Below are 61,096 nucleotides of genomic sequence, written 5' to 3'. Positions count from 1 at the left end.
CTCAGGTAAGTTTAAACACGTATTTGAGAGTGAAACGTACCTTAGTGGTACGAAATATTCAAGGTTGGTATACGCCGTACGCAATGGGTCGGAACGCAACTATTTCGTCTTTGCATACGCAGAGATCAAGAGCGCAATTGTCTTCCCAAGTTCTATTTTGAAACAGCTTCAATCAACACGATCATAAACAAGCGTTCCCGAAGAGTATTTTTTCTATGAATGCATTTTATACCCCTTGTTTTCTCTATTTAATGGTTTGCAGTACTCTAAGTCAAAAGAATGCAGTACGCAGTACACTGGTCCAAAATAAGGGGATGGGGTTTCACATTATTATATTTCTGTCATGTTACAAGACCACCCTTCTAATAGTAGCCTCTGGCAATATAAGGGAAATTGATCACCCCTAACTAATTATTAGTATCACCTCATGTTAATAGAGAGAGTCATCTCTTCTTACATGCGTATTAACTTACTTTGGGTTCTGATAAGTATTTCTAGTTATATAAACTACAAAGCTAGTCCAAGCCTAAAAAGGCAGATTTTTATCTTCAAGACAGCGAGCCAATTTTGAAGATTCAGTGAAGATCACAATACGATTGCTCTGGTTTAAGTAAGTACACAAGGCGGGATATTGTTATTCTTTGATAACTGAACTGTTTAAGAATAATTTATTTTCTCTGTGAGCCTAAATGAAATAATCACAAGACGAGATGAGAGATCAGCTTTTATTCCAGTCATGGTCCTTTGAAAAAAAAAAAAAGAGCACCGCATAACGGGTGCAACGCTCGGCTACGAGTGCTTGTCAGATTTTTTTTTAGAGGTCACAATGACCTTGATCTTTGACCTAGTGACCCCAAAATGGGTGAAGCGTGTAGAACTCCTCAAGGTGCATCTTCATATAAAGTTTCAAAGTTGTAGGTGGAAACAATTTGATTTTAGAGCCTATGTTAAAGTTTTATATTAGAGGTCACAATGACATTGACCTTTGACCTAGTTACCCCACAATTGGTGTGGCGTGTAGAACTCATCAAGATGCATCTACATATTAAGTTTCAAAGTTGTAAGTAGAAGCAATTTGATTTTAGAGCCTATGCTAAAGTTTTATATTAGAGGTCACAGTTACCTTGACCTTTAAGCTAGTGACCCCAAAATGGGTGTGGCATGTAGAACTCATGAAGGTGCATCTACATGTGAAGTTTCAAAGTTGTACGTGGAAGCACTTTGATTTTAGAGCCAAGTTTAAAGTTTTTGCACGATGCGGATGGCGGACGGCGGACGATACGACGAGCTGGCTATGACAATACCTCAGGTTTTCTCCGAAAACGCCGAGCTATTAAATAATAAAATGCAATTTATAATACCATACATAAAACAACAGAAAGAAACTAAGGCTTGAATTTTCTTATCATTTTAACACAAACAAGTGAAGGTTCAATAAATAACAAGAGCAGTATCCATTGGAAGACATATGCCCCCGAAAAACGTTTTTTTGAAACCTAAACACAGATTTTGAAACCTAAACGCAGACCCTAAGTTCAAGGTCAAAGGCGTCAAAATTATTGTGCGTATGGAAAGATCTTGTCCATAGACACATGCATACCATATATGAAGGTTACATTTGAAGCGACATAGAAGTTATGAGCATTTTTTTAAAACCTTAACGCAAAAGTGCGACGGACAGACAGACGGACGGACAGACAGACGGACAGTCTAATCACTAAATGCCCTCCTTCGGGGGCATAAAAAGCCTTCGCATTATAATAACAAAACATAAACTTATGTTAAACTAAAAACTATGTTAGACTTACAACTTTGAAAAAAACAACAGGAGCACGTCCTTAATTGTGGTAAATGCTTATCCAACAATATCAAAATTGCCAAAGTCGAAAACATGTGCAGTCTATCGTAACAGCCAGCATAAGGGATTCATTTTAAAGGATTGTTGTCTTTCAGTAACTGATTTATAGCCAATGCTCAAGCTTTACACTGCCCAATGCTAAGGTATAATACCTTTTCACTGCCTTTAGAAAGATTAATAAACAAGGGACAAAATTGTCACAAAACCAGGTTTTCATTGTGAAAAAAAATCTGATAAAGGGAGAAAACTCAAACTGAACTTTTGAAATGACCAAAAAAAATTAACCCCCTTTGTAAGTTTTTTTTTTTTTAAAATCTATTTTTAGTCGTGGCGACCTTGACATTGGAGATATTGACGTGATTCTGTCGTGGGACACACCGTCCCATGATGGTGAACAAATGTGCCAAATGATTTTGAAATCTCACAATGAATGACATAGTTATGGCCAGGACAAGCTTATTTATGGCCATTTTTGACCTTTGAACTCAAAGTGTGACCTTGACCTTGGAGATATCGACGTAATTATTTCGCGCGACACACCGTCCAATGATGGTGAACAAATGTGCCAAATGATTTTAAAATCTGACGATGAACGATATAGTTATGGCTCGGACAAGCTCTTTTATGGCCATTTTTGACCTTTGAACTCGAAGTGTGACCTTGACCTTGGAGATATCGACGTAATTATTTCGCGCGACACACCGTCCAATGATGGTGAACAAATGTGCCAAATGATTTTAAAATCTGACAATGAACGACATAGTTATGGCCCGGACAAGCTTATTCCGCCAGCCCGCCAGCCAGCCAGCCAGCCCGCCCGCATTCGCCAATCTAATAACCAGTTTTTTCCTTCGGAAAACCTGGTTAAAAAGATGTCTTAAAACATTTAACCAAATGTTCAATATAAAACGTGTTACATATAAAGATAAACACGGAGTCAATCTTCAGAGTGACTATTGACATAGTGTATATTTTTGGGCAGTACGCTTTATAAAAGAATAATATCATTCGTAGCATTTTAAACCATGACAATAACATACGTTAATTCTTTTATATTTTGACACACTAGAGGACTTTCAACTATCATCTATACAAATATATCATTTTAAGTATGTTTGACCTTTCAAAATAACATCAGAATATGAATAAGAACACAATGTTAATAACATCACAATTCATGTTACTTTAAATCTATACAAAGTTCTGCTTCAAGGTTTTTCAAGAGCATATTATTTTGGTGTCAGGAAAGATATAGCGGTTTTCACATTTGAGCATGCGGTTTATCTTCATTTTGTTCTTTTATAACATAAAATTCGTCATATGAGGTTCCTATTACATTGGTAATTTTTTTTTCAAAATTATCATTATACTGAAACTAGCAACACATGTCCATAATAATTCTTAATGCTTCTTACCAATACAAAAATACCTTACATTGTAAAAGACTGGACAATGGGAACCACATTTGAACAATAATTAAAGTACAGTTTATATGTATCATCAGTACAGCAAATTCCAAGCAGCATGTATATAGTGTAACTATTGAAAAATTGATATAAACTAGAAAAACATTGTTAAATGGTTGAACATTTGTTCTTTTTCAGAAGTTTCATGGCATATTTTTATTACAAACAGTCACTTAGCCCCATAATATAAATAATACAGAGTTCTGCATTATAGGCCTAGGTGAAATGTGCATTGGCATATTCTGTGAGGTATGATAGCATGTGTCTAAGTCTTAGGGTTATGGGTAAATTGCTGTAATTCTTTCTACATCAGACTTTGTTAAATAAATGGGTGAGCCAACTTAAACAAAACAAGATATGTGTTTGTCAGAAACACTATGTCCCCTTTTGCGCCGCTTTGAAGCTATATATTTGACCTTGAAAGATGACCTTAACCTTTCACCACTCAAAATAAGCAGCTCCATGAGATACACATGCATGCAAAATATCAAGTTGCTATCTTCAATATTGCAAAAGTTATTGCAAATGTTAAAGTTGGGGCAAACAAACAAACCAACCAACAAACCAACCAACCTCCAGGGCAAGAACAATATAGCGGTGGGGGACATAAAAATCACAAAAAATATCAAAGCCCTAAGTCTTAGGGTTATGGATAAATTGCTGAATTTCTCTCTTTATCAGCTTATGTTAAACAAGACTACTGCCAAGCAATATATGTCCCATACCAGCTCCACAATTGTCAGAATTTTTATTGATTTTTTTATTTGTTGCCATAGCAACCAGAATTTTTGACGTAGGAACAAAATGAAATGATTTGAATAATATCTATATTGCCATCTATCTATGTTTCAAGTTTCGTGAAAAATATGAAGAACTTTTAAAGTATATCACAGGATCCAGAAAAGTGTGATGGACCGACAGACAGACAGACACACAGAGCACAAACCACAAGTCCCCTCCGGTGAAACCGGTAGAAGACAATAATCGGTGAGCCAACTTAGAAAAACACACACAAAGTATCAAAGCCCTAAGTCTTAGGGTTATGGATAAATTGCTGAATTTCTTTCTTTATCAGCCTATATTTAATGAATGGGTGTTCCAACTTTAATGTAAAAAAACAACATATATATACACTTATACAAGAGGTATTGGAAAAGACTGCAACAGTTCCTAAAATACGACACTATTGATCAAACATAATTAATAACATCATGTCTAGTTGCTCTACCAAATTTGAAAGCCATCCATGCAAAACTGTAGTAGTTGCACTCAAAAGATTGACCTGACAGACAAACGTACATATATACCTTTAAATACTTTTTAAATGACCCTCATACACATATGTTTACATACATCATGTACATTCAAACTCTTGAATTTGCCTTACACAATACTTTACAATCAGTAAAATATTTCAATCAAATAATATGAGACAGGAAACAATAATAGAATCAGGACCCAAAACCCATGTGATGATGTCCCATTGAATACTTCTTGTACATAATTTTTTCCCAAATGTGTTTTTCATCCAATCACAAAAACAAGAGTATCACCTTCCTGGTGCAGACTTCTTATCTATTTTTCTGATTTTCTAAGTCTAAAGAGGGAGAAGGCTGTAGTAGTTAACAATATATGCACACATTCTCAGAATTTCAGAAATGCCCCTCCTAAGTTTTATCAAGTGTCAATCACACTCAAATTTTACACTGCATTATTTCAGCTGATACTTGATGTTCATCCATGTTCTGTTTCCAAGTGCTTTGCAGTTGTCCTGAACTTTCATTATCTCCCGTTTTCCCTAGGTAGATGCCTGCAGTTCGGGACTAGGTAGGAGGAAAATGCATCAAGCAATGCAGCATTCTCTTGACAATAACATGGTCTATGCACCTGTTTCTTTTTCCCTGTTTTCCCTGTTTTAGAAATAGATATGAAAACATGGATAACAATAGATAACAAGTCAGAAACACAATGCCCCCTACTGCGCCGCTTTGAATTAATTTTTTTTATTTTTTGATTGTATAACTTTCCTTGCCTTGTGAAAATAATCTTGACCTTTCAGCACTCAAAATGTGAAGCTCTATGAGATACACATGCATGACAAATATCAAGCTGCTATCTTCAATATTGCAAAAGTTATGGCCAATGTTAAAGTTTAGGACTGACAGACAGACTGACAGTTCAACTGCTATATGCCACCCTACTGGGGGCATAAAAAGTAGAGGCAAGAGCGCCGCCAATAGGTGCCAAAGCTCGTCATTTATTTTATTATTTGTTATTTTCTCGATTTCATATAAAAAGACATTTCTAGGTAATATATACAGAGCCATATTATATAGGGCCGCAGTTTAAAATGTCTATTTTAATCAATGCATGTCAAAAGTTTCAACCAAAAAAGTTTTTAGCATATGTACAGCATTAAGTGCCAAATGCAAAGAACAATCTCATGCATCTACATAACAACCTGACAAGTGTACAGAACGACTTCATGTCTTGTAATCTGCACATAACCACTTGATAAATATACAGGATGAACTGCAAAATGCAAAGAATCATCTTGTTTTTTATCTACATACCAATTTTTTAAATGCAGAAAACAAATTAATAACTGGATGTACATGTAACCATTTGCTAATTGTACAGAAAAATTTAACCATGGCCCAGGACCATCTATTAAAATGATGGCTGAAAATATTACACTTACTTTCACTGTTCTGCGGGGAACAAGTAGATGGATTAGTTATATGTAGTACATTTGGTGTGATGCATAAAAAAACAAGAGCTGTCAGAGGACAGTGTGCTCGACTATTCGAGTGCTTGACAGTATTACGTAAGCCATCATGGAGGGGGGGGTATAATGTGGGTGTCAAAGTATGAATCAAATGTGATTATAGATAAAGAAGTTATGGCAATTTTAGCAAAATGTTCAATTATCTAAGTATAGAAGGGGCCATAATTCTGTCAGAATGCTTGATACAGTTGTCTGCTCTTGTTTATAGATTGGGGGTAATGTTGGTAAAGAAGTATGCAAAATATAAAGGCAATATGTCAAAGGACATAGCTAATATTTGGGGTGGTACGCAAACTTTTACATTTGCACGCTAACGCTAACGGGAACAGAAACGCCGACGTGAGTAGGATAGCTCCACTATATATATTTCATATATAATAGTGGAGCTAAAAATGTCATATACACATATAGTTAACAAAAGGGCCAATAGGCCCTGGGTCGCTCAACTGAAAGACTGAGATGGAAAGAAGCAATGATTAAAACTCTTCAGCAAATATTTCAAAACATTGGTAAGACTGACTTTAAAAGATGGTGTTCCAAAGTATTTACACTAGGCTTATTTAGAAAATTACCGTACCCACTGTGGTGGCCATATTTTTAATACCCATAAGAACAGTTTTTCTAGAGTGTTCACTGGCTTTATTTACTACATATATACATGGAAAATGACAAACCACCCTTTCCGTGGCCATGTTTTCACTTGACATGAACAATTTTAAAATTCATTCAATAAATGTTTTAAGCTCTGGCGGCATACTGGAACAAGCATTTAAGCCAAATAATGGCCCTTTTTGATAGAATCCCAAGTTAAGTTTTCATTCCAAGTCACATGCAGCAGTCCAAGTGTCTATCTATGAAGGTGCTTCAAGAAGGTCAACTAGAAATTCTTGACCCATAAAAATCTTTGAGAAGAATATGAATCTTAAAACCGTTAAAAGGTACACTAGATACATAATTAAACTGAACATGACCTTTAATAATGTGACACTGACCTTACACCTCATTTGCACATACTGTAGAAAACATTTAAATTAAATCTTATTCCTTGCCCACTTTTCACTTCACACTACAAGAAGAACTTACCAAAGTTATCTCTCAGGTTGCCACAGTCACTATCACTTTCCTGCGAGTCTTCTTCAGGGTGATAATCTGGATCCAGAACATTGTCATCACAATCTTCGAATTCATCCTTTTCATCTGGTTCATGAATTTGGATATTCCTGGACCTGTTAACCAAACAAGTGCAAACTAAACATTGGTACAGTAACCACAGTACTTATTTTCCAGATATGCTTATATTCAAATATGTGCTTAGTTTCCAGATTTAATTTAATAAACACAATTCGTTGCTTGTGATAGTTCTTGCTTTAATTTGGCCCAAGCAATTCAGGAAATGTTGTGAATGTTTCTTTTTTTTCAGCTCTGGCAGCTAATATGCATTTTTTGAAATAGAGGGGAATGGTCCTTGGTATTTGGGTGACAGACCACACAAGGATTATTCATGTCGTTACTATTAAGTTGGCAAAGCGGTTGCCTAGGAGTTTTCATTTAGAGCAATCAATGACAAATTTGATGACATAAAAAACACACTATAGCTCAAACAGAGCCTTTCAGATTTTAGTAATTACAACAGACTAGGCCATCAGCACACAATGTTCCCAATAAATGATAGGAGAGCTGACTTACCTTAGAAATGCAAATGGCCAAATTTCTGATCCCACATCAGACTCTGAATCATCAACAACTTCATTGCCTAAAACAGATGTTATGTATAATGGAATGAGCTTGATAAAGAGAAAGCAATGTCTTTATCTTTCAAACAAACAGATGTAATGCATGTATCAAATATGTATTGTCTGAAGCTTCAGTATTCTTCAGGAACATTCTATATACAAACTTTATCTGCTTTAAGCCAAATAAAAAAATTCATAACAGGATGCTTAACACGTAGCACTTTTTATGTGCTACATAACCACAGACAGATACAGACACACACTTATTTACCAAGAAGGCCATAGGACATTTATCTGAGGCTCAACCCTACTGTCACTTGCAGATAAAGTTATCTGCTACAGTAGAGGACACTAGAGAATGCCAAAATCAATTAACAAAAATAAGCCCTTTCAGTATTCTTCATAAATGTTCTCTCAATCTTCTGCTTTTGGTTAGGCAACTGATTTCCTCAGCTTTTTATGTATGGAATGACTCACGATTTTATCACATGAAGACAATTAATTCAAATGTTATAGAAGAGCTGTCCATTTAATAGATAATGCTCGACTATAGAGTATTCAAACTAATATACCTACAATGTAGACTTTAATGGAGGTACATACAGAAATGAGATAATATTACATGGGCTTTGTATGAATATGAAGATTAAAATTAAATTCAGCCTGGAGTTTTTAAGTCTATGGACATCTTGGTATAACAAAAGCTAACCATGTGAGCTAAAACATACAACAGTCTTATGCCATTTCCCATACAGATGGGGTCATATTTGATATCAATTGGCTGTAGCTGCAGTACTCTTAAAATGAATTCAAATTAACATCTATAAGCCAGAAAACTGATGTCATCAGGCAATTGATTACAAGGAGGCTCAATATGTAGCACGTTTGGTGTGCTACATAAACAAACACACGTGTTCCACAATGGTCTACCAACAAACAGACAGACTGACAGACCAACCAACGACAGACAGACCAACCAACATCCAGCAAAACAATATACCCCTTCTTCTGATAACAGCATGTTGTCAGTTTGACAGGAAGAGTGTCTTATCTAACATGTTAATCCCTTTTAATTTTGGTTCGCAATTAGTTGTTATTGTTGATGTATTCAGTAAGCAACTTGTGGGTCATTAATTAGCAGCTTGTGGGTAATTAATTAAAAAGCACAAAATCGATTGAAATAATAGGTTGCAAATATTCAAATGCCAACTCTGCAATTCCAATACAGACGATTCAATTGAATTTTCGAATATTCAAATAGTTTTGCCATCCCTATTAAATATCAATGGGCTGTTTCTGCAGCATTCTTTAAATGAATTTAGTTAAACTTAAACAGCTATAAACCAGACATTGATTTCATCAGGTGATTAACTATAAGACGGCTTTAAATGTAGCATGTTTGATGTGCTACATAAACACACACACACACACACATCATTTTCTGAAAAATAACAGCTTTACTATACCATTTGGAACATCTATGTAAATAAGGGTTTAATGGCTAACCCCTTTTTGTGCAATCCTTAACATATGCTGTTGATTGACATGGCTTTGTTTATACATGCAGATTGTTTTTATTATTTATTGCATGTATATAACATGCTGCCATGCAAATCTATGCATTTCATGTTAAGATCAACTTATCTATCTAATAAATCTATTTATTTGATCTTTAACACCAAGCAGTTGTTTTGATATTTTATCAATGGGCTGCAGTATTCTTGAAATGAATTTCATTAAACTTTAACAGCAAAGCTTATAAGCCAGAAAACTGATTTCATCAGGTTATTAACTACAAGACAACTTAAAATATAGAACGTTTGGTGAGCTATGGGCCAGAAAACTGATTTCACCAGGTGATTTGTTAAAAGAAGGCCAGGGTTTTATTAAGCATTTTGGGAAGATAGCCCATGGCTTATAAATTGGGAATTTTATTAGCATTTCAAGATATTGGAAAAATAAATTGTGATTTAAAATTACATGAAAGATTTCAACATCTTTAATCCCAAACACCACAAACACCATCATGCTAAAGTTTTCCACATAGAGAGCTCACACAAAGTCTTCAGTCAAAAACTAATTTCCCTAGTTTCAACATGTTGAATATCAGTCAGCGCTTTGCATTGTTGGAATGTTACTTTATTTAATGATGCTTGCTTAAAAAAATCAACAGTTTTTGTTTGGCCACTTTTTTGCTTTGGAATCTTTTTCACGTAACATTTCAAATTGTGTAACATACTTGTTTTCCACTCAGCCGAATCACAAAACACTTAAATTTTATCAGAAATATAATAAGAGCCTGAACAACACAGATAATATCGGGCACAGGAATAATGCAGATGTTATGCAAATCATGGTAAAATCTTACTGTCAGAGGACAGCGCGGTCAACTATTCCAGTGCTTGACAGCATAACGTAAGCCATCATAGGGAAATTGTTCAAATTATTCAATAGGGTCAAGATAATAGATCAGGTATATTTTCCACAATCTATTGAACATTTGTAAAGACATAAAACAAACTAATAAGATTTAATTTTAAGTTTGATAGCAATAGCTTGGGTGGGAAGTTTGGACGGTCGTTCAAAAATAAAGTAAATAAATATTATTTTTCTTTAACCATGTTTCATAGAAAAAAAATCTTTTTGGGTAGGGTAGGGGGGGTGTGAGGGGGTATAATGTGGGGTGTGGTCATTTATAAGACAATCTTTCAAAATAATTTTTTTTGGGGTGATCATAAATGAAGAAGAAATGGAAATTTAACTAAAATTTATTCTTTTGACCTTGAGAGTAAAGGTCATTCAAAGGTCAAGGTCCAATTGAACTTGCCAGATACAGTACCCTAATGATAGTAAGAAAATATTTAAAGTTTGAAAGCAATAGCTTTGATACTTTAGAAGTTAAGTGGATCTAAACACAAAATTTTACAAAATATTCAGTTACAAAGACAACAAGAGCTGTCACCATAGGATGACATATGCCCCCTATAAACGCTTTGATGAAGTTATGAGCATTTTTCGAAACAGAAACGCAGATTTTGAAACCTAAACGTGGACCCTAAGTTCAAGGTCAAGGTCACAGGGCTAAAAATGTGTGTTCGTATGGAAAGGCCTTGTCCATATACACATGCATACCAAATATGAAGGTTATATCTGAAGGGACATAGAAGTTATGAGCAATTTTTTAAACCTAAACGCAGATTTCGAAACCTAAACGCGGACCCTAGGTTCCAGGTCAAGGTCACAGGGGTAAAAAAAAAATTGCGTATGGAAAGGCCTTGTCTATATACACATGCATACCAAATTTGAAGGTTATATCTCAAGGGACATAAAAGTTATTAGCATTTTTCAAAACCTAACCGCAAAGTGTGACGGAGGGACTGACAGACGGACGGACAGTCCGATCACTACATGAACCCTTTTCTTTGAAAGGGGGCATAAAAAGGGCCATAATTCTTACAAAATGCTTGATACATTTGTCTGCTCTTGTTTATATATTGGGGTCATGTTGTTTAAGAAGTTTGCAAAATATGAAAGCAAAATGTCAAGGGACATTGAAAATATTGCAGGTGGTACGCAAAATTTAACTTAGATTTATCAATAATATGCATACTCTAAATGGAAAAAGGGCCATAATTCTTAAAAAATGCTTGATACAGTTGTCTTCTCTTGTTTATAAATTGGGGTCAAGTTGGTAAAGAAGTTTGCAAAATATTAAGGCAATATGTCAAGGGACATTGGAAATATTTGGGGTGGTACGCAAACTTTAACATTTGCACGCTCACGCTTACGCTCATGCTAACACTCACACCGACGCCAGGGTGAGTAGGATAGCTCCACTATGTATATTTTATATATAATAGTCGAGCTAAAAACTGTGCAAGACTGGATAAGGCTACGCTTTGTTAAAAATCGAAATAGACTATGTCATTAGCGCTTTTTTCCCAATGGGGAATTTTTAAAGCAAATTTTGGGAAAAAGTATACTTTTTGTGATTCGGCTATAAAATAGAGCTAACAAAAAACATGAAGGCTTAATATGTAGCACTTTTGGTGTGCTACATTAACACCCACACACAATCATACCATTGTCTAATTCCATATCAGAGTCCTTTTGAGCCGAAGGCCTGTCAAGAGGCTGCAAATGATGACTGACAGTTTCTGTCGACAGCTCTACACGACTGTCCATTGATGGCCTCTTAATCGCTGGAGGCAAATCTTTTTCTGAAAGATAACAGCTCAACTTTACAATCGAAAACATCTATTTGATCTTTCACAACTAGCAGATGTGTTTAATATAAATATCAATGGGCTTTTGCTGCAGCATTCTTTACATTAATTTAAACTTAAACTACTGTAATCCAGGAAATGGATTTCATTAGGTGATTAACTAAAAGATTGCTTAAAGTGATATTATAGGCCAGAGGGCCAGATAAGATGCGTATTTGCGTAAAGTATGCATGACAAAAAAGAAAATACGCACGGCTTAAAATTTTGTTGAGTAAAAAAACTCCTGACTAAATTCGGATTAGGCATCATGTGCAATTTCAATGCGTATTAACCGTTTATACATGCAGTTAAATTTATGTAAACATGACTGGTTTCCGATACTGTGTCCTCACCGGTAAAAATGTAGTGATATCACCATCTATGTATAGAATGTGGTTCCCGACCTCATTTACTCCTCAGTCAGAACAGTATCATTTCATGTTGGCCCACGATAGAGGCCGATGTTGATACAACGGGCTCCCCGCTGCAATGTTGAGCATCGATATACGCTCATGGTGAAAACATTTGACATTACATTCGATAAAACCCGAATCGCCCATTTTCAGGCATATAATTTTTGCTATCAGTTGATCTCTTGTGTGGCACTATGGAAAAAACTTTTACCTTCAAGCACCTTTTTAAATGGCGCCAAAATACACATATAATGAACAAGTTTTGTGGGCCAAGCTTAGATTTTGATCGTGGCTGTACAGTGTGTGCTAAACAGTGGCTTGCCAAATCAAGACGGAAAAAAGGGATTAATGGCTGCTTAAAAGCCAAGGGCAAAAAAAAATCAGAAAAACTGTTAAATAAAACAAAAGTGATTGCTTTATTGTGTACAAACTGCTTGTTATAGCGAGTTAACATTACATGTACAGTGTATTACTAATTCTGATCCTTTGAACAAAGTTACTCCTTAAAATTATCAGATTTTGATTTTTACTCATCAATTAAAAATTTCATGAGTGAAATACCCCTCGGCTGAAAAAATTATCTGGAGCTGTATTATAGGCATATTACAGTTTATAGGTGGCTATCGCAACCGTTGTTTATTTTTGGTGTTTTCACTTCATATACACTTATATTTGTTAATGCAGCATCAACATACTAAAACAATATCCCGGAAAGAGAAAAATAATGCATTTAAACATCAACAGTACTTTCGTTTTGACAACTGATGACACACAAGATTCGATTTACGATGTGAATCTAAATCTAGTGTTAGTGCAGATTCATTCATTCGACACAAAGACACTATTTTGTTTTACGGATTATTTCGGCTTAGAGGACTGGGTGAGTCATGTAAAATATCGAATAAAATATAAACTTTTAATAAACAACTGGTAGAAAGATGAATGGCAGATAATTGGTCAGTAACCACATTTTAACTAACTCTTTTGACCTGTTCATTATTTTCAGCTCAATTCAACAACGAAAATGCACATAATATCACTTTAATATGTAGCACATTTGGTGTGCTACAAAAGCACACACACACACAAACATACCATTGCCTGATTCCATATCAGAGTCTCTTTGAGCTGAAGACCTTTCAGGAGGCTGCAAATGATGACTGACAGTTTCTGTCGTCAGCTCGGCACTACTGTCCATTGATGGCTGATCAATCGCTGGAGGCAAATCATTTTCTGAAAGATAACAGCTCGACTTTACAAGCTGAAACATCTATTTTATCTTTCACAACTAGCAGATGTGTTCAATATAAATATCAACTGGCTGTTGCTGCAGTGTTATTAAATTGAATTTATTTAAACTTAAACAGCTATAAGCAAGAAAACTGATTTCATATGGTGTTTTATTATAAAACGGTTTAAAATGTAGCACAATTGGTGTGCTACATAAACACACACATACAAACATACCATTGTCTGATTCCATATCAGAGTCCTTTTGAGCCGAAGGCCTGTCAAGAGGCTGCAAATGATAACTGACAGTTTCTGTCGATAGCTCAGCACTACTGTCCATTGATGGCTGCTCAATCACTGGAGGCAAATCATTTTCTGAAAGATAACAGCTGGATTATACAATCTGAAACATCTATTTTATCTTTCACAACTGGCAGATGTGTTCAATATAAATATCAATGGGCTGTTGCTGCAGTGTTCTTTACATGAATTTAAACTTAAAACAGCTATAGGCCAGAAAACTGATAACATCAGGTGATTAACTACATGATTGCTTAATATGTAGCACTTTTGGTGTGCTACATAAACACACACACACACACAAACATACCATTGTCTGATTTCATGTCAGAGTCCTTTTGAGCCGAAGGCCTGTCAGGAGGCTGCAAATGATGACTGACAGTTTCTGTCGATAGCTGTCCATTGATGACTGCTCAATCGCTGAAGGCATATCATTTGCTGAAAGATAACAGCTGGACTTTACCATCTGACATATCTGCAGTCGAAACTTGATGGCTTGAATTTGTCCGGACCGGCAACAAAAATTCAAGCCATCCGGAATTCGACCCATCCAATTTCTAATAAAGTGTTGTTTACGAACATTTTTACCTTCAGTTGACGAGTACGCATAGTGCTTAAACTCTGTACCACTTCGTTCTACTTTCTGCTTTTGAATTAATAACAAGAATATCAGTGAAACTGATGGATGCTCCCAGATGATGCGCTTTGTCAATCTATGTGTTAATAACCACCTAAAAAAATCTACTATTAGCCTCTGTGACCTTGACCTTGACCCCAGTGACCTCAAACCTCATCAAAAGGTAGAGGTCCATGCAAGGTACCTACATGCCAAATATGGAAGAGATTGGTAAAGTATTGAAGGTGATATGAGAAACTGTAACAAAAGTGTGACGGGAAAATCTATTAATAGCCTCTGTGACCTTGACCTTGACCCCAGTGACCTAAAACCTCATCAAAAGGTAGAGGTCCATGCAAGGCACCTAATGCCAAATATGAAAGAGATCGGTAAAGTATTGAAGGTGCTACGAGAAACTGTAACAAAAGTGTGAAGGCAAAATCTATTATTAGCCTCTGTGACCTTGACCCCAGTGACATCAAACCTCTCCAAAAGGTAGAGGTCCATGCAAGGTACCTACATGCCAAATATGGAAGAGATTGGTAAAGTATTAAAGGTGATATGAGAAACTGTAACAAAAGTGTGACGGGAAAATCTATTATGAGCCTCTGTGACCTTGACCTTGACCCCAGTGACCTAAAACCTCATCAAAAGGTAGAGGTCCATGCAAGGCACCTAATGCCAAATATGAAAGAGATCGGTAAAGTATTGAAGGTGCTACGAGAAACTGTGACAAAAGTTTGAAGGCAAAATCTATTATTAGCCTCTGTGACCTTGACCCCAGTGACATCAAACCTCATCAAAAGGTAGAGGTCCATGCAAGGTACATACATGCCAAATATAAAAGAGATCGGTAAAGTATTGAAGGTACGTGTACTATGAAAAACTGTATTTAAAAAAAGTGTGACAGAAAATTCTATTATTAGCCTCGGTGACCTTGACCCCAGTGACCTCAAACCTCATCAAAAGGTAGAGGTCCATGCAAGGTACCTACATGCCAAATATGACAGAGATCGGTAAAGTATTGAAGGTGCTATGAGAAACTGTAAAAAAAAGTGTGACAGAAAAAGTATATTAATAGCCTCAGTGACCTTGACCCCAGTGACCTCAAACCTCATCAAAAGGTAAAGGTCCATGCAAGGTACCTACATGCCACATATGAAAGAGATCAGTAAAGTATTGAAGGTGACATGAGAAACTGTAACAAAAGTGTGATGGAAAAAGTATATTATTATTAGCCTCGGTGACCTTGACCCAGTGACCTCAAACCTCATCAAAAGGTAGAGTTCCATTCAAGGTTCCTACATGCCAAATATGAAAGATGTCGGTAAAGTATTGAAGGTGCTATGAGAAACTGTAAACAAAGTGTGATGGAAAAAGTATATTATTAGCCTCGGTGACCTTGACCTAGACCCCAGTGACCTAAAACCTCATCAAAAGGTAGAGGTCCATGCAAGGTACCTACATGCCAAATATGAAAGAGATCAGTAAAGTATTGAAGGTGCTATGAGAAACGGTAGCAAAAGTGTGACAGAAAAAGTATTTTATTATTAGCCTCTGTGACCTTGACTATGACCGAGTGACCTCAAACCTCATCAAAAGGTAGAGGTCAATGCAAGGTACCTACATGCCAACTATGAAAGAGATCGGTAAAGTATTGAAGGTGCTATGAGAAATGGTAACAAAAGTGTGACGGAAGGAAGTACGGAAGTAAGGAAGGAACTTCAAACTGGCAACTATATGATCCCCGAAAATTTTCGGGGAGCATAAAAAACAAATATATATTTAAAACTTGTATGTACCAATATTTTATTTTATTCAATGTCATCTTTTACTCAAATCAATTAACGATTGAGTCGATGACATGTTTGAAACCGGTATTATACTAAATATTGTGTTCCTTTAATCAAGCAGTCCTATTCGATTAAAAGTTTATGCGACCCGAAGCGAGTTCGAGCCATCGGAACAAAAGAACGTGTGAAAATTGTGATCGGGACTGTTACAACAGTTTGAGCCATCCGATAATTCGAGCCTTGCGAATTCGAGCCATTCGACAAAATTTTATATGGATATGAAACTACCGGAAATTCGAGCCAAAAGAGTTCGAACCATTGTGTTTCGACTGTATTTGATCTTTCACAACTAGCAGATGTGTTCAACATAATCATCAATGGGCTTTTGCTACAGCATTCTTTACATGAATTTTAAATTAAACAGCTATTAGCCAGAAAACTGATTCCATCAGATGATTAACTACAAGATAGCTTAATATGTAGCATGTTTGGTGTGCTACATAAACACACACACACACAAACATACCATTGGCTGATTTCATGTCAGAGTCTCTTCGACCTGAAGGCCTGTCTGGAGGCTGAAAATGATGACATACAGTTTCTGTCAACAGCTCGGCACTACTGTCCATTGATGGCTGCTCAATCGCTTGAGGCAAATCATTTTCTGAAAGATAATAGCTCGACTTTACAATCTGAAAGATCTATTTGATCTTTCACAACAAGCAGATGTTCAATATAAATATCAATGGGCTGTTGCTGCAGCATTCTTCAAATGAATTTGATTAAACTTAAACAGCTATAAGCCGGAAAACTGATTTCATCAGGTGATTAACTTCAAGATTACTTAACATGTAGCACTTTTGGTGTGATACATAAACACACACACACACACACACACACACACACACACACACACACACACACACACACACACACATACGTGTATACTGTGCATAGTAGCACCTACTCAACAGACCGGCTTAAGTAGCACACTGGTTTCCCTACGTACTACCGCGGTAAGACTTATGGAAAAAGTTCAATGTAGATATATGAAACACAAAAAGGACAAGATGTGAAGGCTGAAAGCATTTCCTTCCAATACACAAAACCTCGAATTTTACTGCAGCAAGTAGCACCAGTGTGCAGGTGCTACATAGAACTTAATATCGAAGCTTCATGAGTGTGTTACTGTGCTACAAAACGTGTGGGTCTCAACACACACAAACACGTATATGGCGTGTTATGTAGCGATTCTTAAAGTGTAAGATAACTGACTGTGTTGCTATTCGTTTGATTGATGTACTGGAAACTTACACAGATAGGAAAAATGATAATCGTTTTGGCATTTACTTGTATTATTGTTATTGTGATACACAAAGAGCTACATTTGAATGTGTGTGTCCGTTTAAAACAAGCTACAAACGCGGTTCGATATATATTTGGCGTATATGCTGGTTTTGAAATAAATGTAGAAAATTTACGTTCCTAAGTTATTAATTTAAAAACAAAGATTTAAGTATTGTTGTTTTCTTTTTTCACTTAATAGTCGCATATCCACCGCATGAAATGTTTGTTATGATGTGCACGTATATTAAACCACATAGTAGTGTTCGTAGATACAAATTTTACTAAGTGAGATCACATCATATATGTCCTCACGTGGTTTATTAAGTCAAACTGTGTTATGTATAGCAAACTGGCAAATGTCGGTAGCATATTCTGGCTTGCAGATTTCCCTTATATCACGGACACTAATATTTCGGTAGTTTTGTTTCACAAGACAAATGGCATTTACCGATAGGTTTTCATTCATTTCTTTCCCTAAAATTCGTGTAGTTTTATATCTTAAAAGCAAGACTGTGTTATCAACATAAGGCATTTATTGATAGTACATTCCGTCTTACACTGACGATTTACTGACCCAACACTGATCCTGAAAGTCTTGGGGAAGGAATTGACCGGCAATGCGTAATTGTAACTGGGCCAAAATGTGAGTGTATGTTTTGTATGAACATGTATACCCCAGGAAACCCGAAACCTTGTGAGCAGTGTAAATTCATTGGAGCAGTGTTCGGTATTTCACCATGAACTTACATAGGGTAAGTAAATTGGAAAAATTAAAATTTTCCAAGTCCAATTTGAAACAACTGTGTATTAACATTGATAACAAAGGTATTGGCTTACATGTAGAAAAAATCCTGACAAATTTTCTTAAAAATGAGAGAAATGTGGCTCCCTGAAGTAGAAGATCGGGCAAAATGGGCCATATTCAGGCATTTAGGGGAGAAAAACTGCTTTAATTTGCAAGCCACTACAATAATTTAAGGATTTATACAAACTTACACATGTCTGCAATAACCTCTCAGCAGGGTTTCTCCAGTAAACTATTTCTTGTGGAGAAATTTGCGTTTTTAATGACCATGTTTGGAAAACATGAATACCATCTGGAGAAGACCAGGAAATCTTATATGAGCAGTGACTTTATAATTCTTTTTGGTGACAAAAAACCTTATTTCCAGCCATTTTTTTGCAATTTCTTTGCTTTGTAGAGGCATATAGTAAGTGTATGTGGGGTGATGTAGAGAGTAGTACGCATCTACCTACACTGAACAGTTTACATCCTAAACTAAAAAACGCGGTGATGTTGCCAATGTTCTAGTGGATTATGCTCAAATCAGCCAATGGAATGTCTCGGCAAAATGATGCTCAAATCAGTCAATGGCATATATTAATTGTATTCATTCGGGTCTGCTGGCGTTATGTAAAAGGTGATATAAGGTGAAAGCCGGGTAAAACAGCTACTCAGAAAAAAGACTTGTTTGCATTCGCAACACCCGAAATCAACACACAATATGAAATTATCCGGCTCGGAACTTTTATTGTCTGGGTTTAAATAATAATTGAAATAATTTCTTCACTATCTAGCATTCGAACAACCTTACAAGATGGACCACTGCCCACCTCAGGTAAGTTTAAACACGTATTTGAGAGTGAAACGTACCTTAGTGGTACGAAATATTCAAGGTTGGTATACGCCGTACGCAATGGGTCGGAACGCAACTATTTCGTCTTTGCAAACGCAGAGATCAAGAGCGCAATTGTCTTCCCAAGTTCTATTTTGAAACAGCTTCAATCAACACGATCATAAACAAGCGTTCCCGAAGAGTATTTTTTCTATGAATGCATTTTATACCCCTTGTTTTCTCTATTTAATGGTTTGCAGTACTCTAAGTCAAAAGAATGCAGTACGCAGTACACTGGTCCAAAATAAGGGGATGGGGTTTCACACTATTATATTTCTGTCATGTTACAAGACCACCCTTCTAATAGTAGCCTCTGGCAATATAAGGGAAATTGATCACCCCTAACTAATTATTAGTATCACCTCATGTTAATAGAGAGTCATCTCTTGTTATATGCGTATTAACTGACTTTGGGTTCTGATAAATATTTCTAGTTATATAAACTACAAAGCTAGTCCAAGCCTAAAAAGGCAGATTTTTATCTTCAAGACAGCGAGCCAATTTTGAAGATTCAGTAAGATCACAATGCGATTGCTCTGGTTTAAGTAAGTACACAAGGCGGGATATTGTTATTCTTTGATAACTGAACTGTTTAAGAATAATTTATTTTCTCTGTGAGCCTAAATGAAATAATCACAAGACGAGATGAGAGATCAGCTTTTATTCCAGTCATGGTCCTTTGAAAAAATAAACAAGAGCACCGCATAACGGGTGCAACGCTCGGCTACGAGTGCTTGTCAGATTTTTTTTTAGAGGTCACAATGACCTTGATCTTTGACCTAGTGACCCCAAAATGGGTGAAGCGTGTAGAACTCCTCAAGGTGCATCTTCATATAAAGTTTCAAAGTTGTAGGTGGAAACAATTTGATTTTAGAGCCTATGTTAAAGTTTTATATTAGAGGTCACAATGACATTGACCTTTGACCTAGTAACCCCACAATTGGTGTGGCATGTAGAACTCATCAAGATGCATCTACATATTAAGTTTCAAAGTTGTAAGTGGAAGCAATTTGATTTTAGAGCCTATGCTAAAGTTTTATATTAGAGGTCACAGTTACCTTGACCTTTAAGCTAGTGACCCCAAAATGGGTGTGGCATGTAGAACTCATGAAGGTGCATCTACATGTGAAGTTTCAAAGTTGTACGTGGAAGCACTTTGATTTTAGAGCCAAGTTTAAAGTTTTTGCACGACGCGGATGGCGGACGGCGGACGGCGGACGATACGACGAGCTGGCTATGACAATACCTCAGGTTTTCTCCGAAAAAGCCGAGCTATTAAATAATAAAATGCAATTTATAATACCATACATAAAACAACAGAAAGAAACTAAGGCTTGAATTTTCTTATCATTTTAACACAAACAAGTTAAGGTTCAATAAATAACAAGAGCAGTATCCATTGGAAGACATATGCCCCCGAAAAACGTTTTTTTGAAACCTAAACACAGATTTTGAAACCTAAACGCAGACCCTAAGTTCAAGGTCAAAGGCGTCAAAATTATTGTGCGTATGGAAAGATCTTGTCCATAGACACATGCATACCATATATGAAGGTTACATCTGAAGCGACATAGAAGTTATGAGCATTTTTTAAAACCTTAACGCAAAAGTGTGACGGACAGACAGACGGACGGACAGACAGACGGACAGTCTAATCACTAAATGCCCTCCTTCGGGGGCATAAAAAGCCTTCGCATTATAATAACAAAACATAAACTTATGTTAAACTAAAAACTATGTTAGACTTACAACTTTGAAAAAAACAACAGGAGCACGTCCTTAATTGTGGTAAATGCTTATCCAACAATATCAAAATTGCCAAAGTCGAAAACATGTGCAGTCTATCGTAACAGCCAGCATAAGGGATTAATTTTAAAGGATTGTTGTCTTTCAGTAACTGATTTATAGCCAATGCTCAAGCTTTACACAGCCCAATGCTAAGGTATAATACCTTTTCACTGCCTTTAGAAAGATTAATAAAAAAGATGTCTTAAAACATTTAACCAAATGTTCAATATAAAACGTGTTACATATAAAGATATACATGGAGTCAATCTTCAGAGTGACTATTGACATAGTGTATATTTTTGGGCAGTACGCTTTATAAAAGAATAATATCATTCGTAGCATTTTAAACCATGACAATAACATACGTTAATTCTTTTATATTTTGACACACTAGAGGACTTTCAACTATCAGCTATACAAATATATCATTTTAAGTATGTTTTACCTTTCAAAATAACATCAGAATATGAATATGAACACAATGTTAATAACATCACAATTCTCGTTACTTTAAATCTATACAAAGTTTTGCTTCAAGGTTTTTCAAGAGCATATTATTTTGGTGTCAGGAAAGATATAGCGGTTTTCACATTTGAGCATGCGGTTTATCTTCATTTTGTTCTTTTATAACATAAAATTCGTCATATGAGGTTCCTATTACATTGGTAAAAAAAAATTCAAAATTATCATTATACTGAAACTAGCAACACCTGTCCATAATAATTCTTAATGTTTCTTACCAATACAAAAATACCTTACATTGTAAAAGACTGGACAATGGGAACAACATTTGAACAATAATTAAAGTACAGTTTATATGTATCATCAGTACAGCAAATTTCAAGCAGCATGTATATAGTGTAACTATTGAAAAATTGATATATAATAGAAAAACATTGTTAAATGGTTGAACATTTGTTCTTTTTCAGAAGTTTCATGGCATATTTTTATTACAAACAGTCACTTAGCCCCATAATATAAATAATACAGAGTTCTGCATTATAGGCCTAGGTGAAATGTGCATTGGCATATTCTGTGAGGTATGATAACATGTGTCTAAGTCTTAGGGTTATTGGTAAATTGCTGTAATTCTTTCTACATCAGACTTTGTTAAATAAATGGGTGAGCCAACTTAAACAAAACAAGATATGTGTTTGTCAGAAACACTATGTCCCCTTTTGCGCCGCTTTGAAGCTATATATTTGACCTTGAAAGATGACCTTAACCTTTCACCACTCAAAATAAGCAGCTCCATGAGATACACATGCATGCAAAATATCAAGTTGCTATCTTCAATATTGCAAAAGTTATTGCAAATGTTAAAGTTGGGGCAAACAAACAAACCAACCAACAAACCAACCAACCGACAGGGCAAAAACAATATAGCGGTGGGGGACATAAAAATCACAAAAAATATCAAAGCCCTAAGTCTTAGGGTTATGGATAAATTGCTGAATTTCTTTCTTTATCATCTTATGTTAAACAAGACTACTGCCAAGCAATATATGTCCCATACCAGCTCCACAATTGTCAGAATTTTTATTGATTTTTTTATTTGTTGCCATAGCAACCAGAATTTTTGATGTAGGAACAAAATGAAATGATTTGAATAATATCTATATTGCCATCTATCTATGTTTCAAGTTTCGTGAAAAATATGAAGAACTTTTAAAGTATATCACAGGATCCAGAAAAGTGTGATGGACCGACAGACAGACAGACACACAGAGCACAAACCACAAGTCCCCTCCGGTGAAACCGGTAGAAGACAATAATCGGTGAGCCAACTTAGAAAAACACACACAAAGTATCAAAGCCCTAAGTCTTAGGGTTATGGATAAATTGCTGAATTTCTTTCTTTATCAGCCTATATTAAATGAATGGGTGTTCTAACTTTAATGTAAAAAAACAACATATATATACACTTATACAAGAGGTATTGGAAAAGACTGCAACAGTTCTTAAAATACGACACTATTGATCAAACATAATTAATTACATCATGTCTAGTTGCTCTACCAAATTTGAAAGCCATCCATGCAAAACTGTAGTAGTTGCACTCAAAAGATTGACCTGACAGACAAACGTACATATATACCTTTAAATAAGTTATTACAAAAATATGGCAATGCTGCAGACTTTTTAAATGACCCTCATACACATATTTTTACATACATCATGTACATACAAACTCTTGAATTTGCCTTACACAATACTTTACAATCAGTAAAATATTTCAATCAAATAATATGAGACAGGAAACAATAATAGAATCAGGACCCAAAACCCATGTGATGATGTCCCATTGAATATTTCTTTAACATAATTTTTTCCCAAATGTGTTATTCATCCAATCACAAAAACAAGAGTATCACCTTCCTGGTGCAGACTTCTTATCTATTTTTCTGATTTTCTAAGTCTAAAGAGGGAGAAGGCTGTAGTAGTTAACAATATATGCACACATTCTCAGAATTTCAGAAATGCCCCTCCTAAGTTTTATCAAGTGTCAATCACACTCAAATTTTACACTGCATTATTTCAGCTGATACTTGATGTTCATCCATGTTCTGTTTCCAAGTGCTTTGCAGTTGTCCTGAACTTTCATTATCTCCCGTTTTCCCTAGGTAGATGCCTGCAGTTCGGGACTAGGTAGGAGGAAAATGCATCAAGCAATGCAGCATTCTCTTGACAATAACATGGTCTATGCACCTGTTTCTTTTTCCCTGTTTTCCCTGTTTTAGAAATAGATATGAAAACATGGATAACAATAGATAACAAGTCAGAAACACAATGCCCCCTACTGCGCCGCTTTGAATCAATTTTTTTTATTTTTTGATTGTATAACTTTCCTTGCCTTGTGAAAATAATCTTGACCTTTGAGCACTCAAAATGTGAAGCTCTATGAGATACACATGCATGACAAATATCAAGCTGCTATCTTCAATATTGCAAAAGTTATGGCCAATGTTAAAGTTTAGGACTGACAGACAGACTGACAGTTCAACTGCTATATGCCACCCTACTGGGGGCATAAAAAGTAGAGGCAAGAGCGCCGCCAATAGGTGCCAAAGCTCGTCATTTATTTTATTATTTGTTATTTTCTCGATTTCATATAAAAAGACATTTCTAGGTAATATATACAGAGCCATATTATATAGGGCTGCAGTTTAAAATATCTATTTTAATCAATGCATGTCAAAAGTTTCAACCAAAAAAGTTTTTAGCATATGTACAGCATTAAGTGCCAAATGCAAAGAACAATCTCATGCATCTACATAACAACCTGACAAGTGTACAGAACGAGTTCATGTCTTGTAATCTGCACATAACCACTTGATAAATATACAGGATGAACTGCAAAATGCAAAGAATCATCTTGTTTTATATCTACATACCATTTTTTTAAATGCAGAAAACAAATTAATAACTGGATGTACATGTAACCATTTGCTAATTGTACAGAAAAATTTAACCATGGCCCAGGACCATCTATTAAAATGATGGCTGAAAATATTACACTGCAAACCTATTGCTTACTTTCACTGTTCTGTGGGGAACAAGTAGATGGATTAGTTATATGTAGCACATTTGGTGTGATGCATAAAAAAACAAGAGCTGTCAGAGGACAGTGTGCTCGAGTATTCGAGTGCTTGACAGTATAACGTAAGCCATCATGGAGGGGGGGGGGGGGGGGGGTTTAATGTGGGTGTCAAAGTATGAATCAAATGTGATTATAAATAAAGAAGTTATGGCAATTTTAGCAAAATGTTCAATTATCTAAGTATAGAAGGGGCCATAATTCTGTCAGAATGCTTGATACAGTTGTCTGCTCTTGTTTATAGATTGGGGGTAATGTTGGTAAAGAAGTATGCAAAATATAAAGGCAATATGTCAAAGGACATAGCTAATATTTGGGGTGGTACGCAAACTTTTACATTTGCACGCTAACGCTAACGGGAACAGAAACGCCGACGTGAGTAGGATAGCTCAACTATATATATTTCATATATAATAGTGGAGCTAAAAATGTCATATACACATATAGTTAACAAAAGGGCCAATAGGCCCTGGGTCGCTCAACTGAGAGACTGAGATGGAAAGAAGCAATGATTAAAACTCTTCAGCAAATATTTCAAAACATTGGTAAGACTGACTTTAAAAGATGGTGTTCCAAAGTATTTACACTAGGCTTATTTAGAAAATTACCGTACCCACTGTGGTGGCCATATTTTTAATACCCATAAGAACAGTTTTTCTAGAGTGTTCACTGGCTTTATTTACTACATATATACATGGAAAATGACAAACCACCCTTTCCGTGGCCATGTTTTCACTTGACATGAACAATTTTAAAATTCAATCAATAAATGTTTTAAGCTCTGGCGGCATACTGGAACAAGCATTTAAGCCAAATAATGGCCCTTTTTGATAGAATCCCAAGTTAAGTTTTCATTCTAAGTCACATGCAGCAGTCCAAGTGTCTATCTATGAAGGTGCTTCAAGAAGGTCAACTAGAAATTCTTGACCCATAAAAATCTTTGAGAAGAATATGAATCTTAAAACCGTTAAAAGGTACACTAGATACATAATTAAACTGAACATGACCTTTAATAATGTGACACTGACCTTACACCTCATTTGCACATACTGTAGAAAACATTTAAATTAAATCTTATTCCTTGCCCACTTTTCACTTCACACTACAAGGAGAACTTACCAAAGTTATCTCTCAGGTTGCCACAGTCACTATCACTTTCCTGCGAGTCTTCTTCAGGGTGATAATCTGGATCCAGAACATTGTCATCACAATCTTCGAATTCATCCTTTTCATCTGGTTCATGAATTTGGATATTCCTGGACCTGTTAACCAAACAAGTGCAAACTAAACATTGGTACAGTAACCACAGTACTTATTTTCCAGATATGCTTATATTCAAATATGTGCTTAGTTTCCAGACTTTACAATGCTGGATTGGCAATTTAATAAACACAATTCGTTGCTTGTGATAGTTCTTGCTTTAATTTGGCCCAAGCAATTCAGGAAACGTTGTGAATGTTTCTTTTTTTCAGCTCTGGCAGCTAATATGCATTTTTTGCAATAGAGGGGAATGGTCCTTGCTATTTGGGTGACAGACCACACAAGGATTATTCATGTCGTTACTATAAAGTTGGCAAAGCGGTTGCCGAGGAGTTTTCATTTAGAGCAATCAATGACAAATTGGATGACATAAAAAACACACTATAGCTCAAACAGAGCCTTTCAGATTATGGTAATTACAACAGACTAAGCCATCAGCACACAATGTTCCCAATAAATGATAGGAGAGCTGACTTACCTTAGAAATGGAAATGGCCAAATTTCTGATCCCACATCAGACTCTGAATCATCAACAACTTCATTGCCTAAAACAGATGTTATGTATAATGGAATGAGCTTGATAAAGAGAAAGCAATGTCTTTATCTTTCAAACAAACAGATGTAATGCATGTATCAAATATGTATTGTCTGAAGCTTCAGTATTCTACAGGAACATTCTATATACAAACTTTATCTGCTTTAAGCCAAAAAAATTAATTCATAACAGGATGCTTAACACGTAGCACTTTTTATGTGCTACATAACCACATACAGATACAGACACACACTTATTTAACAAGAAGGCCATAGGACATTTATCTGAGGCACAACCCTACTGTCACTTGCAGATAAAGTTATCTGCTACAGTAGAGGACACTAGAGAATGCCAAAATCAATTAACAAAAATAAGCCCTTTCAGTATTCTTCATAAATGTTCTCTCAATCTTCTGCTTTTGGTTAGGCAACTGATTTCCTCAGCTTTTTATGTATGGAATGACTCACGATTTTATCACATGAAGACAATTAATTCAAATGTTATAGAAGAGCTGTCCATTTAATAGATAATGCTCGACTATAGAGTATTCAAACTAATATACCTACAATGTAGACTTTAATGGAGGTACATACAGAAATGAGATAATATTACATGGGCTTTGTATGAATATGAAGATTAAAATTAAATTCAGCCTGGAGTTTTTAAGTCTATGGACATCTTGGTATAACAAAAGCTAACCATGTGAGCTAAAACATACAACAGTCTAATGCCATTTCCCATACAGATGGGGTCATATTTGATATCAATGGGCTGTAGCTGCAGTACTCTTAAAATGAATTCAAATTAACATCTATAAGCCAGAAAACAGATGTCATCAGGCAATTGATTACAAGGAGGCTCAATATGTAGCACGTTTGGTGTGCTACATAAACAAACACACGTGTTCCACAATGGTCTACCAACAAACAGACAGACTGACAGACCAACCAACGACAGACAGACCGACCAACATCCAGCAAAACAATATACCCCTTCTTCTGATAACAGCATGTTGTCAGTTTGACAGGAAGAGTGTCTTATCAAACATGTTAATCCCTTTTAATTTTGGTTCGCAATTAGTTGTTATTGTTGATGTATTCAGTAAGCAACTTGTGGGTCATTAATTAGCAGCTTGTGGGTAATTAATTAAAAAGCACAAAATCGATTGAAATAATAGGTTGCAAATATTCAAATGCCAACTCTGCAATTCCAATACAGACGATTCAATTGAATTTTCGAATATTCAAATAGTTTTGCCATCCCTATTAAATATCAATGGGCTGTTGCTGCAGCATTCTTTAAATGAATTTAGTTAAACTTAAACAGCTATAAACCAGACATTGATTTCATCAGGTGATTAACTATAAGATGGCTTCAAATGTAGCACGTTTGATGAGCTACATAAACACACACACACACACATCATTTTCTGAAAAATAACAGCTTTACTATACCATTTGGAACATCTATGTAAATAAGGGTTTAATGGCTAACCCCTTTTTGTGCAATCCTTAACATATGCTGTTGATTGACATGGCTTTGTTTATACATGCAGATTGTTTTTATTATTTATTGCATGTATATAACATGCTGCCATGCAAATCTATGCATTTCATGTTAAAATCAACTTATCTATCTAATAAATCTATTTATTTGATCTTTAACACCAAGCAGTTGTTTTGATATTTTATCAATGGGCTGCAGTATTCTTGAAATGAATTTCATTAAACTTTAACAGCAAAGCTTATAAGCCAGAAAACTGATTTCATCAGGTTATTAACTACAAGACAACTTAAAATATAGAACGTTTGGTGAGCTATGGGCCAGAAAACTGATTTCACCAGGTGATTTGTTACAAGAAGGCCAGGGTTTTATTAAGCATTTTGGGAAGATAGCCCATGGCTTTGAAATTGGGAATTTTATTAGCATTTCAAGAAATTGGGAAAATAAATTGTGATTTAAAATTACATGAAAGATTTCAACATCTTTAATCCCAAACACCACAAACACCATCATGCTAAAGTTTTCCACATAGAGAGCTCACACAAAGTCTTCAGTCACAAACTAATTTCCCTAGTTTCAACATGTTGAATATCAGTCAGCGCTTTGCATTGTTTGAATGTTACTTTATTTAATGATGCTTGCTTAAAAAAATCAACAGTTTTTGTTTGGCCACTTTTTTGCTTTGGAATCTTTTTCACGTAACATTTCAAATTGTGTAACATACTTGTTTTCCACTCAGCCGAATCACAAAACACTTAAATTTTATCAGAAATATAATAAGAGCCTGAACAACACAGATAATATCGGGCACAGGAATAATGCAGACGTTATGCAAATCATGGTAAAATCTTACTGTCAGAGGACAGCGCGGTCAACTATTCCAGTGCTTGACAGCATAACGTAAGCCATCATAGGGAAATTGTTCAAATTATTCAATAGGGTCAAGATAATAGATCAGGTATATTTTCCACAATCTATTGAACATTTGTAAAGACATAAAACAAACTAATAAGATTTAATTTTAAGTTTGATAGCAATAGCTTGGGTGGGAAGTTTGGACGGTCGTTCAAAAATAAAGTAAATAAATATTATTTTTCTTTAACCATGTTTCATAGAAAAAAAATCTTTTTGGGTAGGGTAGGGGGGGGGGGGTGAGGGGGGTATAATGTGGGGTGTGGTCATTTATTGGACAATCTTTCAAAATAATTTTTTTTGGGGTGATCATAAATGAAGAAGAAATGGAAATTTAACTAAAATTTATTCTTTTGACCTTGAGAGTAAAGGTCATTCAAAGGTCAAGGTCCAATTGAACTTGCCAGATACAGTACCCTAATGATAGTAAGAAAATATTTGAAGTTTGAAAGCAATAGCTTTGATACTTTAGAAGTTAAGTGGATCTAAACACAAAATTTTACAAAATATTCAGTTACAAAGACAACAAGAGCTGTCACCATAGGATGACATATGCCCCCTATAAACGCTTTGATGAAGTTATGAGCATTTTTCGAAACAGAAACGCAGATTTTGAAACCTAAACGTGGACCCTAAGTTCAAGGTCAAGGTCACAGGGCTAAAAATGTGTGTTTGTATGGAAAGGCCTTGTCCATATACACATGCATACCAAATATGAAGGTTATATCTGAAGGGACATAGAAGTTATGAGCAATTTTTTAAACCTAAACGCAGATTTCGAAACCTAAACGCGGACCCTAGGTTCCAGGTCAAGGTCACAGGGGTAAAAAAAAATTTGCATATGGAAAGGCCTTGTCTATATACACATGCATACCAAATTTGAAGGTTATATCTCAAGGGACATAAAAGTTATTAGCATTTTTCAAAACCTAACCGCAAAGTGTGACGGAGGGACTGACAGACGGATGGACAGTCCGATCAGTACATGAACCCTTTTCTTTGAAAGGGGGCATAAAAAGGGCCATAATTCTTACAAAATGCTTGATACATTTGTCTGCTCTTGTTTATATATTGGGGTCATGTTGGTTAAGAAGTTTGCATAATATGAAAGCAAAATGTCCAGGGACATTGAAAATATTGCAGGTGTTATATCTGAAGGGACATAGAAGTTATGAGCAATTTTTTAAACCTAAACGCAGATTTCGAAACCTAAACGCGGACCCTAAGTTCCAGGTCAAGGTCTCAGGGGTAAAAAAAAAATTGCATATGGAAAGGCCTTGTCTATATACACATGCATACCAAATTTGAAGGTTATATCTCAAGGGACATAAAAGTTATTAGCATTTTTCAAAACCTAACCGCAAAGTGTGACGGAAGGACTGACAGACAGATGGACAGTCCGATCACTACATGAACCCTTTACTTTGAAAGGGGGCATAAAAAGGGCCATAATTCTTACAAAATGCTTGATACATTTGTCTGCTCTTGTTTATATATTGGGGTCATGTTGTTTAAGAAGTTTGCAAAATATGAAAGCAAAATGTCAAGGGACATTGAAAATATTGCAGGTGGTACGCTAAATTTAGCTTAGATTTATCAATAATATGCATACTCTAAATGGAAAAAGGGCCATAATTCTTAAAAAATGCTTGATACAGTTGTCATTCTTGTTTATAAATTGGGGTCAAGTTGGTAAAGAAGTTTGCAAAATATTCAAGCAATATGTCAAGGGACATAGGAAATATTTGGGGTGGTACGCAAACTTTAACATTTGCACGCTCACGCTTACGCTCATGCTAACACTCACACCGACGCCAGGGTGAGTAGGATAGCTCCACTATGTATATTTTATATATAATAGTCGAGCTAAAAACTGTGCAAGACTGGATCAGGCTACGCTTTGTTAAAAATCGAAATAGACTATGTCATAAGCGCTTTTTTCCCAATGGGGAATTTTTAAAGCAAATTTTGGGAAAAAGTATACTTTTTGTGATTCGGCTATAAAATAGAGCTAACAAAAAACATGAAGGCTTAATATGTAGCACGTTTGGTGTGCTACATTAACACCCACACACAATCATACCATTGTCTAATTCCATATCAGAGTCTTTTTGAGCCGAAGGCCTGTCAAGAGGCTGCAAATGATGACTGACAGTTTCTGTCGACAGCTCTGCACGACTGTCCATTGATGGCCTCTTAATCGCTGGAGGCAAATCTTTTTCTGAAAGATAACAGCTCAACTTTACAATCGAAAACATCTATTTGATCTTTCACAACTGGCAGATGTGTTTAATATAAATATCAATGGGCTGTTGCTGCAGCATTCTTTACATTAATTTAAACTTAAACTACTGTAATCCAGGAAACGGATTTCATTAGGTGATTAACTACAAGATTGCTTAAAGTGATATTATAGGCCAGAGGGCCAGATAAGATGCGTATTTGCGTAAAGTATGCATGACAAAAAAGAAAATACGCACGACTTAAAATTTTGTTGAGTAAAAAAACTCCTGACTAAATTCGGATAACGCATCGTGTGCAATTTCAATGCGTATTAACCGTTTATACATGCAGTTAAATTTATGTAAACATGACTGGTTTCCGATACTGTGTCCTCACCGGTAAAAATGTAGTGATATCACCATCTATGTATAGAATGTGGTTCCCGACCTCATTTACTCCTCAGTCAGAACAGTATCATTTCATGTTGGCCCACGATAGAGGCCGATGTTGATACAACGGGCTCCCCGCTGCAATGTTGAGCATCGATATACGCTCATGGTGAAAACATTTGACATTACATTCGATAAAACCCGAATCGCCCAACTTCAAGCATATAATTTTTGCTATCAGTTGATCTCTTGTGTGGCACTATGGAAAAAACTTTTACCTTCAAGCACCTTTTTAAATGGCGCCAAAATACACATATAATGAACAAGTTTTGTGGGCCAAGCTTAGATTTTGATCGTGGCTGTACAGTGTGTGCTAAACAGTGGCTTGCCAAATCAAGACGGAAAAAAGGGATTAATGGCTGCTTATAAGCCAAGGGCAAAAAAAAATCAGAAAAACTGTTAAATAAAACAAAAGTGATTGCTTTATTGTGTACAAACTGCTTGTTATAGCGAGTTAACATTACATGTACAGTGTATTATTAATTCTGATCCTTTGAACAAAGTTACTCCTTAAAATTATCAGATTTTGATTTTTACTCATCAATTAAAAATTTCATGAGTGAAATACCCCTCGGCTGAAAAAATTATCTGGAGCTGTATTATAGGCATATTACAGTTTATAGGTGGCTATCGCAACCGTTGTTTATTTTTGGTGTTTTCACTTCATATACACTTATATTTGTTAATGCAGCATCAACATACTAAAACAATATCCCAGAAAGAGAAAAATAATGCATTTAAACATCAACAGTACTTTCGTTTTGACAACTGATGACACACAAGATTCGATTTACGATGTGAATCTAAATCTAGTGTTAGTGCAGATTCATTCATTCGACACAAAGACACTATTTTGTTTTACGGATTATTTCGGCTTAGAGGACTGGGTGAGTCATGTAAAATATCGAATAAAATATAAACTTTTTATAAACAACTGGTAGAAAGATGAATGGCAGATAATTGGTCAGTTACCACATTTAAACTAACTCTTTTGACCTGTTCATTATTTTCAGCTCAATTCAACAGTGAAAAATGCATATAATATCACTTTAATATGTAGCACATTTGGTGTGCTACAAAAGCACACACACACACAAACATACCATTGCCTGATTCCATATCAGAGTCTCTTTGAGCTGAAGACCTTTCAGGAGGCTGCAAATGATGACTGATGGTTTCTGTCGACAGCTCGGCACTACTGTCCATTGATGGCTGATCAATCGCTGGAGGCAAATCATTTTTTGAAAGATAACAGTTTGACTTTACCATCTGAAACATCTATTTGATCTTTCACAACAAGCAGTTGTGTTCCATATACATATCAATGGGCTGTTGCTGCAGTATTCTTCAAATGAATTTAATTAAACTTAAACAGCTATAAGCTGGAAAATTGATTTCATATGGTGATTTATTAAAAGACGGCTTAAAATGTAGCACGTTTTATGTGCTACATAAACACACACACACACACAAACATACCATTGGCTGATTCCATATGAGAGTCCTTTTGAGCCGAAGGTCTGTCAAGAGGCTGCAAATGATGACTGACAGTTTCTGTCGACAGCTCAGCACTACTGTCCATTGATGGCTGATCAATCGCTGGAGGCAAATCATTTTTTGAAAGATAACAGCTCGACTTTACCAGCTGAAACATCTATTTTATCTTTCACAACTAGCAGATGTGTTCAATATAAATATCAATTGGCTGTTGCTGCAGTGTTATTAAATTGAATTTATTTAAACTTAAACAGCTATAAGCAAGAAAACTGATTTCATATGGTGTTTTATTATAAAACGGTTTAAAATGTAGCAGGATTGGTGTGCTACATAAACACACACATACAAACATACCATTCCATATCAGAGTCCTTTTGAGCCGAAGGCCTGTCAAGAGGCTGCAAATGATAACTGACAGTTTCTGTCGACAGCTCAGCACTACTGTCCATTGATGGCTGATCAATCGCTGGAGGCAAATCATTTTTTGAAAGATAACAGCTCGACTTTACCAGCTGAAACATCTATTTTATCTTTCACAACTAGCAGATGTGTTCAATATAAATATCAATTGGCTGTTGCTGCAGTGTTATTAAATTGAGTTTATTTAAACTTAAACAGCTATAAGCAAGAAAACTGATTTCATATGGTGTTTTATTATAAAACGGTTTAAAATGTAGCACGATTGGTGTGCTACATAAACACACACATACAAACATACCATTCCATATCAGAGTCCTTTTGAGCCGAAGGCCTGTCAAGAGGCTGCAAATGATAACTGACAGTTTCTGTCGATAGCTCAGCACTACTGTCCATTGATGGCTGCTCAATCGCTGGAGGCAAATCATTTTCTGAAAGATAACAGCTGGATTTTACAATCTGAAACATCTATTTTATCTTTCACAACTGGCAGATGTGTTCAATATAAATATCAATGGGCTGTTGCTGCAGTGTTCTTTACATGAATTTAAACTTAAACTACTGTAATCCAGGAAACGGATTTCATTAGGTGATTAACTACAAGATTGCTTAAAGTGATATTATAGGCCAGAGGGCCAGATAAGATGCGTATTTGCGTAAAGTATGCATGACAAAAAAGAAAATACGCACGACTTAAAAACAGCTATAGGCCAGAAAACTGATAACATCAGGTGATTAACTACATGATTGCTTAATATGTAGCACTTTTGGTGTGCTACATAAACACACACACACACACAAACATACCATTGTCTGATTTCATGTCAGAGTCCTTTTGAGCCGAAGGCCTGTCAGGAGGCTGCAAATGATGACTGACAGTTTCTGTCGATAGCTGTCCATTGATGACTGCTCAATCGCTGAAGGCATATCATTTGCTGAAAGATAACAGCTGGACTTAACCATCTGACATATCTGCAGTCGAAACTCGATGGCTCGAATTTGTCGGGACCGGCAACAAAAATTCGAGCCATCCGGAATTCGACCCATCCAATTTCTAATAAAGTGTTGTTTACGAACATTTTTACCTTCAGTTGACGAGTACGCATAGTGCTTAAACTCTGTACCACTTCGTTCTACTTTCTGCTTTTGAATTAATAACAAGAATATCAGTGAAACTGATGGATGCTCCCAGATGATGCGCTTTGTCAATCTATGTGTTAATAACCACCTAAAAAAATCTACTATTAGCCTCTGTGACCTTGACCCACCCCAGTGACCTCAAACCTCATCAAAAGGTAGAGGTCCATGCAAGGTACCTACATGCCAAATATGGAAGAGATTGGTAAAGTATTGAAGGTGATATGAGAAACTGTAACAAAAGTGTGACGGGAAAATCAATTATTAGCCTCTGTGACCTTGACCTTGACCCCAGTGACCTAAAACCTCATCAAAAGGTAAAGGTCCATGCAAGGCACCTAATGCCAAATATGAAAGAGATCGGTAAAGTATTGAAGGTGCTACGAGAAACTGTAACAAAAGTGTGAAGGCAAAATCTATTATAAGCCTCTGTGACCTTGACCCCAGTGACATCAAACCTCATCAAAAGGTAGAGGTCCATGCAAGGTACCTACATGCCAAATATGGAAGAGATTGGTAAAGTATTGAAGGTGATATGAGAAACTGTAACAAAAGTGTGACGGGAAAATCTATTATTAGCCTCTGTGACCTTGACCTTGATCCAGTGACCTAAAACCTCATCAAAAGGTAGAGGTCCATGCAAGGCACCTAATGCCAAATATGAAAGAGATCGGTAAAGTATTGAAGGCGCTACGAGAAACTGTAACAAAAGTGTGAAGGCAAAATCTATTATTAGCCTCTGTGACCTTGACCCCAGTGACATCAAACCTCATCAAAAGGTAGAGGTCCATGCAAGGTACATACATGCCAAATATAAAAGAGATCGGTAAAGTATTGAAGGTACGTGTACTATGAAAAACTGTATTAAAAAAAAGTGTGACAGAAAATTCTATTATTAGCCTCGGTGACCTTGACCCCAGTGACCTCAAACCTCATCAAAAGGTAGAGGTCCATGCAAGGTACCTACATGCCAAATATGACAGAGATCGGTAAAGAATTGAAGGTGCTATGAGAAACTGTAAAAAAAAGTGTGACAGAAAAAGTATATTAATAGCCTCAGTGACCTTGACCCCAGTGACCTCAAACCTCATCAAAAGGTAAAGGTCCATGCAAGGTACCTACATGCCACATATGAAAGAGATCAGTAAAGTATTGAAGGTGACATGAGAAACTGTAACAAAAGTGTGATGGAAAAAGTATATTATTATTAGCCTCGGTGACCTTGACCCAGTGACCTCAAACCTCATCAAAAGGTAGAGTTCCATTCAAGGTACCTACATGCCAAATATGAAAGATATCGGTAAAGTATTGAAGGTGCTATGAGAAACTGTAAACAAAGTGTGATGGAAAAAGTATATTATTAGCCTCGGTGACCTTGACCTAGACCCCAGTGACCTAAAACCTCATCAAAAGGTAGAGGTCCATGCAAGGTACATACATGCCAAATATGAAAGAGATCAGTAAAGTATTGAAGGTGCTATGAGAAACGGTAGCAAAAGTGTGACAGAAAAAGTATTTTATTATTAGCCTCTGTGACCTTGACTATGACCGAGTGACCTCAAACCTCATCAAAAGGTAGAGGTCAATGCAAGGTACCTACATGCCAACTATGAAAGAGATCGGTAAAGTATTGAAGGTGCTATGAGAAATGGTAACAAAAGTGTGACGGAAGGAAGTACGGAAGTAAGGAAGGAACTTCAAACTGGCAACTATATGATCCCCGAAAATTTTCGGGGAGCATAAAAAACAAATATATATTTAAAACTTGTATGTACCAATATTTTATTTTATTCAATGTCATCTTTTACTCAAATCAATTAACGATTGAGTCGATGACATGTTTGAAACCGGTGTTATACTAAATATTGTGTTCCTTTAATCAAGCAGTCCTATTCGATTAAAAGTTTATGCGACCCGAAGCGAGTTCGAGCCATCCGAACAAAAGAACGTGTGAAAATTGCGATCGGGACTGTTGAACAGTTTGAGCCATCCGATAATTCGAGCCTTGCGAATTCGAGCCATTCGACAAAATTTTATATGGATAAACAGTAACAAAAATTCGGTGCTTTAATGAGAGTTTGAGCCTACCGGAAATTCGAGCCAAAAGAGTTCGAGCCATCGTGTTTCGACTGTATTTGATCTTTCACAACTAGCAGATGTGTTCAATATAAATATCAATGGGCTGTTGCTGCAGCATTCTTTACATGAATTTAAACTTAAACAGCTATAAGCCAGAAATCTGATTCCATCAGGTGATTAACTACAAGATTGTTTAATATGTAGCACGTTTGGTGTGCTACATAAACACACACACACACACAAACATACCATTGTCTGATTCCATGTCAGAGTCCTTTTGAGCCGAAGGCCTGTCAGAAGGCTTCAAATGATGACTGACAGTTTCTATCAACAGCTCAGCAGTACTGTCCATTGATGGCTTCTTAATCGCTGGAGGCAAATCATTTTCTGAAAGATAACAGCTCGACTTGACAATCGGAAACAACTATTTGATCTTTCACAACTAGCGACGTGTTCAATATAAATATCAATGGGCTGTTGCTGCAGCATTCTTTACATTTATTTAAACTAAAACAACTATAAGCCAGAAACCGGATTCCATTAGGTGATTAACTACAACATTGCTTAGTGATATTATAGGCATATTACCATTTATAGGTGTCTATCGCAACCGTTGTTTATTTTTGGTGTTTTCACTTCATATACACTTATATTTGTTAATGCAGCATCAACATACTAAAACAATATCCCAGAAAGAGAAAAATAATGCATTTAAACATCAACAGTACTTTCGTTTTGACAACTGATGACACACAAGATTCGATTTACGATGTGAATCTCAATCTAGTGTTAGTGCAGATTCATTCATACGACACAAAGACACTACTTTGTTTTACGAATTATTTCGGCTTAGAGGACTGGGTGAGTCATGTAAAATATCGAACAAAATATATACTTTTTATAATCAACTGGTAGAAAGATGAGTTGCAGATAATTGGTCAGTAACCACATTTTAACTAACTCTTTTGACGTGTTAATTATTTTCAGCTCAATTCAACAGTGAAAAATGCACATAATATCACTTTAATATGTAGCACATTTGGTGTGCTACAAAAGCACACACACACACAAACATACCATTGCCTGATTCCATATCAGAGTCTCTTTGAGCTGAAGACCTTTCAGGAGGCTGCAAATGATGACTGATGGTTTCTGTCGACAGCTCGGCACTACTGTCCATTGATGGCTGATCAATCGCTGGAGGCAAATCATTTTCTGAAAGATAACAGTTTGACTTTACCATCTGAAACATCTATTGGATCATTCACAACAAGCAGATGTGTTCAATATAAATATCAATGGGTTGTTGCTGCAGCATTCTTCAAATGAATTTGATTAAACTTAATTAACTTCAATATTACTTAATATGTAGCACTTTTGGTGTGCTACATAAACACACACACACACAAAAATACCATTTTCTGATTCCATATGAGAGTCTCTTTTAGCCGAAGGCCGGTCAGGAGTCTGCAAATGATGACTGATGGTTACTGTCGACAGCTCAGCACTAGTCCATTGATTGCTGATCTATCCCTGGAGGCAAATCATTTTCTGAAAGATAACAGCTCACTTTTACCATCTGAAACATCTATTTGATCTTTCACAACAAGCAGATGTGTTCAACATAATCATCAATGGGCTTTTGCTACAGCATTCTTTACATGAATTTAAAATTAAACAGCTATTAGCCAGAAAACTGATTCCATCAGATGATTAACTACAAGATAGCTTAATATGTAGCATGTTTGGTGTGCTACATAAACACACACACACACAAACATACCATTGGCTGATTTCATGTCAGAGTCTCTTCGACCTGAAGGCCTGTCTGGAGGCTGAAAATGATGACATACAGTTTCTGTCAACAGCTCGGCACTACTGTCCATTGATGGCTGCTCAATCGCTTGAGGCAAATCATTTTCTGAAAGATAATAGCTCGACTTTACAATCTGAAAGATCTATTTGATCTTTCACAACAAGCAGATGTTCAATATAAATATCAATGGGCTGTTGCTGCAGCATTCTTGAAATGAATTTGATTAAACTTAAACAGCTATAAGCCGGAAAACTGATTCCATCAGGTGATTAACTTCAAGATTACTTAACATGTAGCACTTTTGGTGTGCTACATAAACACACACACACACACACACACACAAACATACCATTTTCTGATTCCATATCAGAGTCTCTTTTAGCCGAAAGCCGGTCAGGAGTCTGCAAATGATGACTGATGGTTTCTGTCGACAGCTCAGCACTAGTCCATTGATTGCTGATCTATCCCTGGAGGCAAATCATTTTCTGAAAGATAACAGCTCGATTTTACCATCTGAAACATCTATTTGATCTTTTACAACAAGCAGATGTGTTCAACATAATTATCAATGGGCTTTTGCTACAGCATTCTTCACATGAATTTAAAATTAAACAGCTATCAGCCAGTAAACTGATTCCATCAGATGATTAACTACAAGATAGCTTAATATGTAGCATGTTTGGTGTGCTACATAAACACACACACACACAAACATACCATTGGCTGATTTCATGTCATAGTCTCTTTGACCTGAAGGCCTGTCTGGAGGCTGAAAATGATGACTGACAGTTTCTGTCGATAGCTGTCCATTGATGACTGCTCAATCGCTGAAGGCATATCATTTGCTGAAAGATAACAGCTGGACTTAACCATCTGACATATCTGCAGTCGAAACTCGATGGCTCGAATTTGTCGGGACCGGCAACAAAAATTCGAGCCATCCGGAATTCGACCCATCCAATTTCTAATAAAGTGTTGTTTACGAACATTTTTACCTTCAGTTGACGAGTACGCATAGTGCTTAAACTCTGTACCACTTCGTTCTACTTTCTGCTTTTGAATTAATAACAAGAATATCAGTGAAACTGATGGATGCTCCCAGATGATGCGCTTTGTCAATCTATGTGTTAATAACCACCTAAAAAAATCTACTATTAGCCTCTGTGACCTTGACCCACCCCAGTGACCTCAAACCTCATCAAAAGGTAGAGGTCCATGCAAGGTACCTACATGCCAAATATGGAAGAGATTGGTAAAGTATTGAAGGTGATATGAGAAACTGTAACAAAAGTGTGACGGGAAAATCAATTATTAGCCTCTGTGACCTTGACCTTGACCCCAGTGACCTAAAACCTCATCAAAAGGTAAAGGTCCATGCAAGGCACCTAATGCCAAATATGAAAGAGATCGGTAAAGTATTGAAGGTGCTACGAGAAACTGTAACAAAAGTGTGAAGGCAAAATCTATTATAAGCCTCTGTGACCTTGACCCCAGTGACATCAAACCTCATCAAAAGGTAGAGGTCCATGCAAGGTACCTACATGCCAAATATGGAAGAGATTGGTAAAGTATTGAAGGTGATATGAGAAACTGTAACAAAAGTGTGACGGGAAAATCTATTATTAGCCTCTGTGACCTTGACCTTGATCCAGTGACCTAAAACCTCATCAAAAGGTAGAGGTCCATGCAAGGCACCTAATGCCAAATATGAAAGAGATCGGTAAAGTATTGAAGGCGCTACGAGAAACTGTAACAAAAGTGTGAAGGCAAAATCTATTATTAGCCTCTGTGACCTTGACCCCAGTGACATCAAACCTCATCAAAAGGTAGAGGTCCATGCAAGGTACATACATGCCAAATATAAAAGAGATCGGTAAAGTATTGAAGGTACGTGTACTATGAAAAACTGTATTAAAAAAAAGTGTGACAGAAAATTCTATTATTAGCCTCGGTGACCTTGACCCCAGTGACCTCAAACCTCATCAAAAGGTAGAGGTCCATGCAAGGTACCTACATGCCAAATATGACAGAGATCGGTAAAGAATTGAAGGTGCTATGAGAAACTGTAAAAAAAAGTGTGACAGAAAAAGTATATTAATAGCCTCAGTGACCTTGACCCCAGTGACCTCAAACCTCATCAAAAGGTAAAGGTCCATGCAAGGTACCTACATGCCACATATGAAAGAGATCAGTAAAGTATTGAAGGTGACATGAGAAACTGTAACAAAAGTGTGATGGAAAAAGTATATTATTATTAGCCTCGGTGACCTTGACCCAGTGACCTCAAACCTCATCAAAAGGTAGAGTTCCATTCAAGGTACCTACATGCCAAATATGAAAGATATCGGTAAAGTATTGAAGGTGCTATGAGAAACTGTAAACAAAGTGTGATGGAAAAAGTATATTATTAGCCTCGGTGACCTTGACCTAGACCCCAGTGACCTAAAACCTCATCAAAAGGTAGAGGTCCATGCAAGGTACATACATGCCAAATATGAAAGAGATCAGTAAAGTATTGAAGGTGCTATGAGAAACGGTAGCAAAAGTGTGACAGAAAAAGTATTTTATTATTAGCCTCTGTGACCTTGACTATGACCGAGTGACCTCAAACCTCATCAAAAGGTAGAGGTCAATGCAAGGTACCTACATGCCAACTATGAAAGAGATCGGTAAAGTATTGAAGGTGCTATGAGAAATGGTAACAAAAGTGTGACGGAAGGAAGTACGGAAGTAAGGAAGGAACTTCAAACTGGCAACTATATGATCCCCGAAAATTTTCGGGGAGCATAAAAAACAAATATATATTTAAAACTTGTATGTACCAATATTTTATTTTATTCAATGTCATCTTTTACTCAAATCAATTAACGATTGAGTCGATGACATGTTTGAAACCGGTGTTATACTAAATATTGTGTTCCTTTAATCAAGCAGTCCTATTCGATTAAAAGTTTATGCGACCCGAAGCGAGTTCGAGCCATCCGAACAAAAGAACGTGTGAAAATTGCGATCGGGACTGTTGAACAGTTTGAGCCATCCGATAATTCGAGCCTTGCGAATTCGAGCCATTCGACAAAATTTTATATGGATAAACAGTAACAAAAATTCGGTGCTTTAATGAGAGTTTGAGCCTACCGGAAATTCGAGCCAAAAGAGTTCGAGCCATCGTGTTTCGACTGTATTTGATCTTTCACAACTAGCAGATGTGTTCAATATAAATATCAATGGGCTGTTGCTGCAGCATTCTTTACATGAATTTAAACTTAAACAGCTATAAGCCAGAAATCTGATTCCATCAGGTGATTAACTACAAGATTGTTTAATATGTAGCACGTTTGGTGTGCTACATAAACACACACACACACACAAACATACCATTGTCTGATTCCATGTCAGAGTCCTTTTGAGCCGAAGGCCTGTCAGAAGGCTTCAAATGATGACTGACAGTTTCTATCAACAGCTCAGCAGTACTGTCCATTGATGGCTTCTTAATCGCTGGAGGCAAATCATTTTCTGAAAGATAACAGCTCGACTTGACAATCGGAAACAACTATTTGATCTTTCACAACTAGCGACGTGTTCAATATAAATATCAATGGGCTGTTGCTGCAGCATTCTTTACATTTATTTAAACTAAAACAACTATAAGCCAGAAACCGGATTCCATTAGGTGATTAACTACAACATTGCTTAGTGATATTATAGGCATATTACCATTTATAGGTGTCTATCGCAACCGTTGTTTATTTTTGGTGTTTTCACTTCATATACACTTATATTTGTTAATGCAGCATCAACATACTAAAACAATATCCCAGAAAGAGAAAAATAATGCATTTAAACATCAACAGTACTTTCGTTTTGACAACTGATGACACACAAGATTCGATTTACGATGTGAATCTCAATCTAGTGTTAGTGCAGATTCATTCATACGACACAAAGACACTACTTTGTTTTACGAATTATTTCGGCTTAGAGGACTGGGTGAGTCATGTAAAATATCGAACAAAATATATACTTTTTATAATCAACTGGTAGAAAGATGAGTTGCAGATAATTGGTCAGTAACCACATTTTAACTAACTCTTTTGACGTGTTAATTATTTTCAGCTCAATTCAACAGTGAAAAATGCACATAATATCACTTTAATATGTAGCACATTTGGTGTGCTACAAAAGCACACACACACACAAACATACCATTGCCTGATTCCATATCAGAGTCTCTTTGAGCTGAAGACCTTTCAGGAGGCTGCAAATGATGACTGATGGTTTCTGTCGACAGCTCGGCACTACTGTCCATTGATGGCTGATCAATCGCTGGAGGCAAATCATTTTCTGAAAGATAACAGTTTGACTTTACCATCTGAAACATCTATTGGATCATTCACAACAAGCAGATGTGTTCAATATAAATATCAATGGGTTGTTGCTGCAGCATTCTTCAAATGAATTTGATTAAACTTAATTAACTTCAATATTACTTAATATGTAGCACTTTTGGTGTGCTACATAAACACACACACACACAAAAATACCATTTTCTGATTCCATATGAGAGTCTCTTTTAGCCGAAGGCCGGTCAGGAGTCTGCAAATGATGACTGATGGTTACTGTCGACAGCTCAGCACTAGTCCATTGATTGCTGATCTATCCCTGGAGGCAAATCATTTTCTGAAAGATAACAGCTCACTTTTACCATCTGAAACATCTATTTGATCTTTCACAACAAGCAGATGTGTTCAACATAATCATCAATGGGCTTTTGCTACAGCATTCTTTACATGAATTTAAAATTAAACAGCTATTAGCCAGAAAACTGATTCCATCAGATGATTAACTACAAGATAGCTTAATATGTAGCATGTTTGGTGTGCTACATAAACACACACACACACAAACATACCATTGGCTGATTTCATGTCAGAGTCTCTTCGACCTGAAGGCCTGTCTGGAGGCTGAAAATGATGACATACAGTTTCTGTCAACAGCTCGGCACTACTGTCCATTGATGGCTGCTCAATCGCTTGAGGCAAATCATTTTCTGAAAGATAATAGCTCGACTTTACAATCTGAAAGATCTATTTGATCTTTCACAACAAGCAGATGTTCAATATAAATATCAATGGGCTGTTGCTGCAGCATTCTTGAAATGAATTTGATTAAACTTAAACAGCTATAAGCCGGAAAACTGATTCCATCAGGTGATTAACTTCAAGATTACTTAACATGTAGCACTTTTGGTGTGCTACATAAACACACACACACACACACACACACAAACATACCATTTTCTGATTCCCATATCAGAGTCTCTTTTAGCCGAAAGCCGGTCAGGAGTCTGCAAATGATGACTGATGGTTTCTGTCGACAGCTCAGCACTAGTCCATTGATTGCTGATCTATCCCTGGAGGCAAATCATTTTCTGAAAGATAACAGCTCGATTTTACCATCTGAAACATCTATTTGATCTTTTACAACAAGCAGATGTGTTCAACATAATTATCAATGGGCTTTTGCTACAGCATTCTTCACATGAATTTAAAATTAAACAGCTATCAGCCAGTAAACTGATTCCATCAGATGATTAACTACAAGATAGCTTAATATGTAGCATGTTTGGTGTGCTACATAAACACACACACACACAAACATACCATTGGCTGATTTCATGTCATAGTCTCTTTGACCTGAAGGCCTGTCTGGAGGCTGAAAATGATGACCGACAGTTTCTGTCAACAGCTTGGCACTACTGTCCATTGATGGCTGCTCAATCGCTTGAGGCAAATCATTTTCTGAAAGATAACAGCTCGACTTTACAATCTGAAAGATCTATTTGATCTTTCACAACAAGCAGATATCAATGGGCTGTTGCTGCAGCATTCTTTACATCAATTTAAACTTAAACAACTATAAGCCGGAAAATGGATTCCATCAGGTGATTAACTAAAAGATTGCTTATTATGTAGCACATTTGGTGTGCTACATTAACACACACACACACACACACACAAACATACCATTGTCTGATGCCATATCAGAGTCTCTTTGAGCCAAAGGCCTGTCAGGAGGCTGCAAATGATGACTGACAGTTTCTGTCGACAGCTCAGCACTAATGTCCATTGATGGCTGCTCAATCGCTTGTGGCATATCATTTTCTGAAAGATAACAGCTTGACTTAACAATCTGAAACAACTATTTGATCTTAAACAACAAGCAGATATGTTCATTTTTAAATATCTATGGGCTGTTGCTGCAGTTTTCTTTAAATGAATTTGATTTAAATTAAACAGCTATAAGCCAGAAAACTGATTTCATCAGGTGATTTACTACAACACAGCTTAATTAATGTATGTACCATATCTACATACTGGTATATACATTCAAACTACCAAAACTGCAACTATTTCTAAAGAAGTCAGTATTTTTGTAATTTTTGCTTCCAATAAAGGTTTATAACCATGCACAGCATGGTCATTTATAAAACAAGCTGTTGATAACTTGCACATTGTGATGTGGAATAAATAATGTCAACATGCATGGGAGGTTAGTATTGTATTGGTTCATTGGAAGGTATGGCATAGCCATCAAGTCCCAAAGCCCCATAGCGGTCAACCTTAAGGGAAACTCTACAAGTCAAAAATTTAAAAATATTAAAATTAAACAATCCCTCAAACAATGGCAAAGCAAAGTTGCTTGTCAACACATAAGAATTAGTGATGTTTTTGGCCTGCTCCAGTTGCATGCACGTTCACTTTATTATAAAATTGACTGATCAATGAAAACACTAAACTCCGGGTCGCTGGGAGTTGCAACTGGTTATTTGAATATTCCATGTCAAGTCTCCTCCCCGAAATCTGGGCGCTACTTTATTCTGTAATATTAGCAACATGATCTATTTTCTGGCATAAATAAACACAAACAGATCATATATATATTACAAATGCACAAATTAAAACAACTTACGCAGGGCCCTTTCTACACTTTGGGGGATTGGGGCCGGGCCCTTAGAGGGGTTTTTTTTGAGTCGTTTTGGGCGAAAAGGGGACTTTTAGAAGATCTTATCACCAACCATTCAACACTTAAAATTGCTATATTTTAATGTAATTTACATAAATATACATGTTATCAAAGGTTCATAGCACAATACCAGCTGGCAACATAGGTATAAAAGTAAAAAAAATAAAATAATATTTTTTTTTTTGGAGGGGGAATTTTAAGTTGAAATAGGGGAAAAAAGTATACTATTTTAAGGGGGGAATGGGGCCGAATTTCGGCCCCAAAACGGCCAAACTAGGGCCCTGTTACGTGATGTGGTGTGTTCGAATAATAATCATATTAATCCCTAATGTTTAAAACATGTCAACAGTTTATAAAAATGTTTACGTTTTTTAAATTGAAAAAGCCGAGTACTCCGAAAATTCTGAATTCAAAAATACGCTATTGTTTATCACCGGAATCCTCTGCTAGACAGATCTTGTGTCTAACCAACCAATTGTAATACACTGACTTTCTACGGAACCTCCGTAAGATAGATAATGGTCAATTCAAAACTTGGACTTTCGGTTTAACGACAGTTTTTATAAAAAAAATCTTTTTAGCATTTATCAACAAACAACACGCAAATTTATATCGATGGTAACAGGTATTGTGTTTGTTACGCTGTTTTAGGTTGATTGAATTCGAATTTATAGACAAACTTGAGACTTATTATTTTGACATTGAATTTGGTCTAATCAAGAACAGCTCAGAGCATTCAAAAAGAGCTCAGAGCATTCAAGAAGAACTAACTAGATGTAGTGAATATTTTAGTGTTTCTTGTAGCAACTATGCAAGGTTGATCTTCCTTTTTCCAGATAAATTCTCTAATTACAACAGTCTGTCCACTTGTTAGTCGTGAAAATTTAGTTGTGAAAATTTAGTTGCATCGTAACAGATGCATCTACCCTGTACAGCTTGGCATATTTAGAGGCATCTATCTCATTTTCGATGGGAAACTCTGCAGGAGGCTGGCAACTAAAAAAATCGTTTACTTTTGGCAGCTGAGACCTGAACACAATCAAATTGTCTGCGTAATTCGATTTGCAACAGTTATGATTGCAGCATATACATATGAAAACTGACCAATGGAAAGCGAAACTTTTTGAAGAATCTGGTGCGTAGACCTGTACTGTAGAAGAAACACGGTTGGTTTCGAACAAACACGCTTGGAAGTAGATTCAATGACAGCCATGAGGGCAAACCGCATACTTTGCTCGGAAAGAATCTACTTTTCAGAAGGAATATCTCTTTTTCTTCGACAAAGCCCAACTCCACATTTCTTTTAGCGGCCATTCTGGAAATGGCTATAAATCACTTTGTTTGTGGGTTACAAAACACACTTAAAGCATCGGATTCGCTGTTATTTTGATCATTTTCTTAATAATGTAATATAAAGACTCATACAATTAAAAATTATGCACAAAGCATGTGCTAACAGACATTGTCTAACTTCCAGAATCTGTACCGCCTAAAAATTTGGCAGTGAGGGTGGAAGTATTGTTATTGCAGAATTTGCGCAATTTTACCAATTGTAAACATTCATATTGTCGTACAGTATATACATATATCTAATTCCTCTGGGAAATACCCATTTCTGCCAAATCATACAAATGTTAAGATTCATACAAATATAAAGACTCACACAAAGATAGAGACTCATACAATTTAAAATTATACATATAACACGACATATTAATAGTATATCAAAAAGTAAATGGAGGAAAACAAAAGTCCATAAATAAATAATTATTTAATAATGTATGTATACCTGTTATTTACCTAAGTTATTTAGTCATTTTTCTGGGCAGGAAAAGTAAATATGCGCCTCCTGTCAATAATACATGGATTAATTATCTTTCCTTTATGTTCCTCACATTGGGGACCGGCTATCGTCCCTCCCAGGTTGGAGTTGTTGAGGATATCTCCAAATTAACGATTTACTTCCCCAGTTTGCCGGGCCTTTGTTCCCCGGGCGTCTGTTGTTGCAGCCGGACCCCGTGGTTCCAAGCAATTACCCTGTTGTGTCTTGTCAGGCCACAAATAACCCCTAAGCCACTAATAACCCTCCGGCCATAAGTATCCCTCCTGTCCCAGCAGTGTTGACTATCACAAATAAATAGAAATTCTTCCGTCGCCTACGACACCGGCCACTTGAACGTATCCCTTTTTGTTATAGGTGATGTGCTTTGTAAACAGCAGACTGTGCAGATTTACACACTGGTCACAAAACAACCCTCACTGTAGAACTCTGCCTCTGTTAAAGTGTCATTGCTGAGAATAATGTAATGTAAAAATAATGTAAACAATAATGTAATTATGTATCCCAAAACATGTTAGTGACCCCAGTTAAAATAAAAATAATAAATAAAACTATTATATATTAAGTATTCATCATTAACTATTTAGATAATTAAGGTTAGGTTATTATATAATACATAGAACTCTTCCTCTAGTTTCAGAAGGACTACAGCCTTTGGTTTTTCCTTTTCGGGAGAAGTTGTTGACATAGAGTTCGCCCTCTAGTTTCAGAACGAAACAGCTTCTTTGTTTATATTTATTACAGATGATATGGCTTTATTCCACGGAGACTGACATCTTCCTGTTTCGCAGGTTGACGTTCAGAGCACAAAAACAGTCTCTGTCTCCAAACCCTGCTATTTAACCGACTGAGCTATTTCCGCGCCTTGAGTTTGAGCGGTATTCCAAACTGAATCAATGGTCGGACGAAGAGAACGCAGAACAGCCTCTGTTCTTCCTTGTGTAGGACCTCCACTAACCTTCTGCCATCTGAGCAAAAAAATACAAACTGCAGCTTTTTCCAGCAAAAGAATGGGCTTTTCCTTCAGTGCAACGGGCGCATTAATGAGCTAGCTAAGCTCTTGCTGCAAAATCATTATTACTCGTGTGACATTAATTTTCGTGGATTGTGTGGATAACCTATTTAAGAACAATTAATTATTTCTAATGTTTCCTTTTTCAAGTTGTATAACCAACGAAATCCAGACACTCGCCCCAACTGGAGTTCCTCTCCGGTGTTGGAATTGTGCCGAAGCTACATGGAGGCTCCTGCTCAATGTATTCCTCCTCAAAGTATCTAACTGTATCTTAAAGACCTTTGTTAATTTGTTAAATTGTGATTCAATGTGCACATCGACAAATGTCTCACATTGCTTGCGCAGTTAATTTGTAAAAATTTGAGTGTGGAGAGCCGGTTATGGGCCTTTCCCTTGTGTTATACAAACATGGTTCGCATAAGTTCGTCTTTGATTCGTGATTCGATCTGACTTCATTATTGATAAACATCGACTTCTTTTCTGTAGGGTTTTCACGATTAGCTTTCCGTGAGGTTCGTCTACAACTACAGCAATCACTAGCAACGACATTAAATATAATACTCACATAAACAACCTCGAGCTAGCAGAGTCTTGGATGTCGCCAACATGGTGAGGTCGAGACTGCCAGGGCAGGTATTCACCATCACATCAACCCTTTGTTGTAGGTTGCAAATGTTAGCTTTTTTACCACCAAGACTGCGATACTGCCAAGTTCACTTTCCCTTCTGTGGTATCGCTGTTTGCAGACATTAATAAATGCGTCGTCTTTCGCTCTAAATTCATCACTGCTGTTTTTCAAGGCCATTTCCAAACTTTGTCTTCATAAACGCTTCTAGAACTTCATCTTCCCGGTTTTTTCGTCCTGGCTGTTCAGGCGACATTTTAATTAATAAGTGCAAAACAAACAAAACAAAATACGTCAATCAATAGTGTCTCTTGACATTTTCGTGCGTCAATCAATCAATTTAATTCAGTTTAACAATTACATATTGTTTGTCCATTAATAAGCAATAAATAAATATAATAATAATAATCCATTGAGTTATGTCTGTTTCAAGAGCTGAACAATTTGGGTCACAAACCACTTTATCTTGTTCATTGAACTATATGACGTTAAACCCCAATTTCTTGGCACATTGTTTACATTTTTATCAGCGACGCAGACATTGTAAACATTCAGGTCATCAGGTCATCTGGTGCACTTAAATCCGCACCACTGATCACGCGACCTCGACTGCAGACAATGTAAATTCACGTCTAGACGGCTTGTAGCGCATCACACGTCTAGCATAGGCTACATAGCCTACTATTGGAAGACAATTAAAAATATTTGTGATCCTCTTTACTACTCTGATGTTTCTTTACTGGAAAACTCTATCCTATTCGCGGTGTTGATAATGTACATGTATTACGGTGTACGCGGAGTATAAAAGTAATAGTTCTCTTAAACATTTTGAGTAAATTAATTTAATTGTTTTGAATAGGTATATGTCCTATTGTCTTATTGTTAACTCGGGTTTTTATCGCAATATTGTCGGAATTACGAAATTGAAATTAATCTGAGCAGTGCTCTGCGAAAAGGGGTTTTAATGCATGAGCGTGAGGCGTCGTCCCAGATTAGCTGGTGCCGTCCGCATTAAACTTCATGTAATTTCCATTATATGACAGCGCTTTAAAGTGCTTTGCACATTCACGGATGTGTTTATTTCCCGTGAAGTGGGTTTTTTTCCATTAAAAGGCCAAGGGAAGATTCATGCTGTGGCAGATGAGTTGTTTTTTTTCTTTGTGGTAGGTTGTGATGGTGCCTGACGAGCACTATCAGCCCGCACCGCCGGATGTGGTTTCCCGTGAAAGTGTTCTCGCACATTCACCGATGTTTTTTTGTATGTTCTTATTAAGTCTGGTTTTTTCCTTGTGGTAGGGTGTTATAGTGCATGACGATCACTATCAACCCTGTCAAAAGGGTTAAAAGTATAAGAATAAAAATAATCTTATTTTTGTCCAAGTGTAATACCTATAATTACTTTACATGTATACAGATTAAGTACATTTTGCAGAATAATCACTTCATTGACATCTGGAGGGAAAGACAACTAAAATTAAACAAAAAACTATTTCACCGAGAAGTGGATCCGTGATTCTCGTGAATGTTCGAGTGCAGAAAAACAGCTCTTCCTTCTCTTGGAAATGTTTTCGTGGAAGTCTTAGTGCCAATGTGCTATGCCATGAATTTCATGTCGAAGCACATCTGCCCCGATTTGTTCCGGTACAGCTCTTCCTTCTTTTTGAGATGTTCTCGTACATTCACGGATGTTTCCTTGTGGTCGTATGTGACAGTGCCTAGCGGCCACTGTTACACCGCACCACCGGATGTAGTAACTATTGTTGTGGTCCGCGAAAATTCGGGAAATTTGTACACAAATACTTTGGTTTTCCCTGCAATATACTAGTCTTGGCAATTCCGTCATCTTTTATCCTTCCATGTTAAGATTCGTGAATCGATCTTACTTTAATCACTTCGTCATTTCTGTATCATGTCATTTATTTCAGTAACTTCTATAAATGAACTTCTTTTTTACCAACAATATGCTAAAGCAATGTCCTAGAAGTTTGTCGCATGAGTTTGTTTTTATAGGTGACAGTGCTTGACGACCACAGTCACACTCCACACTGTTTTTTTAAAAAGGGCCGGAAGTGGTATTTCCCGGAGTTTTTCTTTTAAACAATATTTGCTTGTCTTTTTAAATTTTTATGTGACCGTGCTTGACGGCAACTGTCTGGTAGCTTCACTTTGATTTTTTGAATGACCGGAGATGTTACCCGGTGCATGTACACTTTTATTTTGTTTTTATTTTTGTAAAGTACATTATTTCTCAGTGTGTTCTCCACATTCTAATACATAAGTGACTGTACTTGTTGGACGGAAGCCAACAAGAATGTTTTTTCTTGATTAAGTAATTGTCGGACGATAGCCGACAAGAATGTTTTTTTTATTAACTAATGTGATGGAATTTTAAATATGCAAGAAACATATTGGTCACTAACCGCTAGAATGCAGCGGCCTGTATGTACCCCGTTGGGCAAAGGCACTCCTGTGCCTGCGGGAAGGGGGAAATCATGGTCCCATTTGAGTCTCAGTCTCTTCTGCCTTGGGTGCGACCGTACGATTACCATGGGGGGCGGCGGCCCAAGAGGAGAAAAGTGGGAGGAGTGTAGTGCCGGGCACGAGTCGTCTATGTGCAAAGGAACCAACTTCTATTGGACTACGCTTGGATGTTAGTGGATGTTGGCCGAGCTCCTCGAGAAGCGGGTCCGTGATTCTCTTGTATGTGAGAGTGCAGCCAGACGACCCTTCCTAGACGAGACGTTGATGCGAGCGGACGTGTGGAACTGCTTTGATCATTAAAGAAGCCAGGAAACGTATAATTGTTGTAAGTCACCCTTTATTATATATTTCTGTGTAGACTACCAGTAATGTCCCCGAACCGAAAGCTAACCGGATTAAAAACACAACAGTATGACGTTCATTCGCCTAACTTTAGTAATATTGTATTTCCATAAATATGGCATTGATACAAATTTATACATGTGTATGCAGTAGTAGTAGTAATAGTAGTAGTAGTACTTAGTAGTGCTCAATGCTCGATTGGTCATTGTCGGCTCGGGTACGACTTGCATGTACCCCGGGTACTCATAAGTATACTTACATGTACCCCGGGTACGGTAAATAAAATATAACGTACCCGGGAAATTTACCGCTATATCGGTCGTTGTCGGCTTTTTTTGTAAATCAATTTATTCACATTTTTTGTCAATTTTCTGTAAAATGACATCTATATTATCGAAACTCATGCTCAAAAAGAACGTCGATGCCGTTTTTTTGATCATTTTCACGCCGTTTAGAAAAAGAACGTATGACGTTCATTCGCCTTACTTTAATAATATTTTATTTCCATAAATACGGCATTGATACAAATTTATACATGTGTATGCAGTAGTAGTAGTACTTAGTAGTGCTCAATGCTCGATTGGTCATTGTCGGCTCGGGTACTACTTACATGTACCCCGGGTACTTATAAGTATACTAACATGTACCTGGACTGCAGCCATTCTATTTTGATTGATACATTATATTATTTGTGCAGGACATTTTATATTCCTGCAGATACCTTTATCGATATATTAAAACTTTAAACATCGATTGATTCGATAGTTTGTCGTCGAATCCAAACTACGCAAATTGCGCGTAGCTAGGCCGGCAACAATGGCGCCCAACGTGGGGCCTATGGTCTATGACGCAAAAGCTAGAGCCGCTAAAATCGTACCAGGTAATTTGGTTTTAGTAAGAAATGTGACTCAACGCGGGAAGCAGAAAATCGCAGACAAGTGGGAAGATGTGCCATATGTGGAAATCGACCAGCCGAACACTGAAATTCCCGTGTATGACGTCAAGAAAGACCAACCAAGTTCTAAACGTATACGTTGTGTCCACAGAAAAATGTTGCTGCCGTTAGGAATAACGGAACAGCATCAACATAAAGAGCAAAAAGCTCCGAGGTACGTTATACCACAACGACGGTCAGACACACGTGACATTTATGACGATGGAAGCGTACCCATACGCGCTCGAACCGCCAACGTAAAGCACCTCACTTGTACGTTGCGGTTTCATGTGATATATGGTAAAGACTACCAGTGATACGATACAGTGACCTGTTTGCTAATGGACAATAGTGTGGCATAAGTTATAAAGAGTTTCGTATAAAAACAAAATGATGTAAATATGTGTCTGCACATGCTAATCTGTAACGGCACTGTACGCACATGCATTATGCCCAGTTTTCTCAGAACGCGACAAATATGATCGAATGCAACGTAGCTCGACCGGAAACTCAACCTGGATAACTAGAAACAAGTTCAGGGTAACAAACAAGAACAAAAGTCGGTCGGGTTGGTAGAACCATACAACCATTTAGAACGAATCTTAAAACATTAAACAGCAGTCAAGAACTATTTACACAGTATGCGGTAATCTTCAACGAGCATAGAACAGACCACAAAGCAAAAGCGCACTTAAATTTAAAGAAATATATCAGGTTTTGTAACATTGATTCGCACTTCTTGTGTATGCCAATCGCGGCTGCTGCATTTGATTAAAATCTGCAGGCACAGTTACTGCTTGACTAATGCAGTCGTTTATCTCAAACACCATGTTGAAATATAATACACCATCTTATGTTATATATAATTAATGCGCTTTATTTATTACAAATAATTTTATTGATTGTTTACCGTGTTCAAAATTGAATTTCTATCGATCGATTTCGAACACTGACAACTTAAAATGAGCTTCGTTTATAGTTTATAAAATGTATTTGAATATTCAGCGGCTTACAAAAAACGTTTCTAAACAATGTTGAGAATGCGTCACATCCATTCCGTGCGAATATTAAACAATTGTGATGCAATGAAGACTTGAAAGTGAGTTTAAACATCAAATTTAAGCATTTTTATTTTGTTGAACCTTAACAATTACAAATGTAGCGTTCGCGAGACTTTTAAATTTTAACGACTCTTATATTTATTACGGTATTCATGCGATTGGACATTAATTCACATGAAACTATAACTTTCATTAAACTTACGCATTTTGTACGACAATGCCCACTTGTCAAGCTCATTTACATATGGTTATTTAAGTTCGTGTATCGAAGTGTTATTGTATTGACTCTGAAGACCGCTTAAAAACATTAATGCAATATGTCGTTACGCCATCCATTACCGCACGCGAATGTTTATCATTTTGAAAAGTAAATTTTTTTAACAATATAACAGTGAACTCTTAAGAAGTAACAATTGCGAAACCTATTATCCGAGTATAGTAATACGCCGTTGATAACATTTCAAGTGCGTTTTAGTTCTTACCGTGTATGCTTGTATAAGATTACATTAATTTAAGAAACAAGTTTATATCCGTCGAACAAGGCGCTGAGGTTTCAACCGCGTTCTTAAATTACCGCGAATTGTTACTGTACCATTCTCGTGTGGTAGCGGTGATAACGAAGAGACGCTCGGGAACACAAAGTACGCCATCGATCGTTTTCGGAACTCACTACAGTCGAAAACGTTGACTGGCTTATTGTCAAAAACCATATCTCATGTCTATGAAATTCTTATTACAATGTAATCGATTTTGTTTTGACAGTCTAAATCTTTTGTCAACATTACGACGATCGCCATATTCATTAAAACAATGTTAATTGCGTGTTCGGTGTTTCTTCTATGCTGTTTATGGTGTTTTCGGTAAATAGACAGACACTGCGATTTCAGCGCTTTGTTCGTCCGATAAGTATTTACTATTTCAAGCATTTTAATATCTAAGTGTAAACACCAAAAACACGAAGTATGTCGAAGTAGCAAAACCTGATTATTGATTTGCAACTGACGAATTCTGAAAAATTTAGCCAAAGCAGTAACGACACCAGATATCTCCCGTGTGTGCTAGTGTAGGTGTCATTGTTAAGTTTGCATGTTGCTTATGGCCACTAAAGGTGATTTTTTGTTTTGATACTAATTTGTTTACAAGTATTTAGTTCTATGTAGCACCTGCACACTGGTGCTACTTGCTGCAGTAAAATTCGAGGTTTTGTGTATTGGAAGGAAATGCTTTCTGCCTTCATATCTTGTCCTGTTTGTGTTTCATATATCTACATTGAACTTTTTCCATAAGTCTTACCGCGATAGTACGTGGGGAAACCAGTGTGGTACTTAAGCCGGTCTATGGAGTAGACAGTATACACGTATGTCGAACCGCGTTTGTAGCTTGTTTTAAACGGACACACACATTCAAATGTAGCTCTTTGTGTATCACAATAACAATAATACAAGTAAATGCCAAAAAGATTATTCTTTTTCCTATCTGTGTAAGTTTTCAGTACATCAACTGGCATCAAACGAATAGAAACAAAGTCAGTTAATTTACACTTTAAGAATCGCTACATAACACGCCATATACGTGTTTGTGTGTGTTAAGACACACACATTTTTGTAGCACAGTAACATACTCATAAAGCTTCGATATGTTCGATATGTGCAATGCTTCGTAGCATTGGCCTAAGGCCAGACAGAGGCGATGTCGAAGTATACATATTCTAGTATTTTGAAAGATTTCTGAGCACTAGAAAGCATAAAACAATTGTAGCACGCAGTTGGCGTGCTACATAAAAGTGTTGTGCTACATACGTGAGTGAGTGTTGAGTGTTGAGTGCTACAAATGTAGGGTTTACACTTCCACACACACACACACACACACACACACACACACACACACACACACACACACACACACACACACACACACACACACACACACACACACACACACACACACACACACACACACACACACACACACACACACACACACACACACACACACACACACACACACACACACACACACACACACACACACACACACACACACACACACACACACACGTGCGCTTAACACACACTGATTATAAACATTTCATCAATGGCTTCGAACGGGAATATGACGGATGGTATGAATTCATCAACGAGTTCATTTTCATGGTCTTTATTCGTATCACTAGGCTTTGTTTGGATCCCGGGGATCGTCTGCAATATTATTGCACTCGTTTCCATCATCCGGGATATCAGGAAAGCAGTTTTTCCCGCAATTTTCCTGCTTCTTATTCTCGTCTGCTGCGATTTGACAGCCGTCATTTTCTCGACTCTGAATCACATTGTGGTATTTTACATTCAAAATGTAACACATCCGGTATGCGTCTTTTTGGCGACGTTCTACGTTTTCTTCAGAGTGGCATCCGCTTTAATGAACCTTATAATGGCGGTAGACAGGTATCTGGCAATTTGCCAACCATTCTTTTACAAACGGAGCATCACCGTCGGAACGTGGAAAGTAACCTGCATTGTCGCCTGCATTTCTATAGTGGTTTATTGTATGTTTCCTGTGATGGGACTCGGTGACGTTAACGTTTTGAAAGTAGACGGAAGCGTCAGATGTAGTTCGCTAGCCTACGCGTTCAAGCCGACACAACGAGTTTTCGGTATGATGTTTCCGTTGATTGGATTTCTGTGTACGCTAACAATTTTCGTCCTCAACATGATTGTCATACGGGAACTTGTTCGACTTAAAAACCGCGTCGCAGCTATAAGTTCGACTCTGGAAGGGAGTTCCAGCACCGACACTTCCGGTAATGCCAGTTCAGCCGCTAAAGTAAAACCATTCGAGGTGAAGTTCGCGGAACTGATGGCGTGTCTCTCGACTGTGTATCTGGTGTGTGGAACACCGTACAATGTAAGTGCTCGACTGTACATTATAAATGTGATCTTCATATTTGCATATACTTGAATCAATGCAAATAATAGAAATTCTAATAAAAGAATAACAATACACATAATGCTTATTTTACACTATTGACATGAAATTCATTCATAACAACAATGGTATTTGTTTCGCAAGGCCCATACCTACACAATAAAAACAGTGTTGCATATGCACGAAAACAATCGCTTGTCCCACACTGCTTCCATGCTCCGTTCTCAATAACAGGAATCTTGTTAAAAATATGGACATATTCGTTTTTTTTTGTTTGAACCAAAAGCATACAAAGAAATAATTAATGATTTTGAAATTCAAAAATTTCTTCTTTTTATGTACAGTATATACACTGAACAATGAAGTGTACACTGATGAACTCATTTCTGATAATTCGTGTAAACAGTTTTATAAGTTCCATTCACTTACTCAAAAGATTACATCTAATATCACTGAGGGTCCGTCTTTAAAACATGTCGCACTTTTTTACTTTTGTTTTCCCAACGTGATGGTGATGGCGTAATTTTTCTGCATTTAAAATTATGCATGACGTATATTTCCTAAGGTAATAGGAAAACGTATTTTCTTCATGAAGGTGACGAAATTTACTATTTTACGAAGAAGACGTCATTTTCCTTGAATACAATGTCATATTGATAACTAATTAATATCTTCTTTATATTTATTACAGACGGTGGTGTTAGTCAACCAATTTGACGTTCTGGTCAATCCTGCGATCGTGGGCCCCATTCACTTTTTGGCGGCGACCATCTACACTGTGGACCCCATTGTCTACATACTAGTGCGCAAAACATCCCTTCAACGGATGAGAGATATGGTGTGTCGGTTTTGTACATGTCACAAGTCTAATGACAATATGCGTGTTTAATGCACCAATACGGCCTATGGAATGCCGTGTAATTTTCATGCAGTGAAAAGGCATATTTTACGAGTTATCTATCGTATTTGGGTACTCCCAATCTACCATGTTGACTAACTGGTCCACTATGCGTTGCTTTTAAACAGCAGGTCATGTCGGATGCGCTGGTGACATTGCTTTTTAAGGAATGAGAAAATGGTGACCATTACAACATCACCATGTCCATGCTTTTATAATGTTAACATTATTGCTATTCGATGCATGTATAACACTAGTGTAAGTATAATGATTTGGGTTTCTAGAAGGTCGTCGGTATATTTTAAGGTCATTTCCTTAAAACTTGTTTAGCGGATCCGACGTTCCAAGTTTTAGCAATTTCTAAATAAAATTTAGTTTTCTTCCGCTCGTATAAATGGGGAAACGTAACTCATACTTTTGTTTCATTTCCCTTTCCGTTATTTTTGTAACTACATTACGCCGAAAATACATAAAAGAACATTTTAAAATGAGCAATCGTTAATGTATGACCAGTTGTATATTGTTGAAAACCGGGGTGATCTCATTACAGCTCCACAAAGAAAATTCGCAGCGAGTTAATTCGAGATATTTCGCAAATTGTAATACTAAATAAACAGTAATCACTCTCGCACTGATATGGCTGGAAAGTGAGTGTCAATTAAAACTTAAACAAAAGTAAATAAGGTTATAAAACGGCGAAAAATAGTTGTCTCGGGATGGACGTCGCCATCCTGACTATAACGTGATTACCCCCTCTGATTAACGCCGTTACGCGTGCAAAATACGGCAAAATTTCATTGACCCATAACAAATCAACGCATATAGATTATATAGTGTGCTTATGTGATATACCTCCAGGAAATAAGTTTGGCTTCAATGCCGTAAAAATTGACTTAAGAAAACAATTGAGAATTAAACAATCATCTAAGAGATTTTACTCTTACTACATAAAAAGTAGTGAAACAAATCATGACATCTCCAAATAATCTATATATGCATGACTATTTAAATCTTGTCTTGATGAATTTCAACACTTCTGACAAAACGTATTAACACATCTATAGATGCTTACCAATGAAAAAAATGTTCATGCATGAGACCTAAAACATAAAAGCGAATCCGTGATCAAACAGGCTTCAAAACTAGAGATCTATGTCAACTCCTTCATTTTTTTCTACGGTTTTTGAGAACGAATTCGACACAAGTGTTGTAGAACATTTGTCGTGTTACAATTGTCATGAAACATCAGTCCGCATATTAAAACATGGGCGATTCTTTATTTGTTGATGTTTTGTAAAAATATGATATTTGTTTTTTTGTTCGAAACTTGAACCAATTCTTCGAGTAACATTTCTTTACATGGATATATTTCTCATAATTTTTATTGGAAATTCCAGAACAAGAACACACGTAGATGTAGTGGTAGGGTAGTTTTATATTTGAAAGAATATTTAAAAGATGGTATTAACATTATTAAAAATCACTATGATTCAATTATCTGGTTAAAATTATATCGACATTTTTTGGTTTGAATGAAGATATTTATCTGTGGATGTTATGTTTGGTGCGAAGATTCACCTGCATACAATATCATAAGTGAAGAGTTTTTTGATTTACTCAAAAATGATATTTCTATTCATAAAAATAAAGGACGTGTTTACTTTGTGGTGACTTTAATAGTAGGATTGTGTCCAAATCTGATTTTGTTTTTTATGATGTTAAACATAGTTTGATAGATGATGTTGATTATTGACCCAGATATGTACTCTGTTAGGGCCTCCGTTGACATATCTCACAATAATCACGGAATTAAACTGCTTGATCAATGTAAATCCTCAAATTATCGTGTTGTCAATGACATAATATGAGATACGAGTCAGTTTACATACTTCCCTCATAACGGTTTATCTTCGTTTGACATGAACGAAATTTCGCACTTATTAAAGTATTTGTGGTACATGTTTTTAATGAATTCAGTAACCACGCACCGTTATCGTTTACATTATATTGTAACAACAAAACAGTTAATCAATTGTCATACACTGAAACGAAGTTTAAATGGGACGATTTATTGCGTAACCAATTTAGATTGGGTATTATAAGCAACCTACCTATGTTTAACACAATTGTAGAAGATTTAGATTGTTCAAGTTGTGACTCTATAAATAGTGCGTTAAATAAATTTACTGATGTTATACGAAATGTTGCTGATCTTTTATTTTCAAAAGAATATTTAATAACAAGTACATCAACATTTGAACAGTGCAGCGCTGTTAGGCATGCCAATTGGTTTGATGTGGAATGTAAAACGGCACACGGTCGCTATGTTTTCCAGTCAAAACAATTTAATTGTAATAAGTCGGAAGACAAAAGACTTCAATTGTTGCAATATAAAAAAGAATACAAACAAAAAAAAGAAAGAAAAACCCTATTTAAGAAATAAGGCCAATGAGATTGAAAGCTAAAAAAATCGTAAACCAAAAGAATTTTGGAAATACTTTAAATCAAATAACCAAGCTAAAAACCGAAATATTCCTTTGGAAGACTTTCATTTTTTTTCTCTGATATTAGTCATGGTTTGTTTGATTGTGTTAATGATGAGGCTGAACATTTTTGCATTACTCATGACTTCAATTTGCCGAATTTTCGTTTCCCCGAAAAGGATCAGCCATTTACCGTTGATGTGATTAGATTGTCTGTAAAACGATTAAAACGCAACAATGCATATGGGAGTGATTATATTTTAAACGAATATTTAATTGAATGTATGATATTTGAGCGTAGCATATATGTGATTTGTTTATGCAGTGTTGAACTCTGGTCATTTTTCAATGAAATGAACGGAAGGTATTATAATCCCTTTACATAAAAAGGCGATAAATCTGATGTGAACAATTATAGAGGGATTACTCTTCTAAGTTATTTATCTAAACTATTTACTTCAGTTGTTAACAATAGATTAGAAATTGTTTGTAGTAACTGTAATATAATTTCGGACGCCCAATTCGGATTCAGAAAAGGGCGCTCAGCAATTGACGCTATATACATCCTAATTTCATTGATTCAAAAATATGTAAATGAAAATAAAAGACTATGTTATATACGTTGACATGATGAAATGCTTTGATACTGTTTATCGAAATGAATTATGGCTTAAAATATACAAAGCTGTCATAGAAGGGAAATTACTTAGAATAATAAAAAATATGTATGAAAATGTTAAGTCATGTGTTTAGCATTGTTCATCATACTCGGA

At 36.4% G+C, this 61,096-nt stretch overlaps 1 protein-coding gene and 1 long non-coding RNA gene across 17 annotated transcripts; both read right to left on the bottom strand.

The window, feature by feature from the left end:
* Positions 1 to 2,310: 2,310 nt before the first annotated feature.
* LOC127882052 (uncharacterized) lies at positions 2,311 to 2,723 on the bottom strand. Its single transcript, XR_008050391.1, has 2 exons — positions 2,524 to 2,723; positions 2,311 to 2,361 (listed from the first exon to the last, which is right to left on the bottom strand). It is a non-coding gene; the product is annotated as an uncharacterized LOC127882052 (long non-coding RNA).
* A 10,964-nt stretch (positions 2,724 to 13,687) lies between these two features.
* LOC127881208 (cytadherence high molecular weight protein 1-like) lies at positions 13,688 to 47,059 on the bottom strand. 16 transcript variants are annotated; one of them, XR_008049967.1, is made up of 13 exons: positions 46,827 to 47,059; positions 44,723 to 44,860; positions 44,360 to 44,497; positions 43,609 to 43,746; positions 42,903 to 43,040; positions 42,075 to 42,212; positions 38,667 to 38,804; positions 37,961 to 38,098; positions 37,133 to 37,270; positions 33,969 to 34,098; positions 33,605 to 33,716; positions 33,233 to 33,352; positions 13,716 to 13,738 (listed from the first exon to the last, which is right to left on the bottom strand). XR_008049967.1 is itself a non-coding variant. In XM_052428917.1 (13 exons), exons 1-13 carry the CDS (start codon positions 46,948 to 46,950, stop codon positions 23,878 to 23,880), a joined length of 1,686 nt encoding a protein of 561 aa, XP_052284877.1. In that variant the 5' UTR covers positions 46,951 to 47,058; the 3' UTR covers positions 21,654 to 23,877. The 16 variants fall into 16 exon arrangements, 9 of the variants coding, with proteins under 9 accessions (XP_052284884.1, XP_052284877.1, XP_052284879.1 ...); XM_052428917.1 differs by lacking the exons at positions 13,716 to 13,738; positions 33,233 to 33,352; positions 33,605 to 33,716; positions 33,969 to 34,098; positions 37,133 to 37,270 and adding exons at positions 21,654 to 24,005; positions 25,991 to 26,133; positions 26,610 to 26,676; positions 31,165 to 31,302; positions 32,857 to 32,976 and having other exon boundaries at positions 46,827 to 47,058; XR_008049972.1 differs by lacking the exon at positions 33,233 to 33,352 and having other exon boundaries at positions 13,690 to 13,738; positions 33,605 to 33,762.
* Positions 47,060 to 61,096: the final 14,037 nt, after the last annotated feature.

The sequence above is a fragment of the Dreissena polymorpha genome, chromosome 5, assembly GCF_020536995.1.
Source record: "Dreissena polymorpha isolate Duluth1 chromosome 5, UMN_Dpol_1.0, whole genome shotgun sequence".
Lineage (NCBI taxonomy): Eukaryota > Metazoa > Mollusca > Bivalvia > Myida > Dreissenidae > Dreissena > Dreissena polymorpha.
Note: the sequence above shows the minus strand (reverse complement) of the source record. Positions and strands in the feature narration are given on the sequence as shown.

Bases quoted from the DNA above. Each gene is read 5' to 3' on its own strand.
- LOC127881208 (XM_052428917.1), bottom strand. From the start codon at position 46,950: ATGCGGTTTGCCCTCATGGCTGTCATTGAATCTACTTCCAAGCGTGTT. The intron at 44,498-44,722 runs GTATGTTTGTGT...GTTATCTTTCAG, and splicing joins TGATATGGCATCAGACAATG to AAAATGATTTGCCTCAAGCG. The intron at 43,747-44,359 runs GTATGTTTGTGT...ATTATCTTTCAG, and splicing joins TGACATGAAATCAGCCAATG to AAAATGATTTGCCTCAAGCG.